Raw genomic sequence first — 72,089 nt, forward strand, 5'->3', positions numbered from 1 at the left:
CAAAAATTCATTTTCCCTGCGTTTTATCAAATTTAACCCCATCCTTTTGCTAATTTTTTTGGTTTAATCATTAGCTATTATGTATTTACTAGCTCGACTAATTAAGATTCAGACGGTGTAAGACATATTAAAGCGGAAAATGCTCTTTATTTATAATTTTTCTGTTCACACGGTTCGAAATTGAGACCACTCATTAAAAATAAAGGAATTACATTCGTAATACCACATCTGGTATCAAATACCATATGGTTAAGTACAGTGGATAGTCATAATGACTTACGTAATAAAGAAGATATACTAGTATTGATTAGTAATTATTTAATGAAAATGGGGTACAAATTATGTTTGAAGTGTCATGTTTTCTCCTACAGGGACAGGTCAAGGAGATAAATATTCCAGCGTACTAAACGGAGAGACAGCCCTATATACTCTGTCCTACAGTCTACAGCATTCCCCTGCCTTTTACCCACCCCCTATAATATACACCCCACTACAAACATTCAAAAGCACCATCAGAATCAAATCATTGTTATCATCATGCGGTTTTCATGTCACCACTAAAACTTATTTGGAACTAAGAATTCACTTCTTTTTGAATCTTCCCCTCAATAAGAGGCTGATATTCAGGGAATTAATTAGCTGAATCAAGATGGAGGAGAAGCTTCCAGCTTTGAGGGGAATGTTGTCTGGCTCGAAGTCATTATCTCTTCTTGATTTTAAAAGTACAATGAATTCAATACTAAATTTTTTATAGATTGAATTCATCAAATTAAAATTTTAAAATCCGCCTATATATGATCATGAGATAGTGTCTTCGGACCAGGCTTCATTCCCCCCAATTTGGAAACAAAATTGCAGCTCCATATTGTGTCTCTGTTGGTGTCGGTTTATTTCCTGAAGCAACAGGTGAGAGCTCTTTTATATCTAGTGCTGATTGGGTTTTGTGATTTTTTCTTCTAGGTATTTGATTAGAATAGACTTACTAAGGTATAATTAAAGTGCACGTGTATTCGGATTTTGGGTATATAAAAGATCTCTTCCTGTTCTTGGGTTTAATTTGCATGCAAATTCAGGATTTTACCGACAGGGATTGTTGGAGTAATAATGGTTTTGACCCTTTTTGGCCAATTATTCTGTAATTGGGGCTGTAGACTAGAGATCTCATTATGACTGTCAAGACCAGTCTCTGTTCTTTTTGTATCAGGTGTTATAATTTTCAACCCTAGTTATCATGGTCGTGTAATTTGTTTGTCTCTGTCTCACTTGAGGCTTTCTATTGGATTCCATCATTGAGTACTGATAGGTTCCATATGCTTCAATGATGGCAAAAACCTTCTGATCTACTACTTGATTTTGTTTTCATGTGTATTTTTTTTTTTCTTTTAGGGTTTCTGTACAGAAAGGTTTAAGTCCCTTTATTTACCCAGAAAACGAAGTAGGAAGTTCATATACCCAGCTGTTAAAATATTAGGCGGAGCTTTGATAATATCAGAAGGCATATATATAAAGAGAATAGAAGAGGGAGATAAACACCAAGCTCAATTATATTATTCTTAAGAACTTCACTCTTACCAAAATAACGTTACTAAGCAGGCTTATAGGTGCAAATAGAGTCTTTTAGACTAATATCTATTAAATTTTTTCACACACAATATAAATTTAGCCTCCTTGAAAACATAATATTATTGTACCAAATTTATACAAAAGACAATGACGGGTAATAACAAACATACATCAACTAATTCTAGATTATTTAAAATTATATTTCTAACAGCAACTGGAGATTAGAATTAAATGGATATTTTCTGGACAGAACTCCCCATGATCTGATCTTTAATTTACTTTGTGATGTGCAATGAAGTGGTACAGATAGGGAAAACTTTTCCTTTTAAATGGTGAATAGAAAATTAATGCAACTCGAAGAAACAACTCATATATGTCTGATCTACCTAACTACATTACATAACAATTACTACTACTCTATACTATATACTAATTTTAGTGATACTACCAAGACTAGGTTTCTCTGAGCTGTAATTTGCCTTTTGGTATGCACATGCTATGGCATATATATATATTAAAATCGTGTGAACTGTAGTGGAGTGTATCGTGCTGTGGAGATTTTATGGAAGATGACATTCTGCAGTATGGATTCTGCACCTTATTTCTTTCTTTCATATTGAGAGTAGTTTATCTGGCATTTGTGCATATAGCTTTCCGTTTACGATAAACTACTATGTGCAGCTTTTTCGTATCTCTTTCTAAGCAAGAGCACTCTATTTTATGGTAAGCATTGTTGGTTTTCACTCCGAAAAGAAAAAGGAAATTCTATTTTGATAATCTTCCTGGTAATTGTGAGATTCTTTTTGTTCAATTATGTGATCATTTCATCTAAAAATTTAAGTGATTATAAAAATATAAGTTTTATTTTCTTACGTTATATTTTCAACACCCCCTCACATGATTTTTTTATGCGCCGAACACATGCATCCTTTTAACAGTGGCATAGTGGGTGGCTCGAGACTCGAACTCAAAATTACTACGTGCACTAATGTTATATTAAACAGTGTGATCATCTCATGTAAAAGCATACTCACTCTGTCCCAGTTTATGTAACACTCTCTTCTTTTTAGTCAATCGTAACAAGATTGATCTCTTATTTATATATTTAGTAACAATTTGATTTAGAACTTCTCATTTTATCTTTAATGAAATGATTTACAACTATAGAAATTTATTAGGCTTGCTTTAAACTATAAGTTTCAAAAGTGTTTCCATTTCTCTTAAATTTTTTGTCCAGTCAAACATCTTCACGTAAATTGGGAGGAAGTGAGTACTATATTTATTAGATAAAACTCAATTTTGTTAACTTATTTATATCTTCTAACACACTTCATTAATTTGTGTATCTTTCTCCCTCCTTGAGATCTGAGACAACATCAGATCAGTAGGTATGTTTTACATATAACCTGAAGTTTGACGATTTCCATACCCCTTAGAAAGTGGGTTAATGCTGACACAAGAATTGCTTTGGCAAATACGCTCGCTCTGGTCTCTTCAAAGTATATCCACAGAATTCTTTCTACCTGTAGTTTTTTGCATGATAAGTAAATGAAAAATCTGTGTTATTTACTACAGTAGTCTTTTGCATGATCAAGTCAATTAATAATAGTACTTGTCTGAGTTGGAATTGAGAGCTCGGGAAAGGCTTTAAGATGGGGACAGATAAATGTCAGTGTACTGGAAGTGAACTTGACAACACATGCACTTGACGGCAAATTAAAGCTCGGTGCAGGTGCAGTAACTTACTGATCAGTTTTTTACTCACTGGTTTCTCTCTGTGCGTTTACAGAATGGCTGCGTCCTCTGATGAGATATATGCACGACGACAATGCTACATATAAGGCTAAGCTAGCTAGGAATGACTGCACTCCTATATATAATCTGAGTTTCATTCCATGGTAATAATCGAGATTTAATTTTTGCTTTTAATGGCATACTTTCCTTCTCATAAGGAGAATTTAGAACTTCAAAAACTGCTATTTTCATGCAACTAACGATCATGTAATACAGGGGCAGTCCTACGTGGTTTCAAGTGGGAACCACTTCGTTAAAAAATAACATTGTATATACATGTATATTTAATTTGTTTTTAAAAAATATATATGTAAATATTGTGTTATTTATATATTTTTAATATATTGAACACACTTGGTAAAAATCATAGGCCGACACTAATTTAATACTGTCAATAAATAATACCCCCTCTGTCCCGACTATGTATGTTTGAAAACTTCACTAAAAGTACTACAATTCATATAGCTAATGGTTCAAATTATTTAGATAAGCTGAGAAAAATTATAATTAAAATATTATGTAACTTTTCAAACAGTACACCTTCGGATAAAATGAAATTGAGGGAATAAATGTATATAAAAGAACCCTCAATTATTCGTATAAGAGACAAGGTGTCAAGGCTATATATCTATCAGCTGACACGACTATACAAAGAGCAACTATTTGCATATCACGTCTCTTCGACAGTTTCTGGAGAAAAACAAATCTATTATATTACACCTCGACTTCTAATTTTATGATCAACGGCAATAACTACTTCCTAATATTGTTAAAACAAATCTAGCTACGCAACATTTAGCTTTCAAATCATTGCAATAAAGGTGAAATTTTAGTAATTGAGGGCCAGTAATCTTGGGGTTTGGGGGGGGGGGGGGGGGGGGTTGTGAAATTTTAGTAATTGTGGGCCAGTAATCTTGGGGGTTGGGGGGTTAAAATGTTACTCTCTCCGTCCCAAAAAGATATTCTCTTTTGATTTGGCATAAAGTTTAAAAAGTAAATGAAGATTTTTGAAATATGTGGTCTAAAATAAGATTTAGATATTTGTGTGGCTGTAAATCATCTAATAAAGTTAAATTGTTTCTAAATATAGAAAGAGGATAATTTTTTTGAGACAGACTAAAAAGGAAAGGAAGACATTTTTTTTGGGATAGATGGAGCATAAAGATTTGAATGTGTGGTTTTTATGTGAAATTTTGTATGTTCTTTTTTTGAGTGTCGTGCAACGGTGAAGTATTGGTGGAATAATAGTGGTTATGAAAATGGTGCTTTGATAGCAGAGAAAATTAACTATTATGGTGGTGATTGATTTAGAGAGATGATGGAGGCATGATACTTGAGAAAATTAAAATTTGCACAATTTTGCAAAGTTCAAGAATAAATATGAACCGTTGCACATAATTGAAGGGTAAATTTAGCAATTTTCTCTCTTATAAGAAAAGTCATGTATAGTAAAAAGTTTTGCTATAAGTGAATAACAGCATATTTTATGAATCTTATAACCGCAAAGATATATTTGATCCAACTATTAACAGGAGACAAATTCACATTATTTCATGCAGTTCAAAGAATAAATATGAACATTCTTGCTCTATTCTTTATTCGGCGCTCCATTCCCGGTAAGTACTAGTATATGATTATTCTATGTATATTTCAGGTACCCCATTTAATTAATTTCTCTTCATAATTTCAGTGATTTGTAGTAAGGAAATGATCGACTTGCATACTGGGTTTTTTGTTTTGTCGGCATCGACGTATCTCTATGGCCCAGAATTATTCTGTCTGGTTACGGTAACATGTGTACATTATTCCCCAATTTGATCTAAAATCGTTTCAGTACCTTGACATTACCTAGAAAAAACTTTGTTATCTATAGGTAGGGTGTATACGGATCGGGTTGGTGTGAGTTTTTCAAATATCAAACCAAACTAATTATATCGGGTTTTTAAATCGATAAATCAAATCAAACCAATAAAAGTCGGGTTTTTCGACTTCGGGTTTTTTTGGATGATTTTTTTCCGAAAAAATCTTCATACAAAATAGTATAACTTTTATTTCAGATATTTCTTTAGTCGTTGTAAGATACAACTATATAATTAAGGTGTTTCTTAAGAAAACAACAAAAATGTGAATGAGCGATGACACTGTAATAAAATGTTCAATAAAAAAATAATGAAATAATATAAAATAAATATTGCTAATTAATAAGACATAATGAAAATGATCATCATCTAAAAATACTAAGTCATGCTAAAATAAGTACGGCTAATAAGTAATATTTACATGACAAAGAAAAAAAATTAAGTTGTTTTTTATCGTCTAAATTAACAATGCAAAACTAAAGAATAGATATCCAATATTATTGTCATTCTAGTGTTAGGATTGAACCACTTTTACACATAAGAGATCTGAAAAAAAAAACACATAAAGATCTAAAAGAGTCATTCTTCTATTCAAAGAGACCGAGATATCTTATTTCCTCTTTTGTTATAAGCATTAATATTGATTTGTTTTTTATTTGGACTTATTTGAGTTACTAATATCTATGGGGCTATAAAACTTATTGGAACATTCAAAATTCTAATTCCAAACTTGAAATAATATGTTAAAGACGAAAACTATGAAAGAACTTAAGTAATCTTTATAAATTACATATAAGTAAATCTTTTATGTATAAAATATATTAAAAATTTGTATACATTTAATGTCGGGTTGATTTTACTCGGTTTGACTTTTTTTTTTGTTAAAATCAAACCAAACTAATTATGATCAGATTTTTTTTTCCGAATACCAAACCTAGTCAAACCAAACTACTAATCGAATTTTTTTCGATTTAATTTGGATTATCGATTTGATACGGTTTAACAGTTTTCTTTGTACACCCCTGCTTCTAATTATGCGTATCAGAAAGAAAAGGTCGAATCTCCCTCTTTATTCATTATCTTATGATTTCTATCAGTGTAAAGCTGAAGCACTAGTCGGTCTGTGTACACATTTGAAGAGACGACAACCTAATTTAAAATGTTGAGGTCAAATGTAAATGCTAATTTCCAGTTTCCTTACTCCACCTTTTTTCTGTTTTTTTTTCGAGTCATTTTTAATTTAGTAATTTAATTTTTATGTATCTAGTGGCAGAGTCAGAATGATAGAGTGATTGTAATTCTTTTTACTTTTTTCTTTTACAATCACGACTATATATATTTGAGACTGCAAAAACTCCGTTTTACTTTTAACTTTTTCAAGTCACAATTTCCTTCTTTTGAGAATAGAGTTATTTAATCTACTTAACTAGTCATTTCGGAATCGCGACTGACAGGTAGTTTATGCTAAATTTCTCTTCAATTTTGCATAGACAGTTATTGAGAATATTAATCTGGAGCTTGGTCATTTTCCACAAATATTTTTTTTTTATTTTCGCCACATCCAATGATATGTGAGACTTGATTAATGGAATCCATTAGCAAACCTTCTCAAGCATTAGATGTAAATTATTGATTGTCTTTTTATGGGAAATGATTCAAGCTTTTCATATAGCACGCTAGTACCTTTTTTAATATAACCTTTATTTGTTCCAGCTCAGACTGCGATAGCTTAACTACTCCACTTGGGACCAGCTGGCAAACGTAGAGAAGAATCCAAGTAACGAAAGTGACTCATAAAGATTCACTCCGAGTTAAATTTTAGGAAACGGAAAAGGGCCGAAAAAAGTTAAATATACCGTTCGTTATATTTTTTGTCCAAATATATCCTTACTATTATATTATTAGATTAAATATACCTCTCATCCGTTAAAGTGTCTCCCCCAATAATGCCTACGGCTTCAACTCGTTCTAAAAAAATAGGATTCCGGATAATAAGTTTTTGTCCAAGGTGGATATATAATTCTACGTGGCATTAACATTTAATGAGGTGGAATGTCACCTCATCACCCCAACCCTTTTTACCTTCTCCTCTATTTGTTCTTCCACAATAAAATTTTCTTCCCCTCCACCACCATTGCCACCATTACCTGTTTAAATATGCCTCTCTCCAAAGTGGAATCTCCGGCCACATTTCCGATATCAGCAAATCTACGGTCACATTTTCGTCGGAATGTCAGTTTTCCGTTTCCGACTACTACTCCACGGTGTAAACATCTGTTAATGAGCTTGAAAGGGTCAATACTCCATTTCCAAACTATGTTAATGAGTTTGGAAGGGTCAATTTTCTAGTCGTGTCTTTGCCTGCATTTGACGACAGAGGAATTAGATAGAGAAAGGGAAACAACAGCGGCGGTGATGGTGGTTGCTGCTGTTGTAACAGTAGAGTAGTTAATGTATGAATCATCCAACGGTTTCTTCTTATTGCTGCTCTTTCCTATAGTCCATGCTCTGTCAAAGTGCCTCTCCAATTGTTCATCCAAACTCTTCATATCAATTTGATCAGCTCTCACAAACCAGCACTCCCCTTCTCCATTTTGTTTCTACGTACTGGGTTCAAATTGATGGATTTTGGGTAATGGACTAGATAGTGCGTACTGATTGGGTGTTTGTTATTTATTATTTTACTACTTTTGGAAATGTACCCGAAGATTCCACTTTGGATAGAGGCATATTTTAACCGATAATGGTGGTGGAGAGAGAGGAAATTTTATTTGTGGAAGAACAAATAGAGGAGAAGGTAAAATGGGTTATGTAACATCCCGTAAATTCGAATTAGGTATGAATGTATGAATCTAGTATAAAGGTGATATTTTAGCTATAAGAATCTATTTGGGATGAACTCGGGTGATAAACAGTCGTTTTGAAGTCAAACCAGAAAGTGAAGTTCTTAAGGCCTTCTAAATTCGTCTAAGTCTAGAACAATCTGTAGTTATGGCCTGTTTTCGGGTACTTGCGTTAGGAATTTGTGAAAATTTCCTTCTTGAAAGTTGTATCCCTTTGAAATACCTTTCCAACGGTATATTATAGGGGTCAAGGGGACATCTGTACAAAAGTTATGGCCATTGTACTGAAGGATTAAAAAGCAGTCCGTTCACTGGTCATGTTATACGAACTTGTTATACGGCTCATATAATTTTATACGGACCGTATAACTCGTCCGTACTTCATGACACTTCAAATTGACGTTCTGTTCAACCATGATAAAATATGGTCATATTATACGGACCGTATTACTTTATACGGACCGTATAATATGTCCATATAACTTCCGCCTCACTTTTGTATAAATTCAAGCCTTGAGTTATTTTATTTCACTATTCACAATTCCAAGCCCTAGCAACAATCCAAAACATCTAGGTAAGTCAATCCAAACCCTTCCAACTCAATTCTAACATATACTCTAATAATCTAAGCAAGAAATCATTGTTCATAAACTAGGGTTTTCAAGAAAACCCATCTCAAGGTTCAAGATTTTGGAAATCTTCTTCAAAGTTAAAATCTTTAATTCAAGTTTGGAGCATTACCAGGTATGTAGGGTTACTATCTACGTGTGGGAACATCATTGTTCTTCCCCACGCCTCCTAATCCATAAAGTATGAATCCTTATTAAAAACTAGGGTTTCTATACCATGCTCATGATAACCCTAGGTCTATGTCCATGATTATATTATGTATGAATTGTTATAATTTCATCATTGAGTTCTCAATATTTCTTTATGATTATTGAGAATCCGTCTGTAATCCATGAAAACCCATATCTTGTATTCCATGGGTTCTTGCATGCATGTTTTTAAATAAAAATGCTTATTTCATGAATATCCTACATGTCTACAAGTTTTCATGCAACTATATTATATAATTACTTTCATGCCATGATACAAGATACATACATGCTAAATACAAGCTATTTCATGAAACCATGTGATGTGATTCTTCGAGTTAACAAAGAACCAATCGACCAGGATCTTATTCTTGAAGCGATTGATGGGCAGATTCAACAAACGGATGTATCTCAAGTTGTAGGCGTAGGACTAAAGTGATTCAAACTCTATGTGAAAGATGACAATTTGAACTATAAAAATAAGTATTGAATGGTTTAAATCAAGTAAGTATTGAGGGCAAAACGATGGAAAGAAAATTAAGGTCCTGTCTATGAACTAGAACGAATTTTAATCAAGAAACGCATTCTTGAATGATCAAGAACAAATAAAGTTCCTAAGTCGCCACTTGAAATCAATTAACGTGATAAAGAAACACCACACGCAACTGAAAACAAGGTAAAGACTATCACCACCTTGCTTGGAACCAAAAACAAGGATAAAGAACAAGAAATAGAGAGAATAACTCTAATGCAAAATTTAGGTTTATGCTAAAAACGTGAATAGTGTTTAACAAAGAATAAGAACCCTTTATATAGGCCTAGGATCTCTTCTTTGATGACTACAAATCCCTATTCTACTCTAGAAAGGAAGTAGCTAAAAACAAGGAAAGTAAAATCCCTATTCTACAAGGAAAGGGGAAAGTAAAACCTACTAGAACAAGGAAAACAACTAATCCTAATTTAAGAAGGAAATAAGTTTAACTTGGCTTCTTGGGCTTGAAATCATCCTTGGGCTTCTTGAATTTGAAGACAAGTCCACATACCAATTCTTGGGTTCACAAGAGCTTGTTGTTGACGCCCTAAATAACAAAAGCCCAATATAGCTTCTTGATTTTCATCATTCTCCCCTGGTTGAGAAAGACTCGTCCTCAAGTCTTAAGGCTCAATAAATGGTGCAAGATCAGCTACATTAAATATCGGGGATACCCCATACTCTTCTGGTAGCTCCACTCTATAAGCATTATTACCCAACTTTTGAACAACATGAAAAGGACCATCAGCTCTTGCTTGCAACTTTGGATACTTTTGTTTAGGAAACCTTTCCTTCCTCAAGTATACCCACACTAAGTCTCCCACTTTAAAGAGTTGTTTCTTTCTCTTCTTATCAGCTTGTTTTTTGTATGTTTTTGTTTGCCTCTCAATCTCTTGTAAAACTTTCTCATGAATTTTCTTCAACTCTTTAACTCTCTCATCAGCATCTCCACTAAAAGAATGATTTTGAATGAGAGGAGATAATTCTAAGGGACCAAGAGGATTCTTACCATATACCACTTCAAAAGGACTTTTTCCGGTTGTTCGATTCACGGACTTGTTGAAAGCAAATTCAGCCTGCGGCAGCAATGACTCCCACTCTCTTATGTTCTTCTTAACCAGACTTCTTAATAGGGAACCCAAACTCCGATTGACTACCTCTGTTTGTCCATCCGTCTGAGGGTGATAAGACGAACTATACTTCAACTCTGTACTAAGCTTAGCCCATAAAGTACGCCAAAAGTGACTTAGAAACTTAGTGTCACGATCTGAAACAATGCTTCTAGGAATACCATGCAACTTGACAATATGGTTAAAGAACAAAACAGACACATGTGTTGCATCACTTGTCTTTTTGCATGAGATAAAGTGGGCCATCTTAGAGAACCTATCTACCACGACAAAGATAGAATCCTTACCTTCTTGAGTTCTTGGTAATCCAAGCACGAAATCCATGCTGATATGTTCCCAAGGTGTTGTGGGAATTGGCAAAGGTTCGTATAACCCCTTATTGCTACCATGCATCTTTGCCCTTTTACAAGTTTCGCAACGTTCAATCAACCTCAAAACATCTCGATTCAACTTGGGCCAATAGAAGTTTTCTTGAATCATCTTTGATGTCTTAGAATGGCCAAAGTGACCAGCTAATCCACCCTCATGTGCTTCTCTGACAATGGACTCTCTTAAAGAGCCTCGTGGTATGCAAAGTTGCTTGCCATAGTAAAGAAAACCATCTCTTATCAAGAACATTCTTTGCGGGCCTTCCAAGCATCTCGTCCAAAATGACTCCAAAGTCTGGATCAGCCTCATAAAGTTCCTTAATATGGTCGAATCCGAATACATTAGTTTGCATAATGGAAAGCACACATGGTCTTCTACTAAGAGCATCAGCAACTTGATTTAGTTTTCCAGCCTTGTGCTTGATCACAAATTGAATATTCTGAAGGAACTCTACCCATTTTGCATGCCTCGCGTTGAGTTTTTGTTGATGATTAAGATACTTTAGTGCCTCATGATCAGAATATAGAACAAACTCTCTGGGCAGCAAGTAATGACTCCAATGTTGCAAAACTCAAATAATAGCAAAAAACTCTTTCTCATAGGTGGAATACCTCAGCTTAGGTCCACTCAACTTCTCACTAAAGTACGCAATGGGTTTACCTTCTTGACTAAGGACTCCTCCAATTCCAACACCTGAAGCATCACATTCTACTTCAAATAGATCATTAAAGTTTGGTAACTAAAGGATAGGAGCTTGTGTCATCTTATTCTTGATCAATTCAAAACTCTTTTCGGTAGCTTCATTCCACTTGAATATGCCTCCCTTCAAACACTCAGTTATAGGAGCAACTAATGTGCTAAAATCATTAATAAACCGTCTATAGAAGGACACCATTCCATGAAAGCTCCTTATTTCTGAAATTGACCTAGGAGTTGGCCAACTTAAGATTGCCTCTATCTTGCTTGGATCAGCTTGAATACCAGCACTAGTTACTATGTAACCAAGGAAGCAAACGCTATCAGCATAAAAGATGCACTTCTTGAGTTGTGCATACAACTTCTCCCTTCTTAAGGTTTCAAAAACCTTCTCCAAATGTTTCTCATGTTCGACTCCCTCCTTGCTAAAAACTAAGATATCATCAAAGTAAACAACAACAACAAACTTCCCCACGAATGGTTTAAACACATGAGTCATAAGTCTCATGAATGTGGTCGGAGCATTAGACAAACCAAAAGGCATTACCAACCATTCGTACAAGCCTTGGGTAGTCTTGAAGGCAGTCTTCCATTCATCACCTTCTCACATACGAATCTGGTGATATCCACTCTTCAAATCAATCTTCGAAAAGATTTTAGCACCATGCAATTGATCAAATAGATCGTCTAACCTAGGGATTGGAAAGCGATACTTGATGGTGATTTTGTTGATTGCCCGGCTATCAACACACATCCTCCAGGTGCCATTTTTCTTAGGAACAAGCAAAGCGGGTACAGCACAAGGGCTAAGGCTCTCTCTTATTAAGCCCCTCTCTAGTAACTCTTCAACTTGCCTTTGGAGTTCAGCTTGTTGTGTAGGATTCATCCTATAAGAAGCTTTGTTCGGCAAAGAAGCCCCAGGTACAAGGTCAATTTGATGTTGAATACCACACATATGTGGAAGTTCTAATGGGATATCCTCAGAGATCACATCATCAAACTTAGTAAGTAGCTTTTTGGCTCGTGCATCTAACTCTTTCTCCTCCTCTTGTGAGTATTCTATAGCTACTGCAATATACAATGGCTCTCCTTTATTAATGTGGCCAACAACTTGTGATCTGGTCAATAGGGCATCACCCATGGGTTTGGTCTTCTTATTAAGCTCTCTTGGGTGCAATGGCTTCAAAGTTATCTTACGTCCATCAACAATAAATGAATAGGTGTTAAGGTATCCATCGTGATGAGCACGCCTATCATATTGCCATGGTTTTCCAAGTAATAAGTGGCAAGAATCCATACTCATTACATCACACCAAATCTGGTCTTTATAGATTTTACCGATTGAAAAAGAGACCAAACATCTTTTTGTGACCTTCATACCTACACCATCTTGTAACCACTTAATGTTGCAAGGCTTGGGATGTTTCTCAGTCTTCAAACCCAATTTAGTCACCATCTCTTCCGAAACAGCATTAGTGCAACTTCCACCATCAATAATCACAGAACATACCTTGCCATGTGAAGTACACCTAGTGTGGAAAAGTGTTTCTCTTTGACATGACTCTTTATCTTTATATCCAGCATGTAAGCTTCTCTGAATAACTAAACAAGCACCTTCATCGGCTTCAATTTCAGCATCCTCATGTTCCTCATCAACTTGATCAGATTCTTCGTTGTCTTCATCAGCCCCATCTTCTTCCTCGACTATCATAATAGGCTTTCGATTGGGACAATCAGCTTGTAGATGGCCAAAACCGTGGCACTTAAAACACTTTCTCCTAGTTGAATCCCCTTGAGGTTTCTTCTAATCACTCTTAGCATTATTTGAATTAGAAGAATTACCTCTATGAATTGCCTTGGAATTCCCAGCACCAATACTATTACTCCCCTAGTTAGAATAGTTCTTCTTGGGGTAAGATCTTTTAGGCTCCTTTTGTTGCTGTTCAACATTGATAGCAAGTTTTCGCACATCATTGAAAATCCAATAAGGTTGCAGTCGAATAGCATCTGCGATGGAAAGCCGCAACCCACCAATGTACCTTGCTATAGTTTGCTCCTCATGTTCTCGAGTATCACACTTAATCATGAGATATTCAAACTCCCGAGTATAGTTTTCCACGATCAGGTCTCCTTGACGAAGATTATGAAACTTTAGATAGTTTTCTTGCTTGTATGTATCAGGAATAAAACGTCTACGTAGTTCTCTTTTCATCTTCTCCCACGTTAGAATCGTTCCATGACCTTCTCTTTCTCTTTCTCGTTTAAGATTCTCCCACCAAAGTGATGCATATCCTTTAAGCTTGATGGCAGCAATCTTCACCTTTTTCTCCTCAGAATAGTCCTTGAACTCAAAGATTCGTTCAACAGTGAGTAACCAATCCATAAACGCATCCCCTTGGGCTTTTCCATCAAAATCGGGAACATCAACCTTCACATCATCTCTTTTCTCCCTTATATGATTCCTCCTTCTTCTTGGATGATCAAATTCATCATCTTGTCGTCTCCTAGTAAAATCAGAATTATCGCTAGAGTCATCTTCATCAACATCATGAAAGGGATTAATATCAGACCCTTCGTTATCATCCTTAGGAATCCTTCGCCGTTCTTGCCTTTGGTAACGTCGAAGTTGTGTTTGTAATTGTTGTATGGTCCTTCTCATCTCTTCCATCTCCACGTCACGATCCGCTGCTCTTCCGTCATCTTCTTGAAGCCAACGTCCTCTTCTTGCTTGTATATTATTAGCCATGGTACTCCTCAACTGAACTCTGATACCAAATTGATGTGATTCTTCGAGTTAACAAAGAACCAATCGACCAGGATCTTATTCTTGAAGCGATTGATGGGCAGATTCAACAAACGGATGTATCTCAAGTTGTAGGCGTAGGACTAAAGTGATTCAAACTCTATGTGAAAGATGACAATTTGAACTATAAAAATAAGTATTGAATGGTTTAAATCAAGTAAGTATTGAGGGCAAAACGATGGAAAGAAAATTAAGGTCCTGTGTATGAACTAGAACGAATTTTAATCAAGAAACACGTTCTTGAATGATCAAGAACAAATAAAGTTCCTAAGTCACCACTTGAAATCAATTAACGTGATAAAGAAACACCACACGCAACTGAAAACAAGGTAAAGACTATCACCACCTTGCTTGGAACCAAAAACAAGGATAAAGAACAAGAAGTAGAGAAAATAACTCTATTGCAAAATTTAGGTTTATGCTAAAAACGTGAATAGTGTTTAACAAAGAATAAGAACCCTTTATATAGGGCCTAGGATCTCTTCTTTGATGACTACAAATCCCTATTCTACTCTAGAAAGGAAGTAGCTAAAAACAAGGAAAGTAAAATCCCTATTCTACAAGGAAAGGGGAAAGTAAAACCTACTAGAATAAGGAAAACAACTAATCCTAATTTAAGAAGGAAATAATTTTAACTTGGCTTCTTGGGCTTGAAATCATCCTTGGGCTTCTTGAATTTGAAGACAAGTCCACATACCAATTCTTGGGTTCGCAAGAGCTTGTTGTTGACGCACTAAATAACAAAAGCCCAATATAGCTTCTTGATTTTCATCACCATGTTTACAAGTTATTTTGTGAAATCATGATTACAAGTCAAGTACAAGTTAATTCACGAAAATCATGGGCTTCTTAGCCAATAATATCATGCTCATGTTTTTGGGTGTTGCACGAATTACCGAGAAGGCTCAGATAGCCTGAAACTACGTAGCCACCGTAGGACAAGGATCGCTCCGCCCAGTTAGGACGATTCCTTAATTTACACTGAATGGATCCATCAGGCACGTTACCACCTTATACCCTGGCAAGGTATGGGGGCTCTGCTGGTCCGACGAGGTACCAGACTCCACGTACCCACGTGGTGATATCACATGATCGATTTATGAAATGCTCTCCCTGCTTATCATGTTTTACTTATATATATATATATATATATGTACCCATGCTCATGCTCATGCCCATGCTCATGTTCATGTCCAGGTTTTCAGTTTCAGTTCTTATCACGTTATTCCATGTCCCATGTTATTTCTTTCAGTTGCTTTACATACCAGTACATTCAATGTGCTGACGTCCTCTTTTATTGCCCGGGGGCCTGCATTTCACGATGCAGGTACTGATTTACAGGACGACGCATCTGCTCAGTAGGACAGCATTCGTATCAGCTTATTAGTGAGCCCCATCTCATTCGGGGTTTAGTCAACTCTTTATTTTATGATTAGCTATGCATCTAAGGTATGCTGGGGGCCTTGTCCCAACGAGTATGTTTTCCATGTTCAGACTTATGTTAGAGGTTTCATAGACTAGACAAGTCAGTTATGTCATGTCACACTCTCGGAGTCGTATAGTCATTTTGGCTCATTCATGTTATTTCCGCACTCATGTTTAAACAAGTATTTTGATTAAGTATTATGACTTATTGCATTTTATAAAGGCTCATCATGCATTCACGTTAAATTCCGCTCATGTTATGCCTCATGATGATTCAACAAGCTATGTGGTTTGCTCGGTCACATGCAGCAAGGCACCAAGTGCCGTGTTTCGCCCAGACCATGGTTCGGGGCGTCACAGGTTAGGGGTGATTAGGTGGCATCCCACGTTGCATGCCACCTTATCAAATCTTAATGCCACGTAGGATTATTATCCACCTTGGACAACTTTAACGGATGAGGGTATATTTAATCCAATAATATAACGGTAGGGGTATACTTGGACCCAAAGTATAACGAGGGCATATTTGGCCCTTTTTCGTTTAGGAAAATATCAAAAGGTAGCAAATATTAGAAAGAAAGATTGAGACTACTCCCTCCGTCCCAATTTGTTTGAATGTTAACAAGTTTGGGAGTCAAACAACTTTTTTTTTGACTTAATTTTAAACATAGATTCTTCGAGTATTACATAATAAAATTACATATTTGAAAACTACATAAATTAAAGTACTATAAGTCTGCATAATTAATACTAATTCACAATATATGAAATTAGTTGGGAAAAATGGTAGTCAAAGAAAGAGCTTTCGACTCCCAATCTGGTCAACCTTCAAACAAATTGGGACGAAGGGAGTAGTAGTAGATAACGTGGTTCTCTATTTGTTTCTTTATTGACCTCTTAGTTATTTAAATTAACTGTTGTTTTACTCGAGATGTGAGAATAATGTAATAGCTTGTCAACAACATATAATCTCACAAGTGGGGTATGAAGACGGTAGAGTGTATGCATACTAACTCTACATCGAAAGGTAGAGAGACTGTTCCGATAGACCCTCGACTCAAAATATAATAGCTTGTCAATGGATAGAAAAAGAATTTATATTATTTAAAAAGATCCACGTTATCAATTTAGTTTTATTATTTATTAGAACATGTCATTTATCATATTTCACAAAATAGATACTATGTAGTATGACAGGTATAGTTCTAGCACTGAAATTTTGAGAGGACAAGCTATTTGCTAATATTAATCGAAAGCATGATTCAATACGGCAAAACTCATTATGATTTCCTGATTTTCCATTGACAGAAAATAGAACGATAAATGCGACATTGGCATTTCTTTTTCAACTTACTATTTCTATCAGTAATAAGTTGTAACCAGTGTATTAATATTTGTACTTTGTATTTTTAGAATACAAATGGCAACCGCAGAATAACGGGCTATTAGGAGAAAAATTCCTCAAAATCCACTAACCAAAAATATCTAACTCTCCTTCCAACTCAAATCTTTTGTAGCTCTGTAATTTGCCTGTTGTTTCCCCCAAAACAACTATGCAATTCCAACAACAACTAATCACAAACAACAATAAATCACCGGCACATCACCGGTCCGGTGACCGGCAAATCAATCACCACCACCAACTACCACATTTATATCTATGAGAAACTCTCCCTTCTTTGTTTCTAATGTCTCCCAAACATCTTTTTCAGCTTCTTCAATATTCTCAACACCTGCACATTTTAATTCCACATTTCCGTTAACAGATCCGTCCACAAATTCAACTTTCATTTTTCCTTCTACTCCTGTTGCTGACGGTACCTTTGACTTCGTTACATTTTGTTTTATTTCCGGTCTTACCCTTCTTTCTCTTCTTTCTTTCGTTTTCATCTTTCATCTACGCCTTAGATCTCGTCAATTTCCTCATCTCAGAAACTTCAACTCTCTCTGGACCGTCCGATTACTCCTTATATTCTTCGCTTTACTCTGGGCTTTAAACGAAGTTTTCCGGTTACATTTCATTCGCCGGAAATACATTTTTCCATTTTTACCCTCCTTAACCCTAAATCAACAACACAATCTCTGTAAAGTCCACGTGGTTCTTTCCTTGGGCTTATTTGAACCGGGTTTCTTAATCACTCTTCTTTTCTTAGTAAACGTGTCCATTAAGAAACAAAGCCCAAGTGGGATTTGGGCTGCTATAATAGTCTGGCCCATTTGTTTTCCTCTGTTAGTGCTTCAAACTCTCTCTGTGTTCTTCTCTCCATTGCAAGAACATATACCGAAATACATGCATTCGAGTTCGTTCATTTCCACTGATTTATTAGGGAACAAAACAGTGCTTTGTACTTACCCTTTATACAGTGCTATTTTCTTTGGAGGATTTGTGGTTGCTTATTTGTCAGCCTTCTTGTTTTCGTGTTGGAGGGTTATATCCTTTGTTATTAACAGGAAAATTCAGGTACGCCTGAATTTACTAGCGACATCTTTTATGATTGCGTTGCCTGTGCAGATTTTATGCTTAGTATTGTTACCAATTTGTATAGATCCTATACATGGTGTTGCTGTGTTGGTGATGTTCTTAGCTGTTGCATGGTGTGTAGCAGTTGGGGAGGTTACTTTGGTAATTAAACCTATTGCTGATGCATTTGCTGCTGGTAGAGCATGTAATTGACATTGGAATAACGGAGTTATGTAAGGAGAAAGGGTGGAAGGACATCATGGTCATTTTAATTTGAGCTTGATTGATAGTCAGTAGTTTCATATGCCCGCTTTATCTAATTCCTAGAAATTACTTTGTATTTAATTACAGCATATAATTAGCAGTTGTTCATAGTTGCAGGATTATCTGGGAAGAAAAGTCATCAGACATATACGGCCTAGGAAATATCCACTCTTTTCTTTTCCCTATTGCAGAGACTGTTTCCGTGCTCATATTTAAGTCATCTTTTGACTCAACTTTTAGGCGTAATTTATTTTATTCAATTACATATGAGAAATGTCGCAATTCTGATTTTACATTTATAAGGATAGCTTGGTATACGAAGTATATTCCATCTTGTTTGGAAAAAGGTCATACCCCAACTAGTGGTGGGCGTTCGGGCCATCGGATTGGATATAAAATTTTCGGTTTGGATATTCGGTTTTCGGATTGAAGAAACTACAATCCAAATCCAATCCAAATAAGTTCGGATTGGATTGGATATTTTAAGTTCGGTTTCGGATTATTCGGTTTGGATATTTCGGATTTTCGGATTTGACTCTTGAGACTTAAGGAAAACTTATTATGAACGAAATTCATGTGTTAGTTTCACAGAGGTAAATCTAAATCTTAATTGCTCAGTAAAAAAAGCCTTCCCGTTCAAATTAGGATTAACAAATTCAAGTCATGTCCAACATAATAAATTCATACCAAACAAAAGCATTCTGGAAAAGTGGAAATGAACAAAATAAAATCGACGGAAATGAACAAAATAAATTCTAAGTAGTCATTTGGAAAATAACAACGAACTCTGTCGTGGTCAGACTAACGTGAGAGTTAGTGTGACTTTTTAGACATGAGAAGTAAGAAAACCTTATATTATATTTGATTTAGTAGAGAATTGTATATTGGACTTAATAGTTTAATAGGTAGGGCCTTAGGTACTAGGCACATATGATATAGGTAGGGCGAGATATAAGGTATAAAAATTTCGGATTTTCGGATATCCAAAAATTCGTAATACTAAATTCATATCCAATCCGAAATTCATAAATTTTAAAAATAAAATTCGAAATCCAATCCATAATCCAAATATCCAAACCAAATATTTAAAAAATTCGGATTTCGGTTTGGATTTCGGGTTGACCCAAACTGTGCCCACCCCTAACCCCAACATTAAAGGTCTACCTTTAAACCCGGAACTTATAGATTACATGGAGAGACATGTTTACTTCAAAGCCTCCATTCATTCAAATTACCTTTAAAGATAAGCAATTTTTTTGTTAATTGACGCTTGATTGGAAAAAAGAAACATTAGCAACCAATTTGGGATGACGAAGAATTTCCCTTATGCTACTATATACTTCTGAATTCCCGGTAAAGCTTTAACTCGTGGGTGTAAATATCAAGGGGCAAAGAAAGGAGAAAAACAATTTTCAGTAGATCCGAGTAATAAAGGACGACAAATCCTCGCAATTTGGTTCTTCTACTGGATTTGAGTTATGCCAACTTCAAACATACAAGTGTGAAGTTGTGGATTGTTAAACTTGACTTTTGACTCAAGTCTGAAGTTCAAACTGCACAAGCAATATCCGATTTCAGATATAGAGGTTAAATCTAAAGTAAGGCTTTTGCAAACCCAAATTTTCAAACTTCAATTTTGCAGTTTGAAGGTGATTCTAAAGCAGCTAAATATATAATATTAATTAATTTTCGGGTACGCACAATTGGACTGCAAATACAAGCGTGGGCCAATGATTTCTTTAATGGGCTAAAGTATTTGAACAAGAAGTAGTAACGGGGAAAAGGTTAACCTTATTTAGGCCCGAGTCCATATTGCCTCCCCAAGATAAGGGAGCAGATTTGGACACTGCAGCTCTTTTTTCAATTTTATTTGAAATTGTTTCCTCAAAATACTTCCAAAGATAGGGTATAGTTTCCTCCAAACCATATTCACCCACCCAATAGTGAAAAGTTGAACTACTTGCATAAGTTAGATTCCCGCTTAGGCTATTATTGATGATGATAAATATTTAGTCGAAACTAATAAGGTCACCATTTCTAATATTAATATATTTGGAGGGAGAAAAGCTAATGTACTACTTACTGTTAATCGAGGGATACAAACATAAAGAAGATCTATAAATCTGAAAAGATGTCCTCAAGAACATGGAATTCTTTTCTCCTGACAAATTTAAGTCGTGTAACTTATAAAAAAATATTAAGATATCATTTTAGTTTTTATCAATGTATAAATTGGCGAATCTTGTACAGCTGCCCATATCTGTAAACAAATCACATGGATTTCACTATCAGTATTGGGCCTTAAATTTTGTGGTTTCAAACGTTTATGGGAAGGGATATATTCTCCTTAAGTGTTGTCTTGTTATTCAACTCAATTCTTATTGTGAGGTTCAAATCAATATGCCAAATTCCCCTCCACCAAAAACCCAAAGAGGACCCCCTAATGTGATGTTTCCTGATTGAACAAGTAAACGAAGTTAGTTGACAAATTTGCAGTTCCAAGTCCCATGCTTAGAAATGTTTACCGCTAAAAAATATTTTAGGATTCTCAGTTAAATTTGTTGTTTAATAGGGTTGAAGACAAGTGAATCGTATTTGATCACAAACTCTTTTAAACACAGTGGCTTGATACTGATGACTACAAATGGTAATAGCAATGCAAGCAAACTAATCGTGGATAATGTAGGCAAAGGTCGTGTTTAATGCTCAAGAATACATGGATGTTTCACAAGTTCTCCTTGAGAGAAAAAAGTTGCTAGAGTTACAAGTGTCCAAGATGAGATGACCCGGTTCCTTTCCTTAGAAAGTATATTTAACAATATCAAATCAAGACTTTTCAACCCTAAAATACAGTTGACGTGACATGACCGTAGCTTCTTTTTGCAAACTTACAGATATGATGGAGGTTAGTAGGAGTGGAGACCAGTTGTGTTATAACGTCCGAATTTTTCCATTCGTGCCCAAAAGGCCTTTTCTCTTCTTCATGGGCGGAGCCACCTTCGGCCAAGGGTGGTCAGGTGCACACTCTTTGTCGGAAAATTACGCGATATACATAGGTTAAATGTTAGCTACAATGAGTATCTATTCAATTTTGCACACCCCTAACACATGTAAGAAGAAAATTGCACACCCTTCGTCAAATTCCTGGCTCCGCCACTACTCTTCTTCCTGTCGAACTGAACTCCTATGCTTCCCTCGGAAGCATAACGGGAACTCCCGTATCCGCAGAATGCATGCCCCCACGTGGTGTCTTTTCACGCCTCCGTCTGTCCACTAGGATTTTCCCCAATACAAGAAATGCATCAATTGTTTAATTCTAATTCTAAATTGAATTGAAATGAAATGAACTACCAAAAATTGTTGGTTTTAGACTGTTCACCAGCTAAGTGTTGTGTTTATTATTTCTAGGCTTCCAGCTTCTAAAACTAAGTACTCCTTCCGGTTCAAAATAAAAAGTAAAAATGGTCAATATTGGGATTTGGACACTCATTTGAGAGAAGGTAACTTTGAAAAAAAATTCGTTTATTTTGCACAAAAGAAAAAATGCGAGAAATTCATTTATTTTGGATTGAATGGAGTAATAAATACTAAAATTTGTTTTAGCTATTTTTCAAAGCAAACGATCCAAAGGTATTCCCTTCATTCACTTTTACTTGTTCAGTATTTTAAAAATAGATTTTCACTTTTACTTGTCACTTTTAGCATCAAGAAAAGATAATTTATTTTTTTCTGTTTTACTCATAGTATTAATTACTCACTTTAAATTATTTTTTAAATCCAATAAAAATATACATAAATTAATATGGGTATATTGATAAATTATGTACTTTATTTATTATTTCTTAAATAGCGTGAAAAGTTCAAAGTGAATTAGTAAAAATGAACGGAGGGAGTAGTAAATGTAAAAGGATAATGTTGGTTGAATTATTTCCCCACAAATTCGCTCTTAGATTCCACTGGACATTGTCCTTGTTCCTTCCAGAGAAGGTCTAACACGCATGTAACTTATTCATGGTAATTTCCCAAAATCTACGAGGAGTACAATTTAACACGTGAGACAAAAGATTACGATAATCCATTGAAACTGACCAATTTTACATTTATTCTACAGTAACCCTATTAAAGCCAACCCCTAACATGCGACAGATCGATGGAATTTGTCAATTGACCTTATAATTTTGATGTATATGTTATTTAATTTAACCCCCTACCCCTTTCGTTATACATGAATGTATCGTTATATACATGATCAATATAAGGATTCTTATATCATCATGTCAGATCTGTATTATGCAGAAAGTAATTTGCTTATTTTAGAACTAGCAAACTATGCGCGTGTGATACACGAGGCCCAATATGATTAATTTGGTTACTCAATTTAGTTAATCTTTATGGTTTGTATATTTTGCAAAGGATACTGCGATTTTCCTTAGTGAATCTCCATTTTTTTTTCTTTTCCTCTTATTTTTTCCCTTAATTTCTCAATTGTTGTTAAGATTTGTCTTATTTTGGTTATATCCGCCTCTTTTTATATTTAGTAAGTTGACAATTTAAATATCCTACATGTCATGCTTATAATCACAAGATTCAAAGGATATTTTATTATATTATACACATTTTTAATTTAGAACCACAAGATTTGAAAGTCTATCTTTATTTCTTAAACTCGGTGTCTAGTCAAACGCAGACACTTAAATTGAGACAGAGGGAGTATATGCCAAAGGAAGGAAATGAAAGGACAATTGAGACACTACGGACCCATGGGGACTTAAAAAGTAAACACACAAGAGGTAGAATTAATGGTCAACTTCTGAAATGTACACACATTAGTCCCTGGTTAGAGTACAATTTCAGTTACTTTTTGTACAACTTATTGTTGCTGTGTTCGTCCACCTTGAGCGTTTATATATAGTAGAAACTATAAATATCATAATTTAACGATATTTTCCAATAAATATCTTTTAAACATCGGCGACTCTAATATATTTGACGAATTTACGCGAACATAATAATTTTGCAGATCATGTATTTTAATTAAGGAATGTACTAAATATATATTACTCCGTCGGTCCCATTTTAAACGTCTTACTTTGACTAGGCACGGAATTTAAACAATTAAGATATACTTTTGAATCTTGTGATCCTAAATTAAAGATGTATAATACATTTCCTTTGAATCTTGTGGTTAAAACTTGTCACATAGAATGTTTGAATTGTTAACTTACTAAATATTAAAAGAGACTCTTTTTGAGACAGATAAAAAAAAACGAAGGGAGTATTATTTATAAGGTCCCATAAACTTCAAAACCATAACTATCTTTAATTTTGAATGATTTAGTTATTAATAGTTTAAAGTCACGTTGCACCTCCCTATTGACTGGTATGCGGTAAAATAGTCTCATTGACCTTAGCTTACCTATCTGAGGCGGCAACACGCCTAGATTCTTCTGGGTTAAGTAAGCATTATGTGAGCAGTTGGCATATTCCTCCTACCTTTGCTTGCATAAATACCCATCGCCCCATTCAACAACTCTCTCATCCCAAATTCAACTTCTGTACAAAATAAAAACACAAACCTAAGAGAATTGTATTGTTTTCCTAGAGTCGGTCTTGTTTACTTTCGAAAGAAATGGGGAGCGGAGACAAACACCATCATTTGAAATTCCATGTTCAACTGTACCTGCCTAATTTTCACTTTCATCATCATCATCATGGACATGGGCATGAGAATATTGAGGAATTCAGGGACATACCAAGAGGGTGCGTTGCGGTGATGGTTGGTCAAGGGGAAGAGCAACAGAGGTTTGTCATACCAGTGATGCACATCAATCATCCTCTCTTCATCCAGTTGCTCAAAGGAGCTGAGGATGAAGTTGAATTTCATCACAATGGTCCTATCAATATCCCTTGTCATGTCGAGGAGTTTCGTTACGTTGAGGATATCATAGACAAAGATAATAATAATCACCACTTATGGTGCTTCAAGGCCTGATTTAGTGTGTATATATTTGCTTGGGTTATTTCTTGTTTTAGGTGATCCATGTTCTTTAAGGTCATCTAAATTACGGTCTAAGCCCTGTTTTTTCCTTTTCTTGATTATATGTGTACCCATGACGATGACGATGACGAAAATTGAATGAAAATATAGCTGCCTCTAGATTTTTCTTCTTTCTGTTTCGTTAAAAGGAAACAATTTTGAAGATTGAACTATTTATACCTCATTTCGAAATTAAAGACTTGTTACTAGTTGGAATTTAAATAGCTATCCGTGTAAAGATAAAACTTGAGATTGTTTGAACGTTTTTTTCTCAATTTCCTAGGTGTTTCAGTTACACATTGGAGTCCCAATTAATTTGTAGTATTGTATTTGTCCGCATAAAAAAGAATTAGGGTGAATTTCAATCCCCAACTTTGCTTTAAAAAAGTATACTCTCCTCTCAATTTTGAACAATAGTTATTCTCCCCCCTTTATCCTAATAGACTTTTTAAAATTTCTATTTTAACCTTACATTATCAACTTGTCTTTTTTTTTTTCTTTTACCAATTAGTCTTCTTTTTTCTTTTACTTCTTTAAAATCATATTTTTTTTTTAAATCTCTTTAATCTATATAACAAATTTCCTATAAAAAATAAATATTATTTTCGAGAGGGAAAAGGAAAAGTGAGAAATACTAGGTAAGTATATAACTTAATGCCGTTCGATAACGAAATAAATGAGAATAAATAATATGTTTTAAAAAAAATAATGATCAAAACTCTGATATCTACTTATACATGTAAAAATAACAAGTAATAATAAATTTATAAATATATTTTAATGCAAGAAATACAAAATAATTAATAAAATAGAGATATATTCCATAACAAATTCCTAAAAGATTAGCTATTTATATTATAAATGAATTTTAAATTATAATTTAAAATATTCCATTAATGAAAACCAAAGCTCGTTTCTATACTAAAAATAGAGAATAAGAGAGAAGTGAAAATTAAATATACATATACATATATATGTAAAAATAACAGGTAATACACACACACATATGCATGTACATACATAATATACTTAATCAATGTAATACTAAAATATCAAACATAAAAAGTAACATTAGATTTTGTGATAAATTTATAAAAGGATTATTCTACTTATAATATGAATTTAAAATAAAAATCTATACATACCTAGGTTAAAAGAATAAATTTTATATAATATAAAGAGGTATTACATGGATGGAGGATTGAAAATGTTAAGGGTAAAATAGATATTGCATAGGATAAAAGGGGGAGAATGTCTATTGTTCATAGTTGGGGAGAGGGGGGGGGGGGGGGGGGATGAAATTGATTTTCACCCAAAAGAATTAACATATGACGTATGATTATTAATATCATAACATGTGTATGAATTATTTAACGAAAAAAAATTCTGAGAAATATTCTATGTTAAGCAAAATAAAAAATAAAAAATCAATATATATGAATTTTGAATGGGAAATCATCTATACAAACTCAACATAAAATTTAGTGCAGGACCAGAATACTTCATAATATGATTAAAAAAATTAATATGGTAAGAAATTTATATCTAAAAGCATTAAACTCTTAATCGAATATATGTGATGAGAAAATTTAAAAAATCCATAGAAATGAATAAAAAATGAGTTTTACTGAAAAATAATTTTCAAACTTTCTTCTCTGGTTAAACTGATATATTTAATCTAAACTAAGGTTCATGGGCCAATTTATTGTAAAACACAATCTTCTAAGATGAATTAATACTACTAAAAGGAAATATCGGGCAAGGAAAAATTCACATAAGTAACTAAAATACGTAAGTTATCTGATTCATCTCACTCCGTAATCTACAACCAAGGTGAAAACAAAAGAAAATTTCTTCTTTTTCGTGATAATCAGCTTTTTTCATTAACCACCAAAGTGAATAGTTACAAAATCATAGCTAGCTATAACACCACTTAGCTATCTCAGGAGGCACAGGCACAACAGAAACAAAGAACCAAGAGTAACAAAAGTACTTGAATCACATATCAAACTCAGAAAGTAAACCTAAGGAGCTATTGTTGCAGAATTGGTGCAGCTCTTAACAGGGCCTGCCCAAGGTCAAGGCCACTAAGGTAATGGCTTTGGGCCCCCAAATTTTTGGGGTTCCATTTTTATTACTAAGTTTTATGCTAATTTGTCTAAAAAATTATTGTGATTTATGGTACTTTTATGTAATTTTTAAATATGTAAACTGTTTTTCAAAAATCTTAAAGATTGCATGTCTGAATTAACGATAAAAATTAAGAAGTTGGACTCTTGAAATTCAAATTGTGTCACATGAATTGAGACAGAGGGAGTGCACAATATTTATAAAAGACAAAAAGGGAAGAAACTTTTTCATTCACACGATTAATTAGCTATATTGTCAGTTTTTTTTTTTTTGAATAAATTGATTTAAAAAAATTATTAACAACTTTGCATTGTCCTTGACGATTATAAAACAGTAATTAATAACTTCGCATACAAAAAAAAAAAAAAACTAAAAAAGTAGACTCTAAATAAAATTATATATGATGATCCTTCTCTAAAAAAATAATAATTAGGATCTCTATCTGAAGTTTAGCTTTAAGCCTCCAATCTTGTTGTGATGGCCCTGAGCTCTAACGCAACAAGTATAAGCAATTTCTCTGGCGATGGTATCATAAGCAGTTGATCTTCCTTCAAAAATTCTAGCATTCCTTTCTATCCAAAGAGAATGAACACGTTCAACAAAGTTGATCTTGAAAGAATTTGCCTGGAGAGTCTTTCCTTTAGCATTTGCAACAACCAACTCACATATTGTTCCTATGTATTCATCGATCTTTGGTCTCTGACGCCATCCCAACACTTTATCCCAAAGGTTCCTAACAAAGGGACAATGCACAAACAAGTGTTCTAGATTCTTTGATAAGTAACTTCTTGTAATGCTACTAAAAAGAAACATTGGGAGAGGAAAACTTCACATAAGTAATTAAAATACGTGAGTTAATATGCATCTGATTCATGTCACTCGGTCATCTACGACCTAGGTGAAAATAGATAAAATAAAAAAAATAAAAAATCTTCTTTGATAACTAACTTCTTGTAATATGTCAACTGAAGGTGTAGAAACTACGCAACTGTTAAATAATATAGCCACCCTTAATGCCTTCTTGTTCTTCATTCATCTCTTTGACTAAAAGTTTCCTTGACATATTCTGTGTTGTAGATTATATCCTTTTCTATTATCCACTTTATATGTTGATATCTCCCTAGAAGTATGTACAAGTAGGTTTCCCGTTTCACCAGTAAATATTGTATGATACTACAAATATCTTCATACTAATTGTTCGATTCTAGAGAAAAAGCCTTACATATTTCTTAATCTCCATAACATTTTTACCTCAAACGAAGAGGATAGTTGTAATGATCGGATAGCAAAAAGAGAGAACCTCCAGATATTTAACGCATCACAATAATTTTTGAGACGTAAACGGACAAGTACCGAAAACCATTCTTCTGTGTCACAAAAATATGAAAGATTTCACTGCGCTGTTTTACAAGCATGGCAAAAACTCAGAACCCCATCATTCGTTCGTACAACTGTCAGCTTATGTAATACAGGATAAACTTAAAACACAAATTGGAAGCACAATTGCTCAAGCAATGATTAAAGAATTCAACTACCAGCTTTTATAATACATGATACATATGAACAAATTAGCACTAATTCGTGTAGAAACAAATAAACAAAACATAAAACTCAAGTAACCTTTTTATCAGAAGCGCAAAGTATCACCAACCAAATGCTTGCTGCCAAGACTAAACATTTGTTTGTTCTCTAATTTCAACAGTAGGTAAAAAGAAATGCGAAGATGATAAAGGATTCAAAAACTCATCACAATGTAGCTTGGGTATTTCTATGGACCATTATATATAGTTTTGGATTTGAATTGATTGGGCAAGTATTGGGAAGAAAAGGTAAATTACAAATTAAAGTACGCTTTAATACTCATAATTTTATAATTTATGTTCATGACGGTACCCATGTCTCTTCATCTTTTCTTACAGTTATTATGATAGAGATTATGGACCTGCATTAAAAGTATTAACTCAAGATTAATAATAGAGAAAAGACATAAATTCACTCCTAAACTTGCACCGAAATCTCACTTTTAGCAATTAAATTTAACTGGTAATAACTTACCTCCCTAAACAAACTATAACATGAATTATATTTGACCTTGCAATGCCCAGATCAGTTGTGACCTGCGTGTTCTTACACCACACGACTTCTGATAGGTCCATGCCATTTAATGATTTTTGTTTTTATTAATTCGTTGAAAACAAAGAGTCTAGTCATCAAACTTTTGGAGGTAGTGAAGGTTTAGGGTCAAAGAGGCTGCACAAACTCAAAATTGTGCTGAGGAGGCTGTAGGTGTATAGTCTTGTGCTTTTGATAAAGAGGGTAGTCAAGACTTTGGGGGTAGTGAAGGTGTAGGGTTTGAAGAGGTTGGTGTTGGGGAAGAGTTGGGTGGGACTGCTGGTGTTGGGGAGGAATTGGGTGGGGCTTCAGCTGCTATAGCAACTGCTACTCCTAAATCAGTTGATGTTCTATTTCTTGATGTTCCGATAGTGGATTCTGATTGGGAAAGTGTAACTGAAGCTAGTGAAGAGTCAGAAAATGTAGTGATGGAGAAAGGTGAAGAAGAAGAATATGGAAGAAAGTGTTGTTGCCAAAACAAAGAAGACCAGAGAAAAGGGGAAGAGAAATAAAGAGGTTGATTTAGGTAGAAAGTGTGTAGATATGGGGCATGATGAGTATTTGTCTAGAAATAAGAGTACTTTTGAAGGTAAAATAGCTGGTGATTAGCCATATTATGATTCAGATGAATATGTTAGCTTTGAGATAGATATAGATGATGATGCTGATGATGAAAGTGAGGTTCAACAACCTAAAAAAAAAAACGCAAGGAGAGCAAAAAGAAAGAGAAATAGGGTGATATTTGATCCTACTTGTAGTTTAATAATTTGGGAGACTCTGCTTGCTTGTGAAAGTGTTAAACAATTTAGAGAAGGCATTAAGGGTAAAGTGTACAGCTAGTTGTCCTTGACTGTTGTTTGGCAGTTATGATTCTAGGACAAAAGATTTTGTAGTGAAGAATTGCAATCCTGTGCACAAGTGCAATAGTACAACTAAGAGCAAACTTGTGAATTCCAAGTATTTGTCAGAATGGTACAGTGACCGAATTATTTTTGAGCCTGGCATAAGAGTTTTTCAGTTGAAACAGTTGGTAAAAAAATTGGAGGTGTATATTAGGAGGACAGTGGCTAGGAAAGCTAGAAACATTGTTTTGCAACAGATTATAGGTGACCACGTGAATGAGTTTTTTTTTAAAATTGGATTATAATTTAAAGACTAATCCAGGTAGCACGTGTGTGGTGAGGCTTAGTGAAGAAACATTTGAAGGTGGAGTCAAAATGTTTCAGTCATTCTACACATGCTTTGATGCTTTGAAGAAGGCATTCAAAGCTGGTTGTAGGAGATGTATTGGATTTGATGGTTGTTTTTTGAAAGGTGTTAGTAAAGGTCAAACTACTTGTGGTTGTTTGTAAGGATGGTAACAACTAGATGCTACCACTGGCTTGGGCAGTGGTTGAAGTTGAGAATACCTTTACTTGGAGATGGTTTGTCAACCTTGTAAGGAATGATCTTGAGCTTAGAGATGGAATAGAAGTGACAACTCTCTCATATTGATATGCAGAAGGTAATGTATTATTTTTTCTGTTATTTGAATTTCCTAATTTTAAATTGTATTACACTACTGTCACATAATATGTTTCAAATGTTGTTGTAGGTCTTGATATAGCTATCAATGAGTTAATTCCAAATTCAGAACAAAGAATATGTGCTAGGCATGTCCTTGCCGACTAGTCCAAGGAGTGGAAAGGCATTGAGAGAAGAAACTGCTTCTGGAGATGTGCCAAGTCTATATATGAGCAAGAGCTTAACATAAATTTGGATCATATGGAGAAGCTTGGGAAAGGTATAAATTGGGATCTACTCTATTACAACATAGATAGGTGGTCTAAGGTATACTTCAAGTTTTTCAGCTGTTGTGATAGTGTTGACAAAAACATGGTTGAAAGCTTCAATTCATGGATATTGGGTCCAAGGCACAAGACCATCATCAGAATGCTTGAGGAAATTAGAGTCAAAATGATGAGAGAATAGGACAACTGAGGGAGTTCTCTAATACTTGGATAACTGATACTTCTCAAATGACACTATAAGTATTGCAAGAAAACACATCAAAGTCAATAAAGTGTAATCTTGAATGGAATGGTGAACATGGCTTTGAGATTAAGGACAGTTGGGGCAATATATTTATAGTGAATCCGAACAACAAGACTTGTACTTGTAGATATTGGATGTTGAAAGGAATACCCTGTTGTCGTGCTATTGTTGCACTTCATTTGAGAAGATTGGAACGTAGTAACTTTGTTGCACATTAGTATACTAAGGAGACTTACCTCAAGGTGTACAATTACTTCATTCAACCTGTTACAAACATGCAAATGTGGCCAAAGTCAACCAACCCTTCTGTCCTCCCAGCTGTAATAAAAAAACTGCCTGGCAGGCCCAAGAAGAATAGAAGAAAGCGGCAGACAGAAAACAAGACAGAAAAGCTATAAAAGACGTGTTGAGATGAGCTATAGTATGTGTCATGCAAAGTGTTACAACAAATTTTTTTTAGCGCCGTTTGCATAGTAAGTAAAGTAACATAAGTTGGAGAGGTCATGAAACCCTTACAAAGTTAAGGAAGACATTTAACAAGTGCTAAGCAAGTGTCTAAAGGTTCCGGGATCAAACAAATCGAATAAATTAAGTTTTGTCGAAACTTTGGGGGAACTTGGCAGAATTCTGGACAGGATTTTTGATCCAAATTGAGAGAGATGTATCTCTTATAATATGAGGAGTTATTGAACGTGTAACCTATGTAAATTGAAGTTCATTGAATCTTGTTTTAAATGCATTAAACCGTTTGTCGATATGACATCGGAGTAGAAAGTTATGGGCGTTTCAATACAGACTACTCGAACAATGCATTTTGACGGCTCGAGGAAACTCAATGACCCGTCAAGCAACTCGATGGTCTGTCGAGGTTGTTGTCAAGTTGAGGCGGTGGAACCGACCTATAAGGGTATAAAAACTCCATCCCACCTCATTTTCATCATTATCCAACTCCTCAACACCTCTATATACCTCCATATAGTCCCTTCAAGATATCTTACTCACTTGGCTATTAATCACTCCAAATATTATGCTAATTAGCCCAGGAAGCTTGTGGCAACGTCATAGTATTGTAATTAATTGTGGAACGAAACAAAGGAGGCGAGATCTCGAGTTGGAAGTTAGCAAGGGTTAGCAAGGCTCAATATAAGCTTAGTAAGGTAAGATATTCCCTTTACATCTATGAAATTAAGTTGATTCAAGGTTATATTCATTGAATTATGACGTATATAGCCGAATTGAGTAAAAGACAGAACAACCCTAAGTTAAATATTATTGATTGAGTAATATAAATATAGGATTGAGCTTGGTATTGTATGTGTTAAGTTGATCATTGTTGTAACCTTAGGAACATAGTAGAAACGGAGAAAATGCTGCCCAAATTCCCGTAACCCGAATCACCCTTCGATAGATAACTCATATATGTTGATATACAAACATGATGGGCTATAACTAAGGACGTGTCTTTCACTATAGCTTCGGGGAAGGAGCGAGCATCGAAATAAGGATTCGCTCAAAGTGACGGCTCGACAAATAAGGTATGTAAGGTGTTGGCTACTCCTCTTTCCTTGGCACGAATCTATATTTAGCATACCGATGCATTTACCTCGATGATTCTACTCCATTCATGTATCACTTCTTATACATTGTTCTTTATTGAATTACTTACTTGTTTCCTCTCCAATGATTCTTGAAATATTATCATATTTATCATCATTAAGTTATTTCTTTGAGTTCGATACGAATTTCATAAATCATTCGGAGGTTATCAACCTTACGTTACTCCGAAAGGCCCGATGTTAATTCATTGGCTCCGTATGCATATATATATCTATATATATATAGCACTATTATACTATACCGCGCCGTGCTATAGTCGGCTGGACAGGCACATGGATGTGCACACCACTGGAGTGGGCATGTTATAATGTTACCCAGGACGCGGGATGATGATGATGATAATATAATAGTGCTACAATGATGATGTACTATATGTATATAATTGCATATGATTTTTAAACTCAACCATTGTAAATTGCACGTCCTCAGATCGCTCAGGTTACTTCTATCCTTTTATATTTATGTCTTACTTACATTATTGTTTTTTGCGTTACATACTCAGTACTTTTATCTGTACTGACGTCCCATCCTACGGGATGCTGCATTTCTTGCTATAGGTCCTGACAGACAGAACGAAGGACCTTTTCAGTAGGACTATCAGCTTCAGCAGGTCTTCAGTAAGTGCCATTGTACCGGGCTTGCTCTTTTGGTATATGCTATATTCACATTGTTAGGTCTATGTATCTTTTGGGTACGATAGGGCCCTGTACGACGGGGCCCTGTCCCGTCTAGTATGTTATGTATATATAATCTTAGAGGCTGATAGACAGTATCATGTATGTAGATATCATGTACAACCTCGTCGGCCTTTGTTTGATTATGACGTCTTGGGCAGCCTCATCGGCTAGCGAATATATATATATATATATATATATATGGTCATGCATACGTCTTCCGTTGTATTGGGCCTTTTCTGCGTGCAGGTGTCTTTCTATGTTACAGTGAGATTACATTACAAGCCAGAATAGTTGTACTGAGATTATGTCAGTATACGCCATGTGATACTCGGTCAATAGGGCCGGGTGCCCTTCATGCCCCTCGTCGGGGTACAACACAAAGGTTCATAATAAGAAGGGTTGTCCTACGAATGCACAATCTACTAGAGGCAGGGGAAGGGGAAGAGGGACAACTTGCAGTTCAGCAAGGTCAAGTGTTGGTTCTTCTGCAACACCAACTGATTCTCAACTAATTAGGAGATGAAGGGGAAGACCAAAAGGTTCTACAAAATAGGTAAGAAGCTTTCTTTGTTAATTACAACTTAATAGATTTTAGAGTTTTACATATGAAATATACTTAAATTTGACTTAGGCAATGGCTGCAAGGAATGGATCTGTCAATGGAAAGAGAAGAGGAGAAGGTTCTACATCTCAGGTAATGCTTAGTTTGTTAAATTACTACTTAATCAATTAGAGTTTTAAATGCCCTTCTAACAACTTAAATGTCATATGTCAATGAAAGGGGAAGAGGTGAAGGTTCTATATCTCAGGTAATACTCAGCTTGTTAAATTACTACTTTATCAATTTTAGAGTTTTAAATGCCCTTATAACAACTTAAATGTCACTTAGACTACTACTGCTGGTGCATCTTTCAATGGAAGGGGAAGAGGGGCACCCTTTAAAAGTCCAAGGATGGTTGGAATGGGTGAGCCTCAAGCTAAAAGTGGTTTTAAAATTTTCATATTAAACTATGCCTATGTTCACTCTTGTTATTCAGATTCTTTAAGTCAATTTATTTCTGTTAATGCAGCCTGGAATGCCAAATAGCTATTCAACTATGCAAATGAATTTAGCTATAGTGATTGGAAGCCTTGGGCATCACAAACCAAAACCAGGAGGGTTAAAATGGAAAGGAACTCCTACTATAACCCTACAGGGGCTTCAAGAGATGAGAGAACAAAATCTAAGGCTACTGAATTGAATCATTTGAGTCAGACAAGTTCATCAGCTGCCCAGTAGATGAAATGCAAAAATGTGGACTACAATGTTTTGTGTATAGTTGATTGACTGGTTTTTTTGTGAAACAATTATGCAGTTATGATTGCACTAGTTTGTTAATCTAATTCTAGTTTGGAAACAACTATGTAGTCGTGATTGCACTAGTTTGTTATTCTAATTTTGGTTGGGAACAACTATGCTGCTGTGACTGCAATTTGGTGTTAGCTTGTTGCTCCAATTTAGTTTATAGATGCTGTGAATATACAACTAACTAGAATTATGCCCTGTATTGACAATGAAGTGTTGCAATATTAAGCAGTTGTGATTGCACTGTTTGGTGTATATTTTCTGTTTGGTATGTGTATTTTCAGTGTTGGGCAGTGTTAAAACTGCAGTAGTTTGTTGTATATTTTAGTGCTAACACTAAAACTGCAGCTTTTGGTGCAACAACATATAGCCAATTGCAACAAAAAAAAACTCCACTGGATATTTAATAACAGTACATACACCAAGCCAAGGTAGATTACAAAGGAGGCAAGGCAAAATAGATTACAAAAGATACACTAATAAAATATTACAAGAACTAGATATCATCTAATAACATGAACCTAAGGCAATTTCATTGAACCTTTCTTCATATAGATGACCGCAAACCAATAGCTTATAGGTATAGCTACAACACAACAACAAAACATAACACAAAGGAATACATTCTCCCTACTCCTTTGTTTAACCATCTTGCTCTTCCACTTCTTCTCCCTTTCTTTCATCTTCTCAATCTCTCCTTCCAACTTCTCTAATTGCATCTCCATACAAGTGTCACCTTGGTTGGAAGCTTTAGGCTTGTCAACTTCTTTAGAAGCTTCCTCAATCTCAACCAATTTATCATCTTTATTGGTGGATGTATACTGCTCAATATGCTGAGAAGATTCCACCAAATGCTCAAGCTTACCAATTTTGTCAATCAGTTTGGGAATCACAGATTTGGACCTCGGATCAGTGCTTTCCTTATCCTTCCATGAATAAAAGTCGCAGGATCTTGGACACTTTAATAATGAAAAATAATGAAGGAATTAGTGTTGTGAAATTAATACAAACTAAAATATAAATTTTGCTAAATGAATATTTTAATTAGCCCATAATAAGGACACACCCAATATCTTCTACTGGGATTTCTTATAGTCCAAGATGTTTTCATAGGCACCACAAACCTATGATTGCAGCGAACTTCTTCCTTCAAAGCAGGATCAATTCTATTCGATACAAAGCTTTGTCAAATGAACTGATCGCATTGTGCTGGAAATTTCAAAATTCAGTCACTATTATCCCTTCAAAAACTTAAATTTAGGTTTGAGCAACTAAAATTTTATATATGGAACAAAGATTTGGGTTGATTGAAGGTTCACGAATGGAGCAACGTTTGGGGCTGATTGAAGGTGAGGAAGAAGAGAAATTAGGGTTCTTATGAATAGGGTCGACTGTGGGTTTGGGAACGGTAATATAACCGTTAAACCCATTAAAATATATTATTTCCTATTAAAAAAAATTTAATCGTTAAAATAAGTGAATGATGTGCCCAACTGTGATGGTTTGGCACGCGCATAGGTCTGGGCATTGTAAGATCGAGTATAATTCATGTATAGTTTGTTTGGGGGGGGGGGGGGGGGGGTGGGTGGGGGGGTAAATAATTGCTAGTTAAGTTTAATATCTAAAGTGAGTTTTCGGTGCAAGTTTAGGGGTGAATTTAGGCCTTTTCTCATTAATGATATAATTAATGTGAAAGAATTTTTTCAACATGAAAAAAAAATGATAAAGAATACGAAAAAATAGAGAAAAAGGTTTAAATATTAATTCATGGATAATTAGGCTATTATTTACTCCTACCTGTGCTGTTGTGAAAGTTAACAAATATATCCTATGTGACGGAAATTCCCAATTTGATTCAAATAACCTGATTTTACAAAAAATAAACCACTGCCATATTTTAGCCGCCCCGACCCACTGCCTGAAATCAATACTGTTATTTGGGGATATATTTGTTAACTTTCACAACAACAGGGGCATAAATGATCCAAAATTAGTTGGGAGGATATTTTTAACCATTAAAATTAAATAGAGAGATATTTTTAGCCATTAAAACAAGAGGGATATTTTTGACCCTTTTCCCTTTTATCAATGTATAAAAAGAAGTTAAATTATTTTTGACCCTTTTACCTTTTATCAATGTATAAAAAGAAGTTAAATTCTGTTTTTCTAAAAATATTCAATATTATAGTTACAAATAAATTGGGGAATCTTGTACACCCATATGTGTAAACAGATCACACGGATTTCAATATCAGTATTGGGCCTTAAATTTGTGGTTTTCAAACGCCTATGGAAAGGGATATATTCTTCTTAAGTGTTATCTTGTTATTCAACTCAATTCTTAGTGCGAGATTCAAATCAATATGCTTAATTCCCTTCCACCAAAAATCTAAAGGGGACCCCTTAATGTCATGTTTCCTAATTGAACAAGTAAACGTAGTTAGTTGAGAAATTTGCAGTTCCAAGTCCCATGCCTAGAAATGTTTATGATTTTAGGATTCTCAGTTAAATTTGTTATTTAGTAGGGTTGAATACAAGTGAATCGTATTCGATCACAAACTCTTTTAAACACAATGGCTTGATACCGGTGACTATAAGCGATAATAATAATGCAAGCAACCTGATCGTGGATAATGTAAGCAAAGATCGCGTTTAAAGCTCAAGAATAAATGGATCTTTCACAAGTTCTCCTTGAGAGAAAAAGTTGCTAGGGTTACAAGTGTCCAAGATGAGATGGGTCGGTTCCTTCCCTTAGAAGGTATATATAACAATGTCAAACCTAGATTTTTCAACCCTAAAGTACAACTGACGTGACGTGACTGTAGCTTTTCTCTACAATCGTACAGTGATATGCGACCCAAGATTGCTAGATGTGACGGAGGTTAGTGGGAGTGGAGACCAGCTGTACTGTGTTATAATGTCCGAATTTTTCCATTCGTGCCCAAAAGGCCTTTTCTCTTCTTCCTGCCTTGAACCGAACTTCTATGCCCCCCTCGGGAGCATAACGGGAACTCGCGGATTTGCAAAATGCATATCCTTACGTAGGGCTGCTTATCGGGCGGATCAGACGGATAATTACGCTTAATGGTTCGGCTTAACGGTTATCGGCTTTTAAAAGTGCTAATTCGCTAGCCAACCTATGAGATATCGGTTGGTTCGGTATCGGATTAGCAATTATCGGACGGTTATCGAGCGGTGTATCGGTTAAATCTAAGAGAAAAATGAATGATAAAATCACATGTAGTCAAGGAAATTCTTTGCCTTTAAAGTGACTCAAAATGTAATATTTTTACCTTATAGGTTATAAAGAAGATACTGATATCTTTCAAAAAAAATGGATAGGAATATAACCAAGAAGATTGAAATGTTGGATTCAATATTAGTAAAAATAACGTAGCAAGTAGCAACATTTTTCCAAGAAAATTAGCAAACTACAATATAGGCAAACAAGAAACAGGGAATGAACTATTGATAGAAAACAACCAGGTTTCACAATTAGCAGAAATAGAGATACATATTTTAGATTGAGGCTTTAGCTTTAGGTTTACAAATTACAATCACAATCACAATACATATTTTATTTGTTAGGGGTAAGAATATAAATATGACAAATTTTTAACGGATTAACGGTTTACCCGATAAGAAAATTGAGTAATCCGCCACTACTAAAAAAACAGCGTTTAGTGACGGACGTATTCCGTCACTAATCAGCATATATCTGTTGCTAAACATGTGTTGCGACGGATTAGCGACGGAATGTCGTCTGTTGCGATTTTGCGCGTTGCTAACCTATTAGCGACGGAAAAATGAAATTCGTAGCAAACTTAGCGACAGAGTAGCGACGTATGAAATCCGTTCCACATTATAGCAACGGATTATTTTGTTGCTATTGTTATGAATTCCGTGACTAATTTCATATTTCATTTCGTCGTTTTAGTAAATTAGCGACGAAAATATTGTCGCTAATCCGTCGCAAAATCTTTGAATTATTTGTGCCTGCATTTAGCGACAATACAATGTTTGTCGCAATCTATAGCCTACTGTTTTCCCTCTAGCAACGACCAAAATCCGTCGCAAATCTGTCACAAATATTTTTCTTCCAATTTTTTATTTTATTTTAAATACACCTGTTAACACATACTAAATACAAAGTAATAAATACCCTTAAAAATAACTGACATTCACATAAAATAATATTTATAAAAAAGATTCAAAATAGATAGCGAAATTCTAATCGTTAAGTCCAAAATACCGACAACACCAAGCTGTCAACTACCAAAAGAACCCACACATCCATCAAGTATTGTTAGTGCATAATTTTGTTCTTTCCAACAAAAAGCAGATAACTTTGTGCTTGAGATCCAAGACCATATATTCTTCTCTTCCTTGTTCCCCTAGCAGCTTCGTAATATGCTTCACATTGATCAATATCAGACTGAGATCAACATCATTGCCCTTGGCATCCTGCAAAAATTAAAAGAGCTTTAGCCATCCGATATCTTGTCACGGTTACAGCTTAAGCCGTATAATCCTGAGAAAGAACTACTCTCAATCAATAATGTTTCATTACTTATCAACATCAAAACAGACTTGAAACCAAAACTTTAGACTATAAAGAAACTAAAACAAGCCCCACAAAATGCATATATCACAAGTTAATTGGCTGCTAGCACTAAGCTAATACCATATACCACAAGTTAATTGGCTGCTAGCACTAAGCTAATACCATATACCACAAGTTTACACCTTCTGCTCATATTTTCCTTTCTGTTTTACTGATAAGTTTAATCAATTGCATTAATAGCACTTAGATGGTTGGAAAATGTATACAATACACTATGCTTGTGTTGTTCAACCACATCCATTTTAACAAAATATCCCAATTATCTACACGTCATAGCTAGAACCCTTTACACCAAAACTATAAGTAACATGGAGAAAAGTATCCAAATGTTCAAGTATAAGAAAGGTATGATTACCAGTGACCCTATTTCATAATTCATTAGTTTTGAATTTCATCTACTTACAGCTTCAATATCTTCTTCTGCCAAAGCTTGATAAACTCTAGATCTGCTCATAGGATTAATGCTCCCAAGCAAACTTGAATAACTTAGCTTGCTGGTGTTTTTTGCGTCCTTTAGTATGCAATCAGGGGGTTGCCCCTGCATAAAAATTTAAATTGTATTCAATGGGAGAAATTACTAACTGTGTTCAAGAGTCAATAACAACATTAGTTTTCAAGAGTCAATAACAACTGTGTTCTTTTTGGACCGACTAAAAAACAATAAGCTTCGCATATACAATTAGGTACTAATTGGCATTTGTATATTATAAGAGCTGGAAGGTTAAGTTAGTTGTGGACTTGTGGTGGGGTTGTAAGTACCCATCCTTAGATTAAGTCGCCTTTGGTATGTGCAGTAACAGTGTTACAAATTCCAGCAAAAGCACACCAGTAACAACATAGAACATCAACAGCAATGCAGATTCATGTTTAGCCCAAAAAAAAAAAGCAATGGCTTAGTTCAAAATGGAACAGCAAGTAACCTTATAGCACAACAGTTCCAACACCAAGATATGTAGGAGCTTAATTCATCAGATGCAATGGCCAAATCACAAATACAACAACAACCCATAAAATGTAGTAGCACATGTCGTTCACTATTAGGCCAAAATGCTATGGCAAAAACCAAGCAACCATTTAATCTCAATTCATTACCGATCATAGAAGCCAACTGTAGGTAATGGCCAAGCAGCAAAACAACAAAATGTAAAGGCAGGAGTCATTAAAATTCAGAACTGCACAACCATTACACCTTAGTTCTCAAAATAGAAACCAAGTGCAGCAATATGTTCTCAGTGCAACAACACTCAAAATTATCTCAAGGTTGTCCCAACAATGAATTTAAAAGTGCCACAACAGCCTTTAAGACAGTACACCTTGACAAGGAGATGTAACAACATAGCACCCTTGATCCTAACAGTGTTTTATACAACAGAATGTGGCAATTACTGCCTGCCCATTTAACACTGATAAGGCTCCAATTGCAGTAACGGTTAACCAAAAATATGCAGTAATAGCTTACCTGAAGTTCAGCAGCCAAATGATCCAAAATGCAGCAGTTTCTTACCAACAAACCCAACTCCAAATGTGGCTCGAAAAACCAACAGCAGGCAGCAGTCACTCCATTTCAAGTTTAGCAGCAAATTAGGGATTTCGATAAGCCCCCAAGTTATGCAAAATGTAACTTCTTAGAATAATGGTTTTACATATACAAAGACTCAATCGAAGTAGCCAATTTACATTGCAATTTTCCTACTAAAACGTATTTCTTATTCCAAGCAAATCATTCTTATAGACAAGTTAATAAACAGTAATTGAAAACCATGATACGACATTGGTAATTCATAGATTGTATTCAGCCATCTTTATTGGCATTCAAGTTCAAAGGAAACGAACACGATCAACACCTATATATTAGAAAGTTAAGAATAAACCTGCTCATTTGTCAACGTCAAGAATATACTTTTCTGCATGGGATAGCACTTCTCAATAATTTGAAGATCTTGTGATCCTCCAAAGGAACTATTGGAGATATGGTGAGATATGGTCTGCATTTCTGCACAGTTTTTCAGCATTTCTGCACAATTTTTCAGCATTTCTGCACAGCGTTTCAGCATTTCTGTACAATTTTTCAACGTTTCAGCATTTCTGCACTGCGTTTCAGCATTTCTGCACAGTTTTTCAGCATTTCTGCACTGCGTTTTCAGCATTTCTGCACTGCGTTTCAGCATTTCTGCACGATTTTCTAAACTGCGTTACAGTATTTTTTTAGTGTTGTGCTTCAGCAGTGATTTTTTTTCTGCATTGCGTATTTGTAATTTTGCACTGCATTTTTCGCATTTCTGCATAGGTTTTTCAGCATTTCTGTACTAAGTTTCAGCATTTTAGTAAAGTATTTTTAACATTTTTGCACTGCATTTCAGAAATGGTGAAACGCAGTGCAGAAATGCTGAAAACGCAGTGCAAAAATGCTGAAAAACTGTGCAGAAATGCTGAAACGTTGTGCAGAAATGCTGAAACGCAGTGCAGAAATGCTGAAAAACTGTGCAGAAATGCTGAAACGCAGTGCAGAGATGCTGAAAAACTGTGCAGAAATGCTGAAACGCATTGCAGAAATGCTGAAACGCTGTGCAGAAATGCTGAAACATTGTGCAGAAATGCTGAAATGCAGTGCAGAAATGCTGAAAACGCAGTGTAGAAATGCTGAAAAATTAGCATTTTTGCACTGCATTTCATTAGCATTAGCAGTACAAAAATGCTAAAAATACTGTACTAAAAGCACACCAGTAACAACATAGAACATCAACAGCAATGCAGCTTTATATCCCATTTGTAACAAAAGCATACATATATCGGTTGGCTGCTATAGTCTTGCAACTACAACTTCATAGTGTTACAAATCACCAAATAGCAAAGGGCATATTATACTCCGCAAGTAGAATCAGTAAAGCACAGAAACATAAACTTGGCATGATGTCAATCTATGCCTGCACACATAGCTACAATACAAAAAGAGCAAGAACTGCCGAAACGCCCCAAATAGACTCAGCAGAAATCATTCTCACCGTTTTGTCAATAATAATTGAATTTTGACACGAGTAATCGTCTTATCTCAAGTAATCGTACTAGTTCTCCACAATACAGCATGAACATTTTAATAACAAAATGACGGAAGGAGATCTAGGAACTACGCAGATCTTGCAGTCTCAATAAATGTCATTTAAAAAAAGTATATCATCTTCTGTGTTTTAACAAAATGCAGTCATTTCTTTGCCTTCTAAAAGACAACAATCATGTCAAGTGTAACAGCTTCTATCAAATGCACAACTATATATTAAGAGCAACAGTTTTACCCCAACATACAACAGCAAAATGACTAAAAGTGCAGCAATTTTTATTCAGGATTTTCGCAATGTAGCATCAATTCTTGTTTGGCAAAAGTAGGCACCAATCAAGTATAGGAGTTTCTATCTCAAAGACCACATATGTTTGTTGTAAATGCAATCATTCAAACACAGTAAACAACTCTCAAAGTGCAGATACAAAACTCATTCAAATGTAGTAGCAGTTCATCAAATAGCAAAGTAAGGCACACAATATGTCTCCACTATAGCAGTTGCTTGCCTAAAACAATCAGCAACCTGACACTTATTTCAGCTTCTAAAGATGCAGTAACATTTCAAGTACTATAAGTCACAATATTTTATACTAAACATTGTTTACATATAAATATATGAACAGTCTATGTAACAAACAGTGTGTATTCACTAATGGGGTTGAATTGTTTACATATAAATATATAAACAATCTATGTAACAAACAAAGTGTATTGACTAATGGGGTTGATAAAAAATTCACCTTTGGACCCATAGTGACTTTAACAACATCAGCAAGTTCTTCAATACCTTGAAGCATTGCAGCTTGAGCTTCAACACCAAATCTAATATCCTTTGCAGCGTAACTTCTACTCCAATTTAACCTTCCACCAATCTGCAACAAAAATCATTTATAAACAGACAATCCAAAATACAGCTCTTCTTGATCTATACCAAAAAAAAAAAAAAGTATCTTGCAAAATAGTACTCACTTGTTGGGTGTTGGTTCTTGCCACTCTGTACAAAACAAGAAAATGGGTATTTGTTAAAAGTAATAAAGATTACATTTTTCTAACACAAAAAAGAAAAACAAGAAAATGGGTATTTCTTAAAAGTAATAAAGAATACATTTTTCTAACAGAAAAATCCAAGTTATAAAATGTGAATATTACCTGGCTTTGGAAGCAAGATTTGCTACAAAACGATACATTTTGCTAATGAGAAATGCTGCTAAGAGAGAAGAACAAGCTGAAATAACTTATTGAAACAGAAAATATCATTCACCTTTTAGTTAAAAAAAATGACAAACTGAAACAAAAAAAATCGAGTAAGAAACCCAGTTCACTAACACTGATTTCAAATCACAGAATATAAAGAATGTTGAGTTCTTCAAGCTTTTTCTCGACATGCAATAAATTAAAACAAACTTTAACCACCAAATAATATTATCCTACAAGATTTAGCACAAACAAAGGTCGAATTTCCATTTTCATCAGATTTTGGCCGAAATAGAGATTCCCAACACTTAACCTTCAAATAAATTATAAACCCAACAGTTTTCAACACACCCAACTTCGATTTTAGCCCAAAAAAAATACTTAAAGACACTCTGTCCTTTAGATAATAAGCAAGAAAACACAGATAGATTTAATGTCAGAAAATAAAAAGAAGGAGACAAAGAAGAAAGAAATTGCCCATAAAACATAGAAAAATCAAAACATACCTTTCCTTTAGATAAAAGTTGCAGTAGAAGAAGAGAAAAACACAATAGAAACCCTAGATTCACATTATTTTGATCTATGTTGTGCTCTCTCTCTCTATGTTAGCAATTTCGCACAGTCTATCTCTCTATCCGTGTTGGCTGCTGTGTTTGGAAATGAAATAATGTGTACCCTAGCTAGGAGATATTTTTTTTTTTTTTTTTTACATTTAACGACGGAATAGCGACGGATTTTATATTCCGTCGCTAAATAATACATTCATTTCTTTTAATAATTAATATTGCGACAAAATATTCCGTTGCTGCAAATATATATTTTTTGTAGAAAAATTAAAGGCCTAGCGACGGATATATCGTTGCTGAATCCGTCGCTAATTAAAAATAAAATTTGTCGCGCCTCTTCTGTTGCTAAATCTGTAGTGAAATTTAAGGCGCCAAAAATTCGCGCTAATTATTAGTAACGAAACTCAGTTTTCGTTGCTAATCCGTCACTATATAATGAGATAAAATTTTAGTTGCTTTTCTTGCGACAAAATGAGAAATCCGTAGCTAATCCGTCGTTAATTAGCGACAGAATATGGTCTGTCGCTAATATTCCGTCACTAAACGCTGATTTTTTAGTAGTGCGCCCCCCGCACCGATAAGCCGTTAACTATAAAATTTTAATCCATTCCCTAACCGCTAATCCGATAACGCAATACCATTAAGCCAATAAGCCAATTTTGCGGTTAGGTTATCAGTAACAGATCGATTTTGAACAGCCCTATCCCTACGTGATGTTCTTTCACGCCTCCATCTGTCCACTAGGATTTTCCCCAATACATGAAATGCATCAATTATTTAATTCTAATTCTAAAGTGATTTATGAACTACCCAAAAATGTTGGCTTTGGACTGCGAATCAGCTAAGTGTTGTGTTTATTATTTCTAGGCTTCCAGCTTCTAAAATTAAGTACTCCCTCCTATTCAAAATAAAAGGTAAAAATTGTCAATATTAGTATTTGGAAAACTCATTTGAGAGAAAGTAACTTTGAAAAAAAAATCATTTATTTTGGATCAAATAAAAAATGCTAGAAATTCATTTATTTTGGACTGAATGGAGTAATAAAACTAAAATATGTTTTAGTTATTTTGTAAAGCAAACGATCCAAAAATTGGTTGGCGCATGAATTTGGGGGATCTTTCAAATCCAAACAAGGACAATTAGCTGAATTCAAAATTAAGTGAACTAATTCATTTTCGGCCAATAAAAAACATTCTTTCAAAGGTAGTAAATGTAAAAAGATAATGATGGTTGAATTGTTTCCCTGCAAAGTCGCTCTTACATTCTATTGGACTTTATCCTTATTCCTTCCACAGAAGGTCTAACACGCATGAAACTTATACCCCATCCGTCCATAATAAGTGTCATTTTAGCTAAAAACACGCATATTAAAAAATCAATAATATAATGTGAATTTTACCAAATTATTCCTATATAACAAAAAATAAATTACTTTTACCTTTTGATTAGAGCATGCACAAGAAGTAAACTTTTTGGCATTGACAATCTAACAATACCAAGTTATTATGTGACTTTTTCAATCATTATTTAGATGTTACTTTATTGTCTAAGGATAAAATTGAAAAAAAAATTAATCAATAGAATTGAAAAAAAATTAGTCAATTTGGGACAAAAATAATTGACTAAGATGATACTTAATATGAGACGGAGAGAGTACATGGTCACTTCCCAAAATGTAGCAGGAGTACAATTTAACACGCGAGACACTAGGTTGCGGTAATCCATTGAAACTGTCCACTTTTACATCTGTTCTACGGTTAAACCTATTAGGGGTATCTACAGTTAACCCTATTAAAGCCAACCCCTAACAAGTAACATGAGACAGATCAATTGAATTTGTCAATTGACATTAGATGTTTAAAATTATTTGACCCCTCTGCCCATTTTAATGTACATAATTGTATTGATTTTAAGTTATACACATAATCAATATAAGGATTCTTATATCATCCGGTCTGATGTTTATTACATAGACAGTAATTTGTTTATTTTCAAAATTGTAAATATATATATCATACTAGTCTAGTGAAGTCCGTGCTGAGCCCGGGTTCAAGATCAATGTATAAAATTTTATAATAGCTGAATTAGAAAAAGATAATTTAATATATTGTAAACTAACATAGTTGGAAGTATTTAAAATAATTTCAAACTGACTACAAGAGTACTCGATCATTGTGTTTTGCTTCTTCTTCTTAGTGATTCAAAGAAATCTATTATTTTTCAGCTAAGATTTCGATAAGTAAAGGGAACCTTTTACTTCTTCACCACAAATTCTTGCATCATTTTCTTAAAAAGATATCATATTGATATATGTAAAAGCCTATGTTCAGCTAAACTAAAATGATTTAAGAGTTAGAAAAGATAAATAGCAAAATTAAACTTCAAAAGTTATAAAGTTATTAAAAAGGTTAAAGTTAATAAAAATAGATTAAGGAGCCGATCACTTAGCAGATACAGTTTACATCTCTCTCCTTTTTACTCTCCTTCGAACACCCCCACCCCCCTCCCCCCTTTCCTCCACTGAATTAAGAACATTGAAAGATTCAATGCAAAATCTCAACAACAAAAAAATTGCAAGAAGGACTTGTGGTTTACATATGCACGATTAGTAAAAATCATGTTTTATGAACTATAAACTACTTTTTACAAAAAAAAAAAAAAGGAAAAAAAAGAATAATAATATATAATTTGGTTCAAGAAAAAAATATCAAACCATACATTTTACATTTATTCTTCTGTTGAGAAATTGATGTTACTTGTAAATAAAGATTAAATTTTAAATTTTAAAAATTGACACTTTAAAATGATATTAATATATGCTAATTCTAATTAGATCATACAGAATATGACACTTTACATTTGCTACTTTTCTTAATTTAAACTTTTTTTTTCAAAAGATGCATGTGGGGAAATGACATTTCCTTTCCATTCTTTTTTTTTTAAAAAAAGTTTAAGTGAAATATTATTTTGATAATTTACGTCATAATAATATTATAACTATGCTATTAGTCCAAGAATGTTAGGATCAACTAAATTTTAATAAGTAAATCATGCTTCAATGCAACGACATACCTAATAATATTGTTCCTTCTCGATTTTATTTTTTTGAGGGATCAATTTTGATTTTCTTTACTATACAAAATTATGTTGAAATATCATACCTAATTTATATTTTCAAAATAAAAAGATTATTAAGAGATAGGATCAGGATAAATCTAACTATAGTCCTAAAATTTACAAAGTAAAAATAACGTTTATAAAGTTCTCTCTCAATACCAAATGAGCTCTTCAAAGTTACTACTCCCTATGTATAGTTTATGTGACACACTTTTCTTTTTAGTCTGTCCAAAAAAGAATGTCACTTTTCTACATTTAAAAATAATTTAGCTTTATGAAGTGAATTACAATCACACTAATATCTAAAGCTTGTTTTGGACCACAAATTTCAAAAATCTCAAACTCCCTCCTCACAAATGTGTTAAAGTCTATATCTAGTCAAACAGTGCCACATAAATTGGGATAGAGGGAGTACTATTATTTATTTATCTTTATGGATAGTTGGTTCTTTTAGATAACATAATTAATATTCACAACATTTTAAGCATTTTAAAGGGTCTCAAACTTTACTATGTTTACCAAATTGAATGTGGCAACCTAAGTAATAAAGGAATAAAGTAGGGCTAAATATATGACAAAAAACATTATGTAGGGCTAAATATATGACAAAAAATTATGGTATTTATTTCACTTACAAAAAGTTGAACAAAGGGGCCATGTACAATGTTACCAAAAAAGATTTGGAAGTATCTTGATTTATTTGTAATATATTTTAGTATATCATGCAATAAATAACAAGTATAAGGGTAGATTTGGAAGAAAAAATTCTTTTGATTAGCAAGCACACAACTAAATGGTTGAGATCCAACTAAGGACTACAAAATCTTTGCATTGTCCCCTATTATATATAAATAATAATTTAAAGAAAATTTTCAATAAATATATTTGACGAATTTACTTGAATCTAATAATTCATCTTTACTTTTAAATGATTGATTAATAGTTGTGCACCTTCCTTTTTAATGGCATGCGATAAAATGGTCCCCATTGACCTTAGCACCTGTCTGGGCGACACATAGCGGAATTTACCCGCCCAAGCTAACCCCAACTTCAGATGTCCGCGTCTTCAACACGCCTAAATTCTTCTGTGTTAAGTAAGCACATTATGTGAGCAGCTGACATATTCCTCCCACATTTTCTTGTATAAATATCCATATCTCGCTTTCAACAATTCTCTCATCTCAAATTCAACTTTTTTACCAACTCAAAAGAATTTATTGTTTTCCTTAGACTGGGTCTTTGTTTAACTTCGACAGGGATGATGCGGAGCGGAGAAAAACGCAATCACCACCATCATCATCATTTAAAATTCCATGTACATGTGCATCTGCCTTTTCACCTTCATCATCACGAGAATATTGAGGAATTGAGGGACATCCCAAGAGGATGCGTTGCGGTGATGGTTGGTCAAGGAGAAGAGCAACAGAGGTTCGTCATACCAGTGATGCACATCAACCATCCTCTCTTCATCCAGTTGTTGAAAGGAGCTGAGGATGAAGTCAACTTTCATCACAATGGTCCCATAAACATCCCTTGTCAGGTGGAGGAGTTCCGTTACGTTGAGGATATCATAGACAAGGATAGTAATCACTATTTGTGGTGCTTCAAGCCCTGATTTTTATTTTGTATGGTTGCTTATGTTTCTGGTTTTAGGTGATCTATGTACTTTAAGGTCATCAAAACTTAAGTCTCCAGCCCTTTTTGTTTTCTTGATTATACGTGTACCCATGACGATGACGAAAATTGAATAACTTATACGCCTGCCACTAGACTTTTCTTCTTTCGTTCTCAATCTGAAAGGAAATAATTTTGAAGATTAAACTTTACATTCATATATTCAGTTTCCATTTATTCTAATTAAAATTATTTTTGGGTTAAATCAAGTTCAATGAACAATAAGATCCATCAAGTACAATCCGATTCACACTGAGGCAGATGTAGCCTTTACTCACTTGGTTCACAAGGCATACAGTTATTTCAGCAAGTAATAAATTCAAAATTCAATCAATTTATTTTTTTAATTTTTTTTGGTTCCCACTCTGTGTCCGATATCCGCATTGGAGCACGACTATATTTGGAGTCGCACCTCGTAGGGCCCCATTCAGGGGGGAACGCTCTTTTTCAAGAATTTTTCCATACCCATGGTTCGAAATCGAGACCTCTGATTAAGGGAGGAGCAGCTCGATGCGCTGCACTGATGGGATACAGGCATAAACAGCTGAAGCAAATAGCCAGGATCGAACTTGCATGTAATATAGATAACACACAATCAACATATTAATCAAACGTAAAATTGATACTTATCCCTTGAAGTGTGATCGCAACCAAGAATCGAATCTTCAGCGACGAACACACACCATCCACGAGATCGTCATCCTTCAGTTCCACTTTCTTCTACTGTGTAACCCGAATAATACCAGAATTTGTGAAATTCATGTGGGCGAATTTCTATGGAAAAAGTATAGAAACTTGTAAAACCCTTGGCCTCCTTATGGGATAAGACCCATATTTTATAACTACAGGTTTTAGGGTTTTTCACCCTTTTCCAAAACCTGTTGGGTCTTTATTTTCCACCAAGAAATAATATTCCATTTAATTCTTTATAATTCGGGCACAACAGGGACCACAAAATATAATTAACGATGCTTCCTATTATAGAATTAATTCGAAATATCTGAATCAATCCTACCATAATAAATTACGAATTATTTCACTAAAAAATCGTAACTGCATTCCTCAGTTACATTTCGAAATCTTTCATTAAATCTTATTTAACACCCCATGTTAAGTTTACAGATACCAATCAATTAAATTAAATTACTGACAATTTAATTCATTGACTAATTGAATCCTTTGTATTTCCACTTAACTTATATCATGTGAAGGATACAAAATCCACCTGCAGGGTTTTCACATGAGACTTATAAGCATTCATTAAAGGGTATCATCAATCCCAAAGTCGAGACGTGGATTCTATCAGCTAATTATTATTTCACAAATGTATTTTGTCATTATCCAATATATACGGAATACATAGACCTGCAATTGAGTTGTACCTTTTAATAAATCAAAATAAAGAACAAATCACATTCATCAGAATAATTATATCAAGATTAAGAGTATAAGTACATTTAATGAACTAGAGAATTTGTTTTATATATTCAGTACAAAAACACTTATCTCTACTTGGTCTGTTCAATACATACAAAATGTACAACGCGAGAAGACGGAACTATACCGTTCCCATAATGAAGATACATTATATTAATCCTGTGCTACAATCATACCGATGGCTTTGTCCAAATTCCATCTTAGATTGTGAACATAAACTTTATACTTATAAGAACCGATGATTTAATCTTCCGTGTTAAGCTAAACTCTATACAGTAAATCATCTACTATATAAGTAAAGGTCAAACATACTAGCACATGATCTATTTAATTCTTTATTAAAAATTGAATAAATAATTGTTCTATAATAAATACTATATCCAACCACATGGTTAATAGTATATATTCCAACAATCTCCCACTTAGACTTTTAACCATGACAATTGTTAGAATATATCATATCTAAACGCATGGTTAATGGTATATACCCCAACAATCTCCCACTTAGACTTTTAACCACACATTTACAACTTTCACATGTATTCCTTTTGCACAACTACCAAAAGTCTTAGCCAATAAGCTCTTTGCAAAAAAAAAAAAAAAAAAAAAGAAAAAAGAACTTGCCAAGTTGTTTTGTGATGCAACTTTGTCTAGTAGTGCTTTGTCGTAATTGACTGGTTATGTACTAAGATTTTCAAGGATCCTATTTTGAAACTCTCTCAAAAGAATATTTCTTTTCAGGAATCCTATCATGAAATTGTCCCAAGAGTACACCGAACCGATCTTGGTTATTGTTCTCCCACTACGACTGAGTACTACTACTATTATAGTCACATTATCATATTCCTGAATCTTAATATTATCTTCATTGCCTTTCGGTATTGAAATATTAACGACTTCATATAATGTTATTTACTCAACATCACTCCCACTACTTAAAGGTAGCGAATTTCCTTACACCTATTAACGTTTCTCCCACTATTTAAATGCAATGGAACGTCAACCCTGACTTGTCAGTTAGATGTTCTTGAACTTCTGAATTTTTAGATGACTCATTTGCTATTTCTTTGCTCAGTTCCTATAAAACTAGTTTACTTCGAGGAACTTGGTTTATTAAGTAGTCCTTTTCTAAAAATCTGACATTTGAATTAACAATTACCTTATTTTCTTTTAGGATAGTAAATAAACCTCCTTTCGTTCCCTTTGGATATGTAATAAACATGCGTACATCCGTTCTTGATTCCCACTTATCTGTTTTCCCTTTGAACACATGTGCTAGACAACCTCGTATCAGAACATTTTACAGATTTGTCTTACATCAAATCTACTGTTCTATGGGTATCAAAGGTACTAACTTAGAAGGAAGTAAATTAAGAATGTAAATCGCAGCTTCTAAGACATATTCCAAAATGAAAAAGCAAATATGAATGAGTCAATCATTAATCTTACCACCTTCAAAAGAGTCGTATTTCTTTTCTCTTCCACACCAACTTGGTGTAGACAACTGAAAATGCAATCCCTCTACCTAATAAGTAACTAATGAACTTTGCAAAGCGGTACTCACTACAACGATCAAATGACAGTGACTTAATATATTTTTCCTGACGCTTTTCATTTTCGCCTTAAATACCTTGAAATTTTCAAAACATTTGGACCTATAGAGCATCAAATAAATATACTCATATCATAAGTAATCCTCCATAAATGTCACAGAATACTCAAAATCACCTCTTGCCTTGAAAATCATTATGCCACACAAATCAGAATGGATTAGCTTAACTTATCATTAACTTTATTTCCTTTTATGTGAAAAGGTCTCTTAGTCAATTTTCCTTCTAAATAGAACTCACAGGTTGGTAGTGCCTCCACTTTCACTGAACCTCAAAAGTTCGTCCTTTGACCAACTTTGAAATCCTATTCAAATTAAAATGATAGACACAAGTGCCACGGATAAGTTCATTCAATTCACGAGAAAAAAAATCTCTTATGAGGAAAATTAACATTATTAAGTTCAGAAGACACTACAAAAAAATGGGTAATTTACGGAGGTTGAAAGTTGCAATTCGCGGGGGTTTTATCTTCCGCTAGCAAATAGTAGAGGCTAAAAGCTCCGCGAATTACAACTTTTAACCTCCGAAAAGTACCCAATTTTTTGTAGTGAGAGATATTAGTTTAAAGTGCCCACGCATCAATGTACCACAAAAGATATAATGTTTATCAAACTCAATAACACAAGAGTTACAAGAAAAATAAACTAATTATCCATCTCTTGTTTGTTAAAAACTGAAAATAAATTCTTTATAACAGAAGTTACATATAATGCATTCTTTAAATTAATGTCTTATCTCTATCCGATGAAGTTCTTAACTAGTAGTGAAGGGGCTGGATAAAGTCTATTGAGAATTTGAGATATAATCATTAAATAGATCATTAGTTATGTAGTAAGAATAATAAAATTCAAAACACACATCACACATACAACCATGCATACTGAATATCTAGATTTTCGATAGGGAAACTTAACTATTCATGCAAATTATATAAGTCGTGCCAGATAATTCACTCCATAAATTAAAACAGGACCAACTCAGATAGAGAGTAAACTGCTTATTTAAGTTAGGTAAATATCACTTTTAATAAACCCTAGTTCCATTGAACCAACGTGTAACTCAGTTGGAGAGTTAAGACAAGCTATTAATTAACTAAGGACTAAAGCATTGTAATTTACCATAATGAATCTATCCGATGGGGAAGAAGACCTACGTAAACATATAAACTCATTATATCACTGTTATATACAATGGACCATAGAGAATGAACCCTACCACCACTATATGAAGAAATGAATTTTTTATTTAACAAAAAATTTCCAGAAAACAGAAAAATGATCAAAAAACCCAACTAAACGACCCCGGATGGCCAAAAAGGGATCAGTTTACGAGCAAATCTCATAAGTATTGCTCAGTGGGTTGTTTTCATTGAACTTACCAAATTTCGAGTCAATCAGAGTTCGTCAAAAATCAGAATTTCGAAACCATGACCTATTTGGATTAAGAAAAATTCCAACCAAAATAGAATATAATATATACACACACACACACACACTTGTTCAGTAATTCTTATTACATATCATCATTAGCGTACTAATTTACATGAATCAAGAACAACGAACAAAATTTTAAAATATGTTTGCATAATCTCAGTGTTGCTTTCTGGAAATTAGCATGTTTATGTAATCATTGAATATAAAATTCAAAACACACCAAAATAGATATCCCGCATCTTGAACAAAAAATTTCAATATAAAGAACAATCCATGCAACATATATATGTGATGTCAGATATTCGCTCTATAAATTTAAAATTAGAGCTAACTCAGACGAAGATTACGCTGCTAATTTAAGCCAAGTGAATATCATTATCATTATCTCTAGTTCCATTGACCCAACATATAACTCAGATGGAGAGTTAATACAAATTATCATTAACTAGTGATTACACCTAGTGACAACCCATAATAAATCTATCCGATGAGGAGGAAGACCTAAAGTCAACACATAAATTTATTATTTCACTAGTATTTAGTCATGAAAATAATAAAAAAACAATCTTTATCACCACTAGATCATATGCGAGTTACTTTTTCTAAAAATTCATTTTCAGAAAACAAAAAAAAAAAAAAAGCCCAAAACACCATCTAAACAACTGCAATTGCCGAAAAACGATATGAGTCACTGCATAGGAGTGAGTATTTATTACTGGGTCGTTTTCGATGAACCTGCCGAATTTCAGATCAATCAGAGTTCATAATATTCTCGATCTCTAAATCTATGACCAAATTCGAAAAATAACTTATTAAGGCTATTCAAGAAAAAATAATATGATCTATATCCTTAATTATCACATATCAGTTCATGTTAAACATCATGGTAATCATGTTCCATATTTAACATAAATAAAATCAATAGAAAGATTATCATTTTCATTTTTAAAACAAATTTTAATCCGACAAATCGCCTAAAACTCATCTAGACGATCTCGGAATGCCGTAAAACGAGATCAATCACTGCAAATGCATCTTCTACCAAGCAAGAACAGATACATGTAAGTCTAGAACTAAATTAACATATATTTTATCTCCAAAACTATGACCGAATTCAGGGGATAGCCGTTTTAGGTATATTTAGAATTAAATAATTTGATTCAGGTTTCCATTCTCCTTTTATAACTATCCATGAGCACAAAGCATGCATTGTGTCCCTTCATCTGGGTAAGACACACAACACCTACTTACAACATTTTGTCCTCTCAATTAAGACACCTGAGAATCCAAGATATTATGTTCTCAATTTCGGGTGAAAAACTCAATATCTCTTCTCATTAATTAATTAAATGTTACTAGTAACTAAAGATAATTTACCTTTCTATAGATAAAACTCTATCACTAGCGCACATATATCGAGGACAATTTATACATGATATATTGAGCATATTCCGATGACTCAAATAAATAATCTACTTTTGTAGATCCTATTTATTAATCATTGTTCTCAATTCATGTATTGATATAATTTCACATGTATAAAGCTTTAAGAATTTTCAATGATTCCAAATAAATAACCCGCTTTAGTAAAAAATATTTATTAATCACAAAATGTTTAATTTATACAAATTAATGTACATGTGTAATAAATAATGCTCATATAATTATTATTAAATCGTTCCAGAAAAAATATTCAGTTTTCAATTGTAGATTTTATACTGAACTAAGTAATGGCTTGCTAAAACATAAAAACAATTGGTTTCTAATCATGCAATGGCAATTCATTCCAATTGTTAGTAGAAAAATTGTGGCTCTCCTCTATTTCCGTGAGGCAAGCAATGCCAAGGGCTCATCGATCTTTTCTTTTGAAAATTAAAAGAACTGACCATGGAATCTAGAAAATTGGCTAACCCTAGAAGTGCCGTCGTTTATCTAGAAACACAAACAAGCACTTTTCTGATTAATTACTTTTCTGTCAAAATTCATCAAATAAACTTGTCCACGGGTAAAACCAAGGATACAGACATGCTCGGTTTCCTGTTGTCATGGTTATGTTCAGGCACGATACGACCAGCTTATCGAGGATGAGGCTCTGATCTCGATCTGGAACGAGGCGTTAAATGAGAGGCGGTTAACTACCATAAGGAGAAGACCGGAATATCCGACCTCAACCGGATATTTCGGCGTCGATCTCGGCAACAACTGTCACTTGATTTCTTTTCCTTACTTAGAATTATACTAGGGTTACGACTCCTCTATTATATAAAGAGGAGGTCCCCATCCATTTTAAGGGGTTCGGCAACAGAAAGAGAGAAAGAGTTCATGTAAAAAAGCAATAGAATCATATGAGTTCATTCATATCTTTATAAGTTTATCATCACTGTTCATTGTGTAAACACCCAACAAAGGGGTTCGACCTCAGTTCCGATACCCGAGGCCAGTCATTATTAATATTTAGTCAGATCTGCTTCTTTATTTACTTATTCGTCATCCCGTAATCCCATCTTGAATTGAATTGAGCCACATATCTTTGGCATCACACACAAATTTAATTGTTCACTATTTTAAGGATAAACAGTTTGGCGCCCACCGTGGGGCCAGAGATAGTAGTGGCTGTTCAATACAAAATTCTGGTTACATTCGATATTTTACACTTGTTCTTTAAGGTTTGATTTCAGGCATACCAGAAATGTCGGATTCCCATTCCGTCAACTTTCAAGTCGAGCCAAGACATCATGAGCATAACGATGGGGGCATACCTAACAACAACACGCCTCATGTTAATTCTGTTCAAGCCGGATCATCGGTGGGCAACGTACCGGCCGGCGAGAATAACGGAGCCATGCTGTAACAGCTCCAAAACCAGTTAGACATGGCTATGGCCCAATTACAGGCCCAGCAAGAGATCATAGTGCAATTGCAGAACCAGAATCAGGCACCCGATATTGCTTCATCAGAACAGGCCCAGGATACGGAAGAAAGGCACGTTGCTCGTGATAACGAGAACCACCTCGGGCAGAGCGGCGAACTGATCAGAAGGCTCAAAGAATTGACAAAAAGATTCGAGTCCGGCGAAAAGAAGATAAAGGCGAATGATAAGGAGGTGGAGAACTATAACTCGAGGGTCGATCAGATTCCAGGGGCCCCATAGGTGTTGAAGGGACCGGATTCGAAAAAATTCATTCAAACGCCATTTCCGCCTAGTGCGGCGCCGATGAAGATCCTTAAGAGATTTCGCAGGCCCGATATCCCGAAATATAATGGGACAATGGACCCAAATGAACATGTGACTGCATATACGTGTGCTATTAAGGGCAATGATCTCGCCGATGACGAAAGGGAATCAGTGCTGCTTAAGAATTTCGAGGAAACCCTGTCGAAGGGGGCAATGATTTGGTACCATAACTTGCTCGAGCATTCAATTGATTCATTTTCCATGCTCGCTGATGCTGGGGCTATCAAAGTCGAAACTCAAAAATCGGACTTGTTCAACGTCAAGCAGTGAGATGACGAGACCCTCCACGAGTTTGTGGCCCGATTTCAAATGGAGCGCATGGACTTACCTCTGGTCACTGACGATTGGGCCGTTCAAGCTTTCACTCAAGGGCTCAATTCAAGAAGCTCGATCACATCTATGGAGCTAAAGCAAAATCTGATAGAATACCCGGCGATCGCCTGGGCTGATGTACACAACAGGTATCAATCAAAGATCAGGGTCGAAGATGATGAGATTCTGAGGGCCGCTTCGGTATCATGGAATTCTGGTAAAGGGAGTGACCGATCGAAGAGGGCGGCAGATTGGGATTCCAGATCATCGTATGACAGGTACCAACCTTACCCGCTCGATCGAAGGGGAAATGGGTGCAACAGCGAATTGGGCAAGAATGATAGGAGACATGATCGAGGCCAAAGTAGTCGAGGACTGATAAACAGAAATGCTGCCGATAGAGCCTCGGGAAACAGAGAAACCCCAAGGTTATCCGAGTATAATTTTTGCGTCGATGTAGCGACCATAGCGATAGCCGTTATTCGTAACAGAGAAACAAGGCATCCGAGGCCAATCCAATCTGATCCAGAGAAGCAGGATAAAAGCCTTATTTGCAAATACCATCACACTCACGGCCATCGAACCGAAGATTGTCGGCAGCTGAGAGAGGAGGTTGCCCATCTGTTCAATTTGGGACACCTTCGAGAATTCCTAAGTGAACGAGCAAAAACGCATTTCAAGAACGTGGACTCCAACAAGCAGGATAGGCTAGAAGAGCCTCGGCAGGTGATACACATGATCATGGGAGGAACGGACGCTCCCATGGGGCCGGTTGTAAAACGCACCAAGATTTCCATAACAAGGGAAAAGCGTGTTCGGAATGACGACCCCGACGGTCCTATTTTGTTTAGTGACGAGGAAATGGGAGGCATCGCCCAGCCTCATAATGACACACTGGTAATATCTATCTTTGTCAATAAATTTAGAATCAAACGTGTGCTAATTGATCGAGCAGCTGGGACTACTAGATTAGATTGTGCCAGCAATACGAGTCCTCAATGGATTTAACATGGCATGCGAGACGACGAAGGGTGAGATCACTTTACCGATCAACATGGCAGGAACTACGCAGCAGACAAAATTTTATGTGATAGAGGGAGACATGGGATACAATGCTTTGCTGAGAAGACCGTGGATTCACCTCGTGAGAGCGGTCCCCTCAACTATGCATCAGGTATTGAAATTCCCGACCCCGGAAGGTATCAAAACCGTCCATGGTGAACAACAAGCCGCAAAGGAAATGTTCGCAGTTGAAGAATATGTTAAGATTATAAAGGTGCCGGATCGAAACGAAGGGAAGAATGCCAAATAGCAATCACAGATTCCGATCTTGGAATCCTCGGAAGATCGGAACAGAGACACACCAGATGAAGAGTTAAAGTTCGGAGTACCGAGGACCTTTGTGGTGCCCGATGATTCAGATGCCACTAAATCCACGGTCGAAGAGCTCGAGCAAATCACACTGTTCGCTCACCCACCGAATAAGAAGGTATACCTGGGCACGGGGTTAACCCCCGAGCTTAGGAAAAAATTTATTGAATTTCTTAAAGATAACTCAGATTGCTTTGCTTGGTCCCATTTAGATATGACAGGTATTCCACTGGATGTAACAACACACAAATTGAGTCTAGATCTAAGTTTTTCTTCCCATCAAACAAAAGGAGAGGCCACAGCCCGAGGTAAAACATGCATTCGTCAAAGACGAGGTAACCAAGCTCCTTAGCATAGGGTCTATTCGAGAGGTAAAATACCCAGATTGATTAGCTAATGTTGTAGTAGTGCCTAAAAAGGGAAATAAGTTTAAAATGTGCGTAGATTATAAAGATTTAAACTAAGCTTGCATGAAGGATTCATTTCCTTTACGCAGCATCGATCGCATGATCGACGCTACTGCGGGTCACGACACATTGAGTTTTCTTGATGCCTACTCCGAGTACAACCAAATACAAATGGACCCAGAGGATCGAGAAAAAACCTCTTTCATAACTAGGTCTGGCACATATTGTTTTAATGTAATGCCCTTCGGCTTAAAAAATATCGGTGGCACCTATCAACGGTTAGCCAACCGCATATTTGAACACCAAATAGGGAAATCAATGGAAGTTTATATAGATGACATGGTTGTTAAGTCCCTGCGAGCAGAGGACCATTTGAAATTTTGCAGGAAACTTTCAGCATATTAAGGAGGTACAACATGAAGCTGAACTCGAAAAAATGTGCCTTCGGAGTCAGATCGAGTATGGTATCGAATAGCGGGATCGAAATCAACCCGGATAAGATAAAGGCAATCGAAGATATCACCGTGATAAACGACATCAAAAGGGTACAAAGATTGACAGGACGGATAACTGCTTTAAGCCGATTCATCTCTAGATTATCGGACAAAAGTCATCGGCTTTTCTCATTGCTAAAGAAAAAGGCTGACTTTGCATGGACCCCCGAATGTCAGATGGCCTTAACAAAACTCAAAAGGTACTTATCAAGTCTGCCTCTACTTGGCACGCCAAAAGCGAACGAGCAGTTGTATCTATACTTGGTGGTGTCCGAGATAGCGGTGAGCGGTGTCCTGGTTCGAGAGTAGAAAGGTACGCAATACCCGGTTTACTATGTAAGTAGAACCCTCGGTGACGCCGAAACCAGGTACCCACATTTGGAAAAACTCGCTTTGACTTTATTAAGCGCATCTAGAAATTTAAAACCTTACTTCCAGAGACATCCCATATGCGTTGTAACGTCGTACCCCCTAAGGAATGTCATGCATAAGCCCGAACTCTCAGGACGACTAGCAAAGTGGCTATGGAGATTAGCGGGTATGATATTGAATACAAACCCCGAACTGCAATCAAATCTCAAGTACTGGCAGATTTCGTGTCCGATTTTGCACGAGCCATGATCCCCGAGGTCGATAAAGAAATGCTTTTTGTCTCGGAGACTAGCACGGGAGTCTGGACCCTTTACATAGATGGTGAGCTAATGTAAAATGGTACAGGTTAAAGATCGTTCTCAAACCTCCATCGGGTGACGTAATAAGACAATCTATTAGATCAGCTGATTTAACTAACAACGAAGCCGAGTATAAGGCTATGATTGCAGGTTTAGAACTGGCTAAATGCTTGGGAGCGAGATCATAGAGGCCAAATGTGATTCTCTCCTGGTGGTCAACCAAGCGAAGTCAAGGATGATCGAATGCGGAGGTACCAAGACAAACTGCAGATTGTCCTTGACTTCGAATGGAACCTTTGAAGTGAAGGATGATCGAATGCGGAGGTACCAAGACAAATTGCAGATTGTCCTTCGCCGGTTCAAGGAAATGGACATTGAAACACGTGCCTTGGGATCAAAATAATGAGGCAGATGCCCTGGAAAATCTGGGATCCTCGGTCGAATCGGACGGGTTCAACTCCGGAGCTGTGGTGCGGTTGACAAAATCAGTCATAGAGACTAGCCACGCCGAGATAAACTCGACCAGCCTCACTTGGGATTTGAGGAACAAATACATATACTATCTTCAAACAGGAAAGCTGCCATCCGATGCCAAGGAATCAAGAGCCCTCCGTGCCAAAGCAGCTAGATTTTGTTTGGTCGATGGCCAGTTATACCGACGGTCGTTTCACGGCCCCTTGGCGAGATGCCTAGGACTAGGAGAAACCGACTACATTCTGAGGGAAATTCACGAGGGGACTTGCGGGAACTATTCGGGAACCAATTCATTGGTCCATAAGCTGATCAGAGTGGGATACTACTGGAATGAGATTGAGGAAGACGCCAAAACCTTCGTTCGAAAATGCAACGAATACCAAAGGAACGCCCTGTCAATACATCAACCCAGGGAAGAACTCCATTCGGTCCTTTCCCCATGGCCATTCATGAAATGGGGTATGGATATAGTAGGGCCTTTGCCATGGGCCCAGGTAAGACGTAATTTATTTTGCTTATGACTGATTATTTCTCTAAATGGGTTGAAGCATAGGCACTCGAGAAAGTCAGGGAAAAAGAGGTCATTGATTTCATTTATGACCATATAATCTGTCGATTCGGGGTACCCGTGGAGATCGCGTGTGATAACAGGAAGCAGTTCATAGGTAGCAAGGTCAGCAAGTTTTTCGAATAATACAAGATCAAGAAGATCTTATCCACCCCATATCACCCGAGCGCGAACGGCCAGGACGAGTCTACCAATAAAACTATATTGCTGAATCTAAAGAAAAGACTGACCGGCTCTAAGCACCGATGAAAGGAGGTCTTGCCCAAGGTTTTATGGGCATACTGTACAATAGTGAGATCAAGCATCGGGGAGACTCCATTTTCTCTTGTATACGGAGCCGAGGCCCTAATACCCGTCGAGGTCGGTGAACCAAGCTTGTGTTATATCCCGTACTTTTGTACATTTGATTTGTCGTAAGTTAATCGACATAAGTTCAAGGGCAAGGTTAATTTTTGAGGCTATAAGTATTATGCGACGCTTAACGAGTGATAAGTAAGTGTCGTCAAAGGTTAAAGGTTAAACAAATTTGGGCTATAGTTCGAACCGCTCGCACCGGAGAATTTTTGTTATACTCAAGTATGCAAATAAAGAGGTAGGTGTAAAAAAGATGAGGTTCTTAAATAATTTAGGACTTAAAAAGTATGACGGCAGTGATTAAGAATAATATTTGGTTTATGTATAAAGAGGCTAGGGACTAGAGTTTTACCACATGATTATAAAATAAAATGTGTTAGAAGTGAAAAATACTGAGTGAACTGACACAAAAAAAAATAAATTAAATTAATGATGTGTGTAAATTGTATGTTGGTTTATAAGGAGACGAGAAATAAATTGTGAAACAGCTGTAACGAACTTCATGTGGAGTCAACTACGTGGCCTTATGATAATGAAGCAAAGTAGTGACTAATACAATTAGATAAAGATGAAAGTTGTATTTAAAATGATAAATGCTTTAGGTGGTGGAACCCATATTTAAAAGAGAGGAAAAGGTGAAGGTTTATGCCTACAGATTTCACTTCTAATATAAATATACACGTTCAGCAACCTTCATTTGGAGGAAATTGGATATTCACTTAAGCATGGCATTAGCAACATATTACATCCTGTATTTTTTTGGACTAGAAAATTTAATCGTCCCATATGAGTAAATTTACCCGAGCTCAGAAAATTCAATCATAACCAAGCATGAAAATCAAGAACTCAGTGTATACGAGGAATGAAGTCCCGAAATGATTTAAGATGGAAGAGTGTGACGACGGTAATTGGGAATAATATTTTGTGTGTGCCAAAAGAGATTATAAGCTATTGCTATATCTCATGATTATGATAATAAGTATATAAAGTGTGTTAAAAAGTGATCCATATTTAAATGGATTGAGATCAAGAAATTAATTATACGGATAAACTGCTTAAGTGTTGGATTGTAAGTGAAGTACTAGTTAATCTTCTGACAAAAAGATAGGTATTATCTTTACATGTCTACGTGGGGCCTTGCCAAGGAATGGAAAAGATGACTAATGGCCTATATATGACACATGTGCTGAAAATAACTTGGGATAAGTTTGTGATATGGTAAAATATTGAAAAGGTGGGTGGACCCCACGGCTAATGAAATATGAAATATGAAATGCTTTGGATTGTCATTTTCTTTAGATCCAAAACGTGTTGCAACCACATGTGAGACCTTTTCACTTAGTGGAATATTGGTCCTTAAATACAAGCATGGCAGCAACGTTTTTTCTCCTCAGAAAGACACCAACAACACTTTCCACTCCAAAAGAAACATAATAGTAACGTTATTTCCCAAAACATAGCAACAAGTTATCCTTCCAAAAGAGAACAACAATGTTTCCATTTACGTTGGGGAGATCGAAGGTTATTTTGTAGTAAAGTAAGGAGGAAGAAGATTATTTCTTGGCATATAAGGTAACGATGTGACATTAGGGGAGAGCAAGTGAACAATAACATAGCTAAACGACAGAGGTATGTGAGGCTAGTCCTTTCTTTCTATGGCATGAATCTTATAGCTTGACTCTCTTTTTATCCATGAGTTTCCTTAAGAAATATGAGTCTATGTCCCTAATTAGCCACACAAGGTAATGAGTAAAGTATAGAAATCTCAATACTCATGTTGTGATGATCCTATGATGTTAATGATGCTATTTATTGCTTACACTCACCTTATATGCTAATTCCTTCAAGGTGAGGCAGGATGTCAATGAATGTTCCATAATGACGTCGGAAGCTACCAACCTTACGTCATTCCGATATAGTTATGGCTTTTGATTGGGCTCTTATGCATGCTTTATATATATGTATGTATTTTCTCACACCGCATCGCGCTATAGTCGGCCGGGCAGGCACGTAGATGTGCACACCACTATAGTGGGCAGCTTATACCCCGGACGCGGGAGGCCTGGACGCAGGCTATGATTATCACACCGCTCCTACATGGACGGGCAGCTTATACATTATCACGCCGTACCTGCATGGACGGGCAGCTTATATATGTACAGATACATGACATGATAATGATTATGAGTAAGTCAGCATGCATTATTTCAGTTATATTTGATAGCCAGTACAGATTGCTCTTTCTTGATGCCTCCTTATTTCATTGATGCCTTCCTATTTCATTGATATATTGTTATTGTTTATGCCTCTCATACTCAGTACAATATTCGTACTGACGTCCGTTTTCTTTGGACGCTGTGTTCATGCCCACAGGTAGACAGGGAGGTGAGCTTGACCCAGATTCCTAGTAGCTGTCAGCTAATTGAGAGCACTCCATCTTCCGGAGGTGCTTATGATTGTTCTTTTGGTATATATGTATATTTCGAGCACGACGGAGTCTTGTTCCGTCTCTATGTATAGTATGTCAGTAGAGGCTCGTAGATGCGCAGTGTGGGTTAGATGGTCTCACAAGATTGCCACAGTACATTTGTATATATTATTTTTCTAGCGTAAAAAGGAATATGTATATAAAACCAATTGTGTTTTCAAATGAAAGATGACTGTTTCACGATTATGATACTGTGGAAGATAAAGAAGTACAAAATGACTACGACGAGTGAGGAAACGAGTGGTGCTCATTGGTTAGCCCCGGGTACCCGTCGCGGCCCCTAGCTGGGTCGTGACAGCTTGAGATTCCGATAGAAGGGAAGTTGCTCATATCCGGATAGCCGCACAAAAATAAATAATGCAAAGATATTATAACCGAAGGGCCAGCTTTAGGCACTTTCAGATTGGGGACTTGGTACTAAGGAAAGTCACACTTCACACAAAGAACCCTCACGAAGGGAAAATAGCCCCGAATTGGGAAGACCCGATTCGAGTCACTGGAATAACCGGGAAAGGTTTCTATCGGCTCGAGGACGAAGACGGACAACAGTTGAAACACAACTGGAACGCACACTTGAAGAGATATTATTGTTGAAGGTACGAATAACTTTTCTTTCTGTTTTTCTTCTCCTTCGACCTAACTGTTGACACCTAATTTTGGCTCGACGTGCTTAAAATTAACGTTTTGGGGGGCCCTGATTCGTTAAAGAGCACAAAATACATTTTTTTACACATTTTTACATTTTCAACACTTTATTGATGATTATCCTTATTTTAGGAATTTTATCAATTTATTGTCATTTTTCAAGAATCATTATTTTGCACATGTACAACGTAATACTACCACTTTTGTGCAATTAATAATTGTTCCTTAATTTTATAGCAATACATTTTCATATCTTACACAGTAATATTTATATTTTATACTTACGTTATTATTTATACATGTATTAATTAACTGTATTTTAGTACAGTCTAACAGTGCAGAGAAAATTGGAGCAGGTAATTTTTAAACACAGAGCAAGAATTCGATCAAATCAAGGTCTCGTCACCTTTTAAAAAGTTGACATTTGAGGTGATGGGTTGGGTTCTTCATCCATTGGTTAATACATCTTTACACATTAGTTAAAAGAGGTAAAGGAGACAAAGGGGTGCAATATTTTATTCTTTGGACAAAGCAAGGGGCCATTTTGCATTATAAGAAAAGGAAGGGTTTAATTTAATTTTCTACACATCTTCTATACACACACACACTTTAATTTTCAGATTTTTGCTTCTCCCTCTCTCTTCTAACAAAACCCCAAACGCTTCTCCTCTCTCTCCTCCCATCGCCACCGCCGCCTCCATGCCGGAGCTCCGGCGATGCCCCGTCCACCTTTACGGAACTACCACACAACCTCACTGCTCCATTTCGTCCTCGTCTGCTTCACCGGAGCAGCCACCAAACCACCCCCACACGGTCAGCTGCCCCACGAACCACCACATCACCGCCACTAGCCTCCACCCCAAAACAGTCCCCCCTTATCATCTCCTTCTCCTTCACTGCAACACTACTTACTCGCCATTACTCCCTCCGTCCAGCCTCCAAACACAGCCAACCACAACGACACCAACCACCCCACCGTCTTCCTCCTCTTTCCCCCCTTTTTTCTCCTTCACGCAGGAACTGTCACCATTTCCGACAACCCTTCTGTTTCGCCGTGGTCCCACAGATCTGTTCATCATTGAGATGTTGCACTGGCGGTTGACACCATTAAAGCAACGCGTTGAATGTAAAAATAAACTCCGCAAAATGCGCCGGAAAAGAAATGATTAATAAACCCCGGCAACCCTTGTTCTTATATTTTTGTGCATCTGCTCTATTTTTTGTTGCTGATTAGTTTGATTGTTGCTGCCCATTTTGGAGCAGCCCCATGTTGCTCTCATTTTTTCGATGACCTCGTGGTCCCCTCCGGTGTGTTGCTCACCGCACTAGTAACAATATTATCTCTATTTTTCTTGAGTGATCTTGCTCCATTTTTTTCGACGATTGTTAAGCTTTTTTTTTTCGGTGACTTTCACCATCATTTGGTTACTACCCCATCACTACTACTACTGTTACTGTCTTTTTACTACTGCTCACTTGTTGCCTTTTTTCATATTAACTCTTACATTATTTTTGCTAAATAAAGATTGGTTTTGTGCTCGGAAAATACTTTTGGAGGCCATCGGTACTTTTACCTTTTTTATCGCATTTATTTAAATTTATTTGGGCGAATACTAAACCCCAAATGGCCGATGAAGAAATTTTCGTCGATTTCCAAGGCCTCCCATGTACAAAAGACGATTTTTTATTTTAAGTATATTCATTATTTCTTTAATTCATTCGATAGTTATTTATTCTCTTACTAACACTTTTACTAAGTGTTTATACTGGTACCCGAAGATACATATCGAAGACGACACTCGGAAGGAACCCGAAGACTTAATCGAATCACTGTTTGTATTTACTTTCCGCATTTTTTTATAACTGTACAAAACATAAACTCATAGTATAGTGGAAACTTTATTTTTGGAATGACGGGTTGATATATTTATTTACTTGTCGCCTTGTTTGTTAAACTTAAAATTGTCGTTCGTTTTAGGCAAGACATAGGCCGTCAATACTTTCATAACTAGGTTAAATTGACTTGGTATAAACACTTTGTTAAATAAATTCACACTTTTGACGATTAGGCAAAAATACTAGTTCATCATTTATTTTATATTCTTTATACACTCTTAATACAACTTACATTTTATATTGTTTCCTGTACACTAATACATATTTTAATTAAGTTAAATCCACATTTTGACGCTAGGCAAATATTAAGTCGTCCATTTACAAATCTTTTATTCTCTAGAGGCATTACACATTTTCACTCATTTTTTATCCACAATTTCTTATACTTATTTTTTACCAATACTTTTTGCAATTAGTTTGTTCCTTATTCTTTTGATAGGATATTCATTAAACAAACACTCTTTTTAACTAAATGGTAAAAACAAATCGAATAAACTTCACTTTTCTGAATAATTTCGTTATATAAAATCTTTACACCAATGAATATTCGTAAATTATTTTTACATTCTTTATGCACTAATATACCTAGTTATACAATTCTTTATACATTTTAAGTTTGACGTACACTGTTTTACACTAGAAATATGTTCTTTATATGTTTAATATACATACATTCTTTTAATATACATAGACGCACATTCTTTATATCCTTGATATATTTATTTTTTCATAGTCTTACATTTTTTTTATATTCTTAATATAGTTACACATTCTTTACACTAACATATATACACTCTTTGTACTAACAGATATACTTTTATACTTACGAGGTACATTCTCTTTATACACTTTTATATATTTTTTTTTACTATACATTCTTTATGAATACTTGATATAAATACATTGTGTATATACTTAGTATATTATCACCTAGTGTAGTTTTTCATAAAGTCATAACATTTTGAAAACAGGTAATAATAATGATAAACAGATAAATAATCCCCCTCTAGTGTTCAGTTAAACTAAGTCTAAGGACTGTCTTCGGGCAGGTTCTGAGGGATGCTTAATACCTTCCTCTCGGGGTAAATAAAACCCTTATCTAGAATCTTATAGGTTTCGCGGACTAAAAATGGAGCAGACACACAAATACATATAGGTTTCCTATTTTTCCTTAAAAATTAGGTGGCGACTCTAACCCTTTAAAAACCAGTCACAAGAACCGTGAAGTTGCAAACTATCTTGGACCTGTTCAAAATAGGGCGTAACAGAATGGCGACTCTGCTGGGGATTACCTAGGTTTTGACCTTAACAGACTTAGTTTAAGTGAGCACTTGAGGGATATGTGATTATTTATTTGTTTTTATTATTATTACTTGTTATGTATATATCGTGAACTGCTACAATATTATCTTTGAAAGGACACGAGCCAAAGCCTAACTTGTGTTCCTTATTTGATTGAAGACGCTACATGCTACTGTTTTCTTTATACTGTCATCGCACTTTCAATTGAGTCTTTGGCCGTATACATACACACATTGTGCTTTTGCGCTCCTCCGAACCTTCTTCAAACTCCTTAGTTTCAGAGATTGGTGGGCTAGTCTTACTACTTGCCATCTCGCAGTTTTTCGAATATTCTTTATCAGCTTAGGTGAATCTACTCTTCGAATTCTTAGGTCGTTGTATGTATAATTTTGATCACTGCTCTAGCCGGATTAATTTCATTCTTTATTTGCTACATGCTTTTTTGCATCTTACATATTCTTTATTTGTTTCACATACTGTATTTATTAGACATTCTTTAGTTGTACATATATATTAGACATTCTTTAGTTGTACATATATACTAGACATACATATATACTAGACATATCTTCTTCTGCCTCGTCTGCTTTATCGAACAATTTTGGTTGACTTGTATTGAGCTTGGAACCTTTCCAAACCCTCACACCCATTTTTTAGTCTTTACGACCACCCTCACATCCACATTATTTTTCATACCCATTTCCAATCTTTGCAACCATCATTTTGATTCTACCAATCCTTTTCAATACAATACAATCTTGTACATTCTTCCCATCCCTGGAGCACACTTTTTTTAGATTCAAACCCTTGTTCATAACCTCACTTCTGTTCAATACAATCACCAATTCATAGAAATAATACAAATCACATACTACACCATATCTGCCCGAACTACGTCAGACCTGATTCTTGTCCTGGCAAGATACGTAGGCAACCCTACATAAGGGTTCGGTCTCCCCACTGTTTCAAAATAATTCACTGGAATAAAAAAAAACTGGGACAATTATTTTGGAGCAGTTCAAAGATGCTCTCCAAAAGGGCTTCTAAGAGCGTCAATCAATCCCTTGAAATCCAAAACTCAACAGCGCAATACCAGCCTTACCCCAACCGTCACCTAGTTTTTGTCCCAAAATCTGGGATATAAGCTTTTCTTCTTCTCCCAAGCATAGCAGGCCATGGAACTTTGGCTTGTCGGTGTTTATTTTTCAACCCAAGGGTTCAACACATGTAAATTCTTTCCCCCTCAACTATACAATAATCGTGCCAACTGAAAAGGAGTAATGCCAAAGCTCCGCAAACAGTTTGGTACCCAATCATTGCAATCATTGCAATCTTACCCAGTCAGCGTACTGGAGTAATGACAAGGCTCCATCTACAGTTGACCTCCTTCTTCTCGGCTGCCTGTTAGAGTATTTTCAATGCTCTGGCTGCGATCGGCTCATTTTTTCTGACCGCCTACCATAGTACTGTCCAAGCTCTGAGCCTATGATTGGTCCCTTGCTGGATAATTTTCAGAGGCCAATGCCTACGATGGATACACCCTTCTGCCGTCTATCGGAGTACTTGCAAAACTCCGCCTTCAATCGACACCTCCTCTTATATCTTATCTGCAAGAACTACGCACACCTGATTCTCTTCTTTGATGAGATACGTAGGCAGCCCTTTTGGGTTCGGTATTCATTAAAAAAAAAGAATTCTTTGTTCTTACCTCTCTGAACGAACTACGCACACCTGATTCTCATCAAAGATGAGATACGTGGGCAACCCTTCTTGGGTTCGGTACCCTTTATTAAAAATAAATACAATTTTTTTTTTTAGATTCATAGCTTTGACTTGTTTGGTACCAACATAGTTAGGAATGTGCATAGGAAAGAAACAAGTAACAATCACTATGATGGAGAGGACTGACTTCATGATAAACCATAGATTCTTTTGGTACCTCTCATTCACACTTTAAGTGACACTTGAAAAATTCTCTTGCATGCTTGTGAGACAAGAACAAAACCAACCTCATTGTTTCATGTGCATTGTGTGGTGAGCTTTAGATAGCGTTCAATTGCATTGCATTGTGATCTAGAACTTGGCCTGAATGTCTATTGAGGCGAAATTATGAGTAACACTCGGTATAGGAAAGGATCGTAGGCCTTCTTTGACCCGTTTGAGCCTTTCTAGCCTACCAAATGACATTATCCCTAGCATTCCCCCTTTGAGCCTAAAGCTTTTTCTTTGACAACCACATCATAAGCCTATACCATTTCTAAGTGCTTACATACACTATCCCTCTCTTGGCCCAACCTCCCTGTGCTAGCTTACTAGAAATGTGCAATCGCGGCTAAAGATCCAAGCTGAAGTTTCCAATGACAAAAAGATACAAAAGTCCCATAAAAACAAAGACGAACAACGACCTCCAAAGCAAGAAGGAGCCAAAAAAATCATCAGTCATCATTTAGGATCTCGGGTATACAACCTGTTATTCCTCTTTATTTTTCACACTCCGGCATACAACCCGGAATTAACATCAGGACTTTGGGCATACAACCCAGGTTCATTCTCTTAATCCCCACAGAGTCTCAGGCATACAACCCCGAACTTCAAAAAAAAAAAAAGCCCCAACTTGCAAAAGAAGTCGTACAAGTACAAAAGAAAGGGACAACTAAACGAAGCAGATCAGTGTCAGAGCACACAAATACAAAGCACAACCATAGTGCAACGCTCAGGGAAGGATTAGTCACTCCTTACCCAAATGATATCCTATCTTTTTCCCAAGCCTACATTACAACCCGATAACAAGCCCTACGTGATCCTGTGCCAAGGGTTCTCACATTAGTGGATACTTACATGACGGCCAAGTTTATAATATCGCAATTGCATGCATTGAACATCTTTCTGAGTATGAGTGTACTTCTCTCGATGTCCTAAAGTTCAAAAATACTGAATATGTGTGAAAAATGAACTTTCTTTTCTGTGAGAGCACTTGAAACATAAGGATAGGTATAGTTCAAAACGTTTGCTTGAAGCAAGATGAACAAATCCTATCGATACTTAGGTATGTTTGAGGTACCACTTGAAGCTACAGGAATTATCTCGAAGTCAATCTCAGTTAGCTGGGATGGAATTGATGGAATTTTTATGCACAAAACTAATTGTTGGTACCAACTGAAGTCAAGACACGATTCTCTTCACGTCTTCATTTTTCAATATTCTTTACAACAAAAACAACGAAAAATGCATCAAAAAAAAATTATAGGCGCCTACCTTCTAATGCGGGTATTTCATTTCAAGTACATTTTTTACAGGCCCCCACCTTCTAATGCGGGTATTTCGTTTCAAGTACATTTTTTACAGGCGCCCACCTTCTAATACGGGTATTTTAATTTTAGTCAGGCGCCCACCTTCTAATGCGGGTATTTTAATTCCGGTTCAGGCGCCCACCTTCTAATGCGGGTATTTTAATTTCAGTCAAGGCGCCCACTTTCTAATGCCGGTATTTTAATTTCAGTCAGGCACCCCCCTCCTAATGCGGGTATTTTAATTTCAGCCAAGCACCCACCTTCTAATGCGGGTATTTTAATTTCAGTTCAGGTGCCCACCTTCTAATGCGGGTATTTTAATTTCAGTCAGGCACCCACCTTCTAATGCGGGTATTTAATTTTTCAGTCAGGCGCCCACCTTCTAATGCGGGTATTTAATTTTTCAGTCAGGCTCCCACCTTCTAATGCGGGTATTTTATTTTTCAGTTCATGCGCCCACCTTCTAATGCGGGTATTTTAATTTCAGCCAGACACCCACCTTCTAATGCGGGTATTTTAATTTCAGTTCAGGCGTCCACCTTCTAATGCGGGTATTTTAATTTCAGTCAGACGCCTACCTTCTAATGCGGGTATTTTAATTTCAGTCAGACACCCACCTTCTAATGCGGGTATTTTAATTTCAATCAGGTGCACACCTTCTAATACGGGTATTTCATTTCAAAGCTCTGGCACACAAACCAGAGTATGCATCAGGATCTCGGCACACAACACGAGATATCATTCCAAGCCTCCGGCACACAAGCCGGAATATGCACCAAGGTCCTCAGACACTATTCAGGACCCCTCTCCATTTAAAGCTTCGGCACACAACTCGAATTTTCATCAGGATCCCGACACACAACTCTGTAGTCCATTTCAATCCGTGGCTCTGAGTTCGGCCGCCCCTCTAGCAATGAATGATTTTCCTCCCCAACAAGTTTTTTCAAACTACAACCGGTCTGACTCCCACCTCAGGGATATGTAGGTAGCTCGAATTCGAGCACGACCGTTCTTCATCCTACACTTGTTAGGACCACTCCAACAACACTGGGGAAAATTTTTTATCGGACGATCAAAATTTGCCACAACATCTATTAATTAGCATTTTTTTCGAACTACATTGACCTGATTCTCGTGATTGACGAGATATGTAGGAAGCTCTATGTAGAGTTCGGTCATATCGGGGCGAGAATCATTATTTCCCCAGCAAGTATACAATCTTGCACCCTCCCAGCGTCTCGTAACTTGACACTGGGGCAATTTCGGAAGCGACGACGTGGGTACGCGAATATTTTTCGGCCCTGAACAATCCTTCCCTTTTTATCATTCTTCTTTTTATCACAACCCTGCCGACAGACTGAGA

General features: G+C 35.6%; 5 protein-coding genes and 1 long non-coding RNA gene across 7 annotated transcripts; 4 read left to right on the top strand and 2 right to left on the bottom strand.

The window, feature by feature from the left end:
- The first annotated feature begins 383 nt into the window (after window positions 1-383).
- Window positions 384-5,974, top strand: LOC132632141 (uncharacterized). The gene is made up of 3 exons (XR_009579258.1): window positions 384-3,461; window positions 4,917-4,973; window positions 5,048-5,974. It is a non-coding gene; the product is annotated as an uncharacterized LOC132632141 (long non-coding RNA).
- Window positions 5,975-17,147: 11,173 nt separating this feature from the next.
- LOC132632142 (uncharacterized) lies at window positions 17,148-18,822 on the top strand. Its single transcript, XM_060347980.1, has 2 exons — window positions 17,148-18,293; window positions 18,379-18,822. Exons 1-2 carry the CDS (start codon window positions 17,493-17,495, stop codon window positions 18,406-18,408), a joined length of 831 nt encoding a protein of 276 aa, XP_060203963.1. The 5' UTR covers window positions 17,148-17,492; the 3' UTR covers window positions 18,409-18,822.
- Window positions 18,823-24,051: 5,229 nt separating this feature from the next.
- On the top strand, window positions 24,052-24,725 carry LOC132634080 (auxin-responsive protein SAUR32-like). The gene has a single exon (XM_060350388.1). It carries the CDS (start codon window positions 24,187-24,189, stop codon window positions 24,547-24,549), a length of 363 nt encoding a protein of 120 aa, XP_060206371.1. The 5' UTR covers window positions 24,052-24,186; the 3' UTR covers window positions 24,550-24,725.
- A 10,182-nt stretch (window positions 24,726-34,907) lies between these two features.
- LOC132634081 (uncharacterized) lies at window positions 34,908-36,007 on the bottom strand. Its single transcript, XM_060350390.1, has 2 exons — window positions 35,576-36,007; window positions 34,908-35,468 (listed from the first exon to the last, which is right to left on the bottom strand). Exons 1-2 carry the CDS (start codon window positions 35,618-35,620, stop codon window positions 35,031-35,033), a joined length of 483 nt encoding a protein of 160 aa, XP_060206373.1. The 5' UTR covers window positions 35,621-36,007; the 3' UTR covers window positions 34,908-35,030.
- Window positions 36,008-38,673: 2,666 nt separating this feature from the next.
- On the bottom strand, window positions 38,674-41,114 carry LOC132634084 (uncharacterized). 2 transcript variants are annotated; one of them, XR_009580032.1, is made up of 3 exons: window positions 40,593-41,114; window positions 39,537-39,671; window positions 38,674-38,973 (listed from the first exon to the last, which is right to left on the bottom strand). XR_009580032.1 is itself a non-coding variant. In XM_060350391.1 (3 exons), exons 1-3 carry the CDS (start codon window positions 41,041-41,043, stop codon window positions 38,806-38,808), a joined length of 342 nt encoding a protein of 113 aa, XP_060206374.1. In that variant the 5' UTR covers window positions 41,044-41,114; the 3' UTR covers window positions 38,674-38,805. The 2 variants fall into 2 exon arrangements, 1 of the variants encoding a protein (XP_060206374.1); XM_060350391.1 differs by having other exon boundaries at window positions 41,005-41,114.
- Window positions 41,115-48,326: 7,212 nt separating this feature from the next.
- On the top strand, window positions 48,327-48,680 carry LOC132631227 (auxin-responsive protein SAUR32-like). Its single transcript, XM_060346826.1, has one exon. It carries the CDS (start codon window positions 48,327-48,329, stop codon window positions 48,678-48,680), a length of 354 nt encoding a protein of 117 aa, XP_060202809.1.
- The last annotated feature ends 23,409 nt before the right edge of the window (window positions 48,681-72,089 follow it).

Source organism: Lycium barbarum, chromosome 3, assembly GCF_019175385.1.
Source record: "Lycium barbarum isolate Lr01 chromosome 3, ASM1917538v2, whole genome shotgun sequence".
Classification (NCBI taxonomy): Eukaryota; Viridiplantae; Streptophyta; class Magnoliopsida; order Solanales; family Solanaceae; genus Lycium; species Lycium barbarum.

Excerpts from the sequence above, each read along its gene's own strand:
- LOC132632142 (XM_060347980.1), top strand. The coding sequence starts at position 17,493 with ATGAGAAACTCTCCCTTCTTTGTTTCTAATGTCTCCCAAACATCTTTT. Across the intron at positions 18,294-18,378 it reads TTATTAACAGGAAAATTCAG|ATCCTATACATGGTGTTGCT; the intron begins GTACGCCTGAAT and ends CAATTTGTATAG.
- LOC132634080 (XM_060350388.1), top strand. The coding sequence starts at position 24,187 with ATGGGGAGCGGAGACAAACACCATCATTTGAAATTCCATGTTCAACTG.
- LOC132634081 (XM_060350390.1), bottom strand. The coding sequence starts at position 35,620 with ATGAAAACATCTTGGACTATAAGAAATCCCAGTAGAAGATATTGG. Across the intron at positions 35,469-35,575 it reads ATCCCAGTAGAAGATATTGG|TGTCCAAGATCCTGCGACTT; the intron begins GTGTGTCCTTAT and ends TCATTATTAAAG.
- LOC132634084 (XM_060350391.1), bottom strand. The coding sequence starts at position 41,043 with ATGCAGAAAAGTATATTCTTGACGTTGACAAATGAGCAG. Across the intron at positions 39,672-41,004 it reads TGACGTTGACAAATGAGCAG|GGGCAACCCCCTGATTGCAT; the intron begins GTTTATTCTTAA and ends ATTTTTATGCAG. Across the intron at positions 38,974-39,536 it reads CAGAAGAAGATATTGAAGCT|GATGCCAAGGGCAATGATGT; the intron begins GTAAGTAGATGA and ends TAATTTTTGCAG.
- LOC132631227 (XM_060346826.1), top strand. The coding sequence starts at position 48,327 with ATGCGGAGCGGAGAAAAACGCAATCACCACCATCATCATCATTTAAAA.